The sequence below is a fragment of the Plecotus auritus genome, assembly GCF_963455305.1.
Source record: "Plecotus auritus genome assembly, chromosome: 3".
Classification (NCBI taxonomy): Eukaryota; Metazoa; Chordata; class Mammalia; order Chiroptera; family Vespertilionidae; genus Plecotus; species Plecotus auritus.
This window is the reverse complement of record NC_137772.1, coordinates 137,711,467-137,783,555: the sequence shown is the minus strand read 5'-3', so window position 1 is coordinate 137,783,555 and position 72,089 is coordinate 137,711,467.

The following is a 72,089-nucleotide window of genomic DNA, read 5'->3' as shown; positions in this document are numbered from 1 at the left end:
TAGGGGCAATTTTCAAAACAAACTGTTGAGTTAAAAATATACAATTTGGTATGTTCAGCAACCAACACAAGCAGCCTTGCCGCAAACTGAGGAATGAAGTCCACAGCGCCTCAGTGGACTGAGGTGTGCATATGTTGGCCCACCAGCACAGACTCCAGAGTGGGTTATTATGCATATAAAATAGTTTACTAAAATACAAGCCTAACATTTCAAATTCTCAAATATAAGCGAAAAAAATGCTGCACTGAAAAATAAGAGAATTTTTTTGAAATATGTAAGTTCCTGCTGGGAAGGACTAAAGAGAACAGTCAGCTGCTTCTGTTTAAAATTTCCCTTCTGTGTATGTTTTCCCCTCTAGAGGAAGGGCATAGAGAAATGTTTACCCTTTCCCTCTTCCCCAGTAGTTACACCAGGTTAGGAAATTGACTTCTTTCTTTCCTTCCTTCCTTCCTTCCTTCCTTCCTTCCTTCCTTCCTTCCTTCCTTCCTTCCTTCCTTCCCTCCCTCCCTCCCTCCTTCCCTCCCTCCCTCCCTCCCTCCCTCCCTCCCTCCCTCCCTTCCTTCCTTCCTTCCTTCCTTCCTTCCTTCCTTCTTTTCTTCCTTCCTTTTTCCTTCCTCCACACATTTGAGGCTTATAAATAACTCCATGACTAGAGATATAACATTAAAAAACAATATCTCTCCCTGCACTATTGGTCATAATGGACATAAGTTCTAGGTGACTTATGCACTGATGTCAGTCTGAATCTTGTTAGAAACGAAATTCTCTCCAGATGGTTCAAATTAAGGAAGTTTACAGAAAGGGCTGCTCTTAGAGTTCCAAAAGTAGAATTTCCTGATCATGGTCCCAAGATTGAATTTCTAAAACTGTTTTTGTTGCTATATAATAAGCTGAAATTGTGGCAGGGCACTTGAACCAATCAGATCATCAGTCCAATACTCTCCCAGCATCAAATTCAATATTCTTTCTAGCATGGTCCGCTGATCTTATTTATGCTGCTAGGGATGCTCTGGGTGAATTATGACAAAAGACACTGGAGGTATAAAGGATAGAGTGATATTTAGAATGTCAGAAAACCTAGGCTTGATTCCTCTACCTTCACTAGATACTGGATCTAATAGGATATTATGTAGTTTTAGACATTTTTCTAGGCTCGTAGATGCAGAGCTTAAAAATAAAAAAAAGCTCCTGACTCCCAGGCACTGACAATCAAATTTTTAAGAAATTATGGTGGTAAAATACACATAACATAAAATTTGCCATTTTGACCAATTCAGTGGTATTAAATACATTCCCATTGCTATGTCATCATCACCACCACTCATCACCATAACTTTTCATTGTGTAAAATTGAAACTTCATAACTATTAAACAATAACCCCCCATTCTCCCCTTTCCCAAGCCCCTACTAAATACTGTTATATTTTCTGTCTTTATGATTTTGACTACTTTAAATACTTTATATATGTAGATTCATACAATATCTGTTTTTTTGTGACTGACTTATTCCATTTAGCATGATGTCCTACGGTTTCATCCATGTTTTAGCATATTGCAGAATTTCCTCCCTTTTAAAGTCTAAATGGTATTGCATATAGCCTATTTTAAATTATATTCTGTATACTATATTTTGATTATCAATTCATCTGTTGATGGACACTTAAGTTGCGTCCATGATTTAGCAATATGAATAATGCTGCTATGAACATGGATATACAAACATCTTTTTAAGACCCTATTTGCAATTCTTTTGGGTATATACCAGAAGTGGAATTGCTAGATCATATGGTAATTCTCTTTTTAAAGCTTTGAGTAACACAATAAAGGTTTACATAGGATATAGGCTTATCTGAAAATATGAATAAAATTATGCTAACAAAATTTAACACTTAAGTGAAATAGTCAAAGTTTTTAAAAGACACAAACTATCAAAACTCATAAAAGGAGCCCTGACCAGCTTGGCTCAGTGGATAGAGCATCAGCTTGCCGACTGAAGGGTCCCAGGTTCGATTCTGGCCAAGGGCATGTACCTTGGTTGCGGGCACATCCTCAGTAGGGGAAGTGCAGGAGGCAGCTGATCAATGTTTCTCTCTCATCGATGTTTCTAACTCTCTATCCCCCTCCCTTCCTCTCTGTAAAAAATCAATAAAATATATTTTTTAAAAAAACTCATAAAAGGAAAAAATAGATAACCTGAATATCCCTCCATTTAATAAGGAGATTGAATTTGTAATTAAAATATTCCCAAAGGTTTTATAAGAACACTACAGCTATATCACTCATGAAATGATGTTGAATTTTATGAAATATGCAAATAAATCCCTATATATGTGTACCATAGATTTGTATGAAGGACAGTAAAAGAGTACAACCATATTGTTCACTTGGTTAATATGAGGGAGATTAAGCATGGTGAGAAAATCAAGATTTTAATCTCTGCATTGCTTAAATTTTATAAGTATACATTATTTTTTTTAAATTAAAAGGTACATTAAAAATTCTTAAGGAGCTTCACTTTATTACTTATGGCAGAAAGAACATTTGAAATCAGTACATCTTTTTAATTCCTATTAGGTCCAACTCCCATGTGTGGTGCTGGGAGACAATGATGACCAAATAAGAATGGTATCAGTCTCAATGATTTTTTTTTTCATTAAATGGATTGGGGTGACATTGGTCAACATTATCATATAGGTTTCAGGTGTGGGTTTCTATGTTTCAAGATCTGTATATTGCACCATGTGCCCACCACCCAAAGTCAAATCTTTTCTCATTATCATATATTAGGACCCCCTTCTCTCCCCATCCTCTTCCCTCTGGCAACCACCACACTGATGTTTGTGTTCACCAGTTTCAGTTTTATATCCCACTTATGAGTGAAATCATATGGTTCTTAGCTTTTTCTGTCTAACTTATTTCACTTAGCATAATGTTCTCCAGGTCCATCCATGTTGTTACAAATGGAGCTATTTCATACTTTCTTACAGTTAAGTAGTATTTCATTGTGTATATGTATCACATCTTCTTTATCCAGTCCTCTATTGCAGGACACTTTGGTTGTTTCCATGTCTTGGCCACTGTGAATAATGCTGCAATGAACATAGGGATGCATATATCTCTGAGAATACATGATTTCAAGTTTTTCAGGTATATACCCAAGAGAGGGATTGCTGTCATATGGTAGCTCTATTCTTAATTTTTTGAGGAATCATCAGACAGCTTTCAAACTAAAAGGCTTCACAGAGCAAAAGATACTGACAACAAACAGAGGCATCCAACCAGATGGGATATGATATTTGAAAACAGTAGCTCTGACAAAGATTTGATTTCTAAAATATATATAGAACTCATAAAACTGAACACCAAATAAACAAACAACCCAATCAAAAAGTGGGCAGAGGACTTGAAAATACACCTCTCCCAAGAAGGCATACAAGCAGCCAATAGATATATGAAAAGATGTTCAACCTCACTGGCAATTAGGGAAATGCAAATCAAAATTACAATGAGATACCACCTCATACCTTTTAGAGTGGCCATTATCAACAAGACAAACAATAGCAAGTAGAGAGATTGTGGAAAAAAGGGAACCCTCATTCACTGCTGGTGGGAATGTAGGTACAACCACTATGGAAAGCAGTCTGGTGATTCCTCAGTGATCTACACTAATAAAAGAGAAACTTGCAAATTGACCATCATTCTGCTACACCCACCAGCCAATCAGGAGCAAGAATGCAAATTAACCCAACAAAGATGGCAGCGGCCATGGAGCTGGAGCGAGCAGGAGGCTTGGGTTGCCCCTGGTGATGGAGGAAGCCAAGCTTCCTGCCTGCCCTGGCTGACCCTGGCCTATGCTCAAGGCTACAAAGTTTCAATTATAGAAAGTAAATAAATCCCAGATACCTGCTTCCAGCTGGCCCTGGCCTCCACTCAAGGAGGCACTGAAAAAAAAAAAAAAAAGGAGTGGCTGGGAGCCTGGATCACTGGGGGGCGTGGCCAGCCTGAAAACAGCCCTCAGCCCCTCACCCAGGCTGGCCACACCCCCATGGGGTGAGGGTCCCCACTGGGGACTTGACTAGCCTGCAAACAGCCATCAGCCCCTCACCCAGGCTGGCCAGACACCCCAGTGGGGACCCCCACCTTGAAGGGGGTGTGGCCAGCCTGAAAATGGCCCTCAACTCTTCACCCAGGCTGGCCATGCCCCCATGGAGTAAGAGTCTCTGCTGTGGGGCATGGCCAGCCTGCAAACAGCCATCAGCCCCTCACCCAGGCTAGCCAGGCACCCCAGCAGAGACCGCCACCTTGAAGGGGGTGTGGCCACTTGAAAACAGCCCTCAGCCCCTCACCCAGGCTGGCCACGCACCCTCAGTGGGGACCCTCACCCCATGGGGGCATGGCCGGCCTACAAACCACCATAGGCCCCTCGCCCAGGCCGCCCCACACCCCAAGGGAACCCCCACCCTGATCCGGGACACCCTTTAGGGCAAACCAGCCAGCCCTGACCCGTGCACCAGTCTTCTATCTATACTAATAAAAGAGTAATATGCTAATTAGACTGGGAGACCTTCCGGACGTTCTTCTGGACAAAGCCATGGTGGCAGGGCCGAGGTAGAGGTGGTTAGAGGCCAAGAGGGGAGGGCAGTTGTGGGTGATCAGGCCAGGATGGGACGGCAGTTGTGGGTGATCAGGCTGGTGAGGGACAGGGCTGTTGGGGGTAAGCAGACCAGCAGGGGGGCCAGTTGGAGGCAAACAGGCCATCAGTGGGGTCAGTTGGAGGTGATCAGGACAGCGTGAAGGGGGCAGTTTGGAGTGAGCAGGCCAGCAGGGGGGCAGTTGGGAGCAAGCAGGCCAGTGGGGAGGGAAGGTGGGGGTGAGCAGGTCAGCAGTGGGGGGGGGAGTTGGGGGTGAGCATACCTGCATCGGGGGCAGTTGGAGGTGATCAGGCTGGCGGGGGGGGGGGGGCATTTGGGTGCAAGAAGGCTGGCAGTGGGGGGCAGTTGGTGGTGAGCAGGCTGGCAGGCAGAATGGTTAAGAGCCAGTAGTCCTAGATTGTGAGAGGGATGTCCGACTGCCGGTTTAGGCCTGATCCCTGTAAACTGGCAGTAGGACATCCTTCCAGCGGTCCCAGATTGGAGAGGGTGCAGGCTGGGCTGAGGGACAACCCCCTCCCCCCGAGCCCCATGCACGAATTTTGTGCACTGGGCCTCTAGTTCTTAATATAATAGAGTGAGGAGGGACTGTAAGGAATTAAGTTCATGTCTAAACTACACTTATAATTAATATGCATAAATCTCCTCCCTCAGTATGGCAACACCTAGCACAGTGTCTGGCACACAGTAGATATTATTTATTAAGCATTTTATAAACAAATGAATGAGTGATGTGTTGTACAGTAAGACACACGGAGAAAGTGGACTGTTCTACCTGGGGTGTGGGAGAGGAGAGAGTAAGAGATACATGCAGGAGGTGCTTTTGTTGACCTTTATGAGTTGTAGGTGTTCATCATGACTGCTAAGAAATAGATGTAGGGAACTACAGACAGAACAAAATGCATGCAAAAAGGTGAGAATTACATGGCATGGTTAAAGAACAAGAGTTACTCGACACAATTGATGCACATAGTAAAAAAGATAGTTTTGTCTGAAAATATGTCAGGAAAGGGAATATGTGATAGCCTCATTTGCCATCATAAAGCATTTAGATTGAGGTTAAGGAGATCAGAAAGAGGATAGGGGGAGAATCTTGGAGGCAAAATAATATTTCTTTCTCTGATTGTGTGTGTGTGTGTGTGTATAATGGAGATAGAAGAAGGGTCCTCTATCAATAAATAAATGTGAGGATAGCATGAGCTAAGATGCTTGAAAAGAATGGAGAGAATTTGTTGTTTGCATTCATTGTATGATTCTCTTCTGTCTTCAAGAAGTAAAACCAAAAAAACCAAACCCAAAGGGGGTTGCCTATGTTATTTTCTGTTGTCTAGTCATGAAGAAAGTAACACAACAAATGCCTGACAAAGTATGTCAGCTGTCATGGCTGCTTCTCTGAACTTCAAGCTTTTATGAGAAACGGCCTCAACCCTTTCACTGAACTGGAAACTGCTTTCTACAAAATACTAACTCTCATGAGTAAATAAGAAGGAACAGATAGTAGTATCCAGAATTCATTTTTACTTATAAAATTTCACCTAATTCCAAATGGGGACCTAATTTGAGACTGATAGGCTAAATAAGTAATTTGAGACTAAATTCTATTGCCTTTAGAATTTCAGGTTAAGAAAAGGAGAAATTAATAAATGTTATCGAATTATTTCTCTCTTTTCATTTTATAGCAAACTATTGACTCTACTCCCTCCTCATTCCTTCTATTTGTTTAGAGGTATTAAGAGCCAAGACTGGGAGCTTATTCCTGCCTCCAAATTCTGGAAACAAGTATGAATCTGAGTCCATAACAATGATTGTCTAAGTAACAAAATTTGGCTTACATTCTATAACTCAACTTATTTTCTTATGCAGAACCGCCATCACATCACTGATAGAAACCTTAACCTCCTAAACTTTTAGGGATGTTTCCCTCCTGTGATCATACTATAGCTTTAGTTCCAGGTTATTACACAGGCAAGGTAGTTGGAAGGGTGGAGAATGCAGGTATGGGAAGGGAAAACTATCTACTTTTCAGTTATTGGTCCACAGAGATTTCCACTGGGACACCCATTTTCCCCATCTGTCTGGTTCCCTTCAGATCCAGGGATTCTCTGCTATGCTGAGTCATGATTATGGCATGTTTTTTTTAATGATACTGCATTTGAGGCCGTCTGCTGTATGTGCCCACTACTAGTATTTCTTTCCTGAGTCTGTGGCCTTCCCAGCAGCACTATAGTGTACAGTTTTTCTCTGCTTTGGGAACACATAGACCTCTCTATTTAACTTGTCATTTTCCCCCACCCCAAACCAGAGGTCTCTTTATGAGGATACTAGAGGCCTAGTGCATGAATTTGTGCATGGGTGGGGTCTGGCTGGCCTGACCCCAACCAGTGGATCAGGGCTGGGCCTGTCAGGAGGAGGAGACAGCGTGAGGTTGGCCAACCACCCCGATCGGGGCCCGATCAGGGCCAGGCCAGCTGGGGGAGGGGCCATGGGTGGTTGGCCAATGGGCCCCGCCCCCAATTGGGGTGGGGTGGCTGGTTGGGGGCAGGGCCAGCTGTGGGGAGGGGCCTTTTGAGGTTGGCTGCCTAGCCCCACCCCCGATTTGTGGGGGGGGGGCTATTGGGGGTGGAGCTGGCTGGGGGTGGTGGGGCCTGATTGGGGGTGGGGCCAGTCTTAGGGAGGGGCTATGGGCGGTGGGCCAGCCAGCCTCGCCCCTGAGTGGGGTCGGGGGGCAATCAGGGGCCAGCACCCTGGGGGAGGGGCCATGGGTGGTTGGCCGGCCACCCCTGCCCCTGATCAGAGTGGGGGAGGCTGATTGGGGGTGGAGCTGGCAGGGGAGAGGGGCTGTGGGCCAATTGGGGTGGTGGGGGCCCATCGGGATGGTAGGGGCCCATCAGGAGTAGGGCTGGCTGGGGGGAGGGGCTGCAGGAAGTTGGCTGGCTGGCCCTGTCTCCTATTGGGGTGGGGGTGTGATCAGGGGCGGGCCAGCCAGGGGGAAGGGCTGTGGGGGGGTTGGTCAGCCTCCCTGCCCTTGATCGGGGTGGGAGAGGCCAATCAGGGGCAGGGCTGGCTCGGGGGCCCCACCCCCCATCAGGCTGGTTTGCTGGCCACAGTGGGCATCATAGTAACCAGTCGTTCCAGTCGTTACGGCTTTTTATATATATAGATTTGCTGTAAAATTATTTTGGTATACTAGTTTATTTCAAGATAATCCATCTTTCCCTTTAAAAGACTTGTGGGAGCTATAGAAAGAGAAAAAGGTTATATCTCAAAATGTTTACCCACCATGTTTTGTTAGGGGAGGAAAATAAAATCATATAACACACCTATAGACTCCAACTCAGTTATATTTAACCAATGTTTACTGAACATTTACTATTTGTCAGGCACTTTGCATAACACAAAGTTGAAGAAAAACAAGATTTCTGACCTAGAGGAATTTGCAGTCTAGTGAAGAAGGAAGAGTAGAACATAAATAACAGTAATGCAAAACATAAAATGATTAATCTGCCCACATGAGTCATAAACAGAGAGCTTTGGGAGCACCAAGAAGCCAATTCATTTCAATCAGGGCATTGGAGAAAACTTGAGACCTAGCACTAGGTCATAGCCTACCAGCAGACAGAATGCAAAAAAGTCCCAGGACATCTGGGTGATTTTTGGGTGGGGAGCAGATGGTGGATGATTACTTCCTGCTTTTTCAACCCTTGTACAGGGCATTTGTGTGCTTGGAGGTCCAGAATGAAAAGGCAGCTTTTGCTAAGGGGTTCTTCACACATACCCTGGTAGAGCTTCCCTATGCCATTACCTACACAGGGGTCCTCAAACTTTTTAAACAGGGGGCCAGTTCACTGTCCCTCAGACCATTGGAGGGCCAGACTATAGTTTAAAAAAAAAAACTATGAACAAATTCCTATGCGCACTGCGGGCCCAGGACGAGTCGGCTGCTAAGCAGGACAGACAGCAGCACCCGGCGGGCAGGATAAATGTCCTTGGCGGGCTGCATGTGGCCCGCGGGCCATAGTTTGAGGACGCCTAGAAGCTTCTTCCTTCCAAGAAAAGGCAAAATAACTAAAGAGACAGTAAAAAGATCAGTGTTTGCTTTAGTTGAGGACATAAGGAGGGATGACTCAGCAGAACACAGAGGATTTTTAGGGCAGTGAAAATACTCTGTGTACCATAATGACAGACATAGTTAGACATTTGTTGAAACCCATTCAATGCACAAACCAAGAGTGAACAATAATGTAAACTACAGACTTCAGGCAGTAATGATGTAGATTTATCATTTGTAACAAATGTACCACTCTGGTGAGGGTGCTGATACAGGTGGAGGCTGTGCATTTGTAGGGCCAGGGGGAAAATGGGAACTTTGTACTTTTTGCTCCATTTTGCTGTGAATCTAAAACTGCACTAAAAAAATAAAGTCTACTAAAAATTTTTTTAAAAATTAGTGTGCATTGTTTCCTCTGTCTCATTCCCCCCACCAATCAGGAACTGCTCTTAGATTCATTTAGCTTCAATAGTGTCTTCTGATTACCTGTGCTTGTTAGTCTCTGTTGCTTGACAGCCTTGGTATGTGAAACTGTCTTTCACTTAACAGAACATAAGTGGCAGGTAAATCTTTCACTATCCTGGCCCATATTAAAAAAGAAAAGAAAAGATTAGCTGTATTTTTGCTTCTTGTAATAAGTATTGTGCCTTGATGTATACTTCAAAGAGTTATGATGCAGATAAGAAAGGACAAAAAGAAAGAAAAAGTCAATATGGAAAAATATCCTTTCTGATTGCTGTGGACAATTTCAATGTTCTCTGTTTGTTTTATCCTTCACAAAGAAAACCTCTGATGGCATACAAGGCTTATTTAGCACCATACAAAATGTGTTTACGATGCTTAGAGAAGATAGTCTGTCCTGACCAGTCACCATGGTAACCTCTAAAAGCAAAGATTATGTCTGATTAGGTTGCCCTTCTCAGGAAGAATTGACCGGAAAGAAATCTTTTGAAAAGTTTAAAATGGAGGGTAGGAAGATACTGGCACCAATTTTGTACGGATGCTCTCTTTCCTGACTCTCCTAATAAGAGTGACTCAGACTATTTTCTAGAACTTTTTTCCAGTCCCATAGAGTGCAATGACATCCTCCCCTTGTTGAAAATGTACCTCAGCTCAGTTCTTTGTGGTTATTGTCTCCACAGTCCATAATCTGAATTCCAGATATCTTTGTGATTGCTTGTGAAGACATTAATGAATGTTCTTAAAGAGAAAAAGAATCAATAAAAGAAGTGAAACATAATCGCTCTGAAGAAGTCGTAAAAGGAAGCAAAAACTCAACTTTGTCTGTCCTACAATGATGTGGGAGGCAGGCAGGGCAGCAGAAATGTGGAAACATCGAAGAAGCCAAAGACCACTTTATGTTAGAATTATTTCTGTCAAAACTCTTTGTCTTAAAAAATCCTTTTAAACAATATTTTTATTAAGTTTCTACTGCCAATACTAGTACCTATAAAGCACATTATATATCAATTATTCTGCTCGTCCTATTTTATTTTCTAAATAATGTAATAATCAAGTGAATGTACTGGAGGCTGACTAATGTAAAAAGAAGCATCAAGTGAGTTTTGCTCCTCTTTAACTGAGAGGGTAAAATCCCACTGGGCTGATACCATATTCTGTGGTGGTGAGCTCAGACAGAACTCATATAAAGTCTACAAAATATTTGCAAACCTCTTGGTGCTTCATAAACCTAAAATGTTGTGTGGCAATAAAATGTCATTTGAATAATTAACACTGAAATAGTAAACAATGAAGGAGTTATTTATTCAACGTAACATAGAAAAATCATGATCTTTGCATTTGAGCAAAAGGCAAGAATTAAGAATCATTCTTACCTCTCTCTTTATTGAAAGTAAGAGGCCTCCTTCCCATTATACATCATTATTCTAACAAATCCTGGAGAGAAACATGGTAATATACAAGAACAATTAAAAATGCACAACCTTTTTGCCTACAGACAGATTTCCACATGTGCACATGGAAATGTGGACCACAATTCTTCTTGAAGCAAAATATAGGAAGTTATCTCAATGTATTCTGTGAACAGGAGGTTAAAAATGATGTGTAGCCATACAGCACAATACTATTTTGTTTTTAGAAAGAATGAGGACATTATATGGGCAAATAAAAAATAATAACCAAAATAATACTCTAAAATGATGATATAGCAAATAGACATGTCCTAAGTGCTTTTTGCATATTATTTGATCCTCTCAACACGCCCCCCCCCCATGTTGAACTCTTATAATTCCGTTATTAAGATGAGTTAAGAGAGGCACAGAAAGGTTAGGTAACCTGCTCAGGGTCACACAGCTAGCCAAGGGTTATGTCAGGATTTGACTCTAAACAGCCTAACCATAGGATGAACAATGTTCTGCTAAAATGATCCAATCTTATAAAATGTGGAGACCCAGTGCACTACTGAACACTGAACAATACTGTAACGCAATGATCAGAGTAATTTATATAATATATTGCTAGCGTATGATAAAGGATCAAACACGACAGTGCTCCTCCTTCTTGTTTCTACTTCAACATTATTATCAAGTATCTTTCTTGTGGTCTATTTAGTGCCTGGTTTTTCTTGTTTTTGTGCCTTTTGTTGGTGGTTTTGCTGTTTAAAATGGCTCCAATCATAGTGCTGAGGTGTCATCTAGTGTTCCTCAGCACAAGAAGGCTCTGATGTGCCTTCCAGGGAAAAATGTGTGTTGAATAAGCTTTCTCCAGGCATGAATTACAGAGCTTTGGCTTTGAGTTTAATATTAATGAATCATAAAAAGAGGCCTTTAAACGGAAGCCTACATAAGACAAAGTTATGTATTGATTGGTTGATGACAATGTTGGGACCAGAGGCTCTCAGGAACATAACCCTGTATTTCCCTTAGGAGTAATGATACAATAGTCACTAATTCAGTGTTCATGGAGACTTTATAGACTACAACTATTGAGAATAACAAAAATCAACTATATACACATATATGCATATATATGATTATTTATGTATTGCATAGAAAAAAACTTAAAATATGATAAAATGAACTGTATACAGTTTGGGGAAGGGAAACTAAGATACTGGAGTTCAGGAGTGGGAGAAAGACTTATTTATCTCCTTATACAATTTTACCATTTATGTTATCTATGGAAATATTTTTCCATGTTACCATACAGAGAAGGGAAACATTTCCCAAAGTTCTGCATAATCTCACCTTCCTGTAAATCATTAATATACAATTTTCTAGGCCTTTACAATTCAAATATGATATACATGACCATACTCTATTGTATATTATATGCTGGGCTTCTTTTTAGGTCAGAACTTTTCCTCCCATGTCCCACCACAAACACAGTCCCTCCTGAGACACAGACAGTACATGCCTAGCATTTGTGTAAGAGCACAGCAGCAACGCTGTGGAGACGAAATCATGCCATGACTCTGAATTTAAAGTAAATGCATAAAAGGGGGTATATCCAGAAATGAGGAGAATCTCCAGAAAAGTTTTGCAAACTTTTATTTTTATTTCTCAGCCCCAGCCAGAAGTGTTTTTTTTTTTTTCATTATTACAAAAAATGGAAAAGAAAAAAAATTAACTTTGAATCAATCACATTCTGGACACTAAATATATATTTTTTTATCCTTACACTACTGGAGGTAAATATAAATATTCCCATTTTATAGGTAGAGAAAATAGGCTTCTCTAAATCAAACTATTCATATCCTCAGAAAACAGAGAAAAGGATCCCTTTTCTATATTCATCTTCAGTTGAAAGATGGATACTTATAGATATTCTTGTCCAAATTCTAATATTTTATTGTCTTGTCTGCAGGGTATTGGGCTACTTTTTATTGCTACATTCAATTTACACAACATTAAATGACATCCAGTACTCCCCAAAGACCACATAACAAATGTAACGTTAAAACTGTAACATAATAATCAGACCATCTGAATCACAAAAGCACACCCTCATTGCATCAGACACTGAAATTCTGACACTGAAAATCTTTCCAGGGTTAAGATTTTGGTTTTTATATTAAAAAAAAAAGACTCCTTAAGACACTGATACTACAGCTTAAAGAAAATATGTTGCATGCATAGAGTTACTTAATGTAATGGTTTCTAGGACTGAATTAAGTTGAATATAAACAAAGTCAAGATAATTATTTTCATGACTGCAGTATTTCAATTAGACTATTGATATATTAGATTTTTCAAGTTTGTTGTGGTGACCCCCAACCATAAAATTATTTTCGTTGCTACTTCATAACTGTAATTTTGCTACTGTTAATGAATCGTAATGTAAATATCTGTGTTTTCCGATGGTCTTAGGCGACCCTGCTAGCGGTTCTCAACCTGTGGGTCGCCTAAGACCATCGGAAAACACAGATATTTACATTACGATTCATAACAGTAGCAAAATTACAGTTATGAAGTAGCAATGAAAATAATTTTATGGTTGGGGGTCACCACAACATGAGGAACTGTATTAAAGGGTCACGGCATTAGAAAGGTTGAGAACCACTGCTCTAGAGGGAGAACAATATAAGAATAGGCAAGTAGAATATTAGAAAGTGAATAAAGTAGAAATATTTTAAAGATTGCTCCTTAACCTCTAGTGAGAAAACATTTTGCCAAATTGTCATAAGCAAAATTAGAGTAGTTAGTTTTATATATTTTCTAAGTATAGCTGAATCAACCTCAAAAATAGAAAGGATCAGGTTTTCAGTTTCTTTTTAATTCTGAATTAATAAAAAATACTATATTCACACACTAAATTTCACCCACTTCACTCTTTATAAATTGCAATGATATCTCTATTATAAGAGAGATAGTGATCTGCTTAAAAAGGATTTTTTAAGTTGTGCATTTCATCCATAGTGTTCATGAAATAAATAAGATGCTTATCTATTTAAATACACAAATAAAGCAGTCTAAGAAATGAGGCATTCTGCAAAGCAAATTATGCTATATAAAATAACTGCATAATATTAAAGAGCAAGTTGATTATCCCTTCTGCCCCCACAATATCCTTAGGATGGACCATGTTCTTCTAAAATGATCCAATCTTTTAAAACTGGGAGACCCAGATAAGTACTGAAATAAGTGTTTATGTGCATTTACAAGAACTGAAATCTAGGTACTTTAATGTTTTTACAGAATCTGAAGAAATAAACATTAAAAGAAATGAGATAACTATCTCCTGAAATAAAGGTTTCTGCAAGAGAAACAATAGTGGAAGAAAATTATCCTCTTTCCTAACAATATGGTGAACAGCTTTTCCTGCTTTCTCCTGATGAAGAGGTGATGTAACTGGTCATAAGTGCTGGCCTATTTTCTGTTCTGCCTATGGTGTGTTAGATTGGATGAAAATAAACATCTTACATAACAGGCCGGCTGTGCACTTCATCTTTTTTTTTCCCCCAAGGAGATCTTCCCAGCATGAATTCTGCATGTACAATTAGCATTGGAGAAACTTCAGATAAAATATGTTAGGCTCACAAACAGATCAACAAATACAGTCTATCTATGCTGCCTCCAATACCTCTTATCCATCCTGCCTCTCTCTCTCACACACACACACACACACACCACCACCACCACCACCACCATCACCACCATCACCTCCATCCCTCCTGTAATTAAAAGAGCTTTGCATTGAGAGAGAAGAGAGAACAGGCAAGTTAACACTGAAAATGATCTATATACAGATGATATATTACAGAATTATACTGCTGAAACCTAGATAATTTTATTAACCAATGTCACCCCAAAAATTCAATAATAATTTTTTAAAAATTTGAAATCGGTCTTCAAGCAGTTGTAACCAAATAGAAGATTGAAGATCAGAGACATTGTTCTTATTTCAGTGATGTAAGCCAGAAACCCCTCAGGGCTTTTCAAAATTGAAGATGATGAATCAAAGATTAGGAGCCTAACCAATGGATGTGTCCCTACTTTCATGGCCTTTAGAGTCATAAAAAGAGCAAACCAAGCAAGGGGAATTTTCCATTGTAATTTGTAATAACAAAAATTCTGGAGTTTTCTGTCATAAATCCTGTTTTGTATGAAAGGGTTTATCAATATTTAAGCCTTGGCATTTATTGTGGAGGCCACTTATGGAGTGAATATATTAAACTGAACATTTGTCTTGATTTTCCTAATTCCTGAAGGTACAATAAAATCAGAGATACCAAGAATCCAAAGGAAACATGTACTTGAGCAGTCTGAATAAAAACTCATTTGAAAACAGCAGTTCACAGTGGTTTGGATGGAGCCCTAGTGGTCTTAGTTTCATAGAAATAATCATATAGTCTTTACTCAGTAAAGTAAATATTTGAATATCTATTACATGCCTAACAAACAACAAACATTGAATAACCTAAATAGTATAGTATTGAATTTAGACTACAAGATAATTTTTTTATTGTTGAGCGGTAAATATGTTACTATTCTGTAGTTCAAGAGAGGAAAAACATTAAAAACAAAAAGTGAATGCTAAGGAGTAGATAATGAATTAAAATTATCTGATCCTTCTTGTCATGAAAGTAATCACCATTTTTCTCTCTCAAATAAAAGCCACTTTGGAAAGGGCCAAAACGCAACTCTCTTTTACCAGGTGGGTATATATTATGTAAAGTCAACAAAGCCAGTCCCATACCTATGTGTATACTACCTTATGTTCATTTACAGGTGTTTATGTTTAGAGGCTACTCTAATTTATATAATATGAACTAGCATGTTACCTACATACAATATACACCAGTAATATCTATTGGTTTGAATGAAGAATATGTATGCAATGGGTCAGCTGTGTAACTTTGGAAGGACAATTGGATTTGCATTCTAAAGATTTGTATTTAAATATCAACTTTGGTTTTTACTGCCAGTAAAATCTTAGACAATTAAGTATACTTTTCTAAGTCTCAGCTTTTTCATCTATAATGTGAATACAATGATGCTTTTAAGAGGTATTGTAAGGATTGCAAAAAAAAAAAGAAGACGTTCTAAAGTATCTAACAGTGCACAGCAAATAATTGGGTATACATATGTACATATATGTATATGTATGTATATATATATATATATATATATATAATGGTGAATTATCAATATCATAGATATTCATTTAGTAATGCCACAAAGAAGTAAGAATGAATTATGAATTATTTAATATTTATCAAAAAAGGAAAAACTATTTTTTTAATCCTTAATTATTTATTTACTTGGCTTCAGGAATAATAATGACTCATATTTTATACAAAGATGTATATCTATTTGCATTGAACAGGTAGTATTCCAGTTAATTTCCAATTGTTGAATCAATCAAATATATTGTGATGCCCATTCTATGTTTAATAATAGAAGGAAGTAAGAATAAATTATTTCAGCATTTTATTGTCTTCTGGGGGATTTCAACATTTTTAGGGATGTAATTTTTTTAAAAAAATTACAAGATATTAATTATTATATTATGTAAGATATAAGTGCTCCAGTGGCTAAGTGGGCATTTTAGTAAATTAAAAACAGTTATTGTTGTAGGTAGAAGAGGCTATAAGGGGGATAAATGGTGACAGACAGAGACTTGACTTGGGGTGGGGAATACACAATATAGTGTACAGATGATGTGTTGTGGAGTTGTGCACCTGAAACCTGTATAATTTTGTTAACCATTGTCACCCTGATAAATTCAATAAAAAGGACAAAAATAGTTATTGTGCTCATTTGCATTTCCAAGATGGTGAAATCTATTTATACATGGAAGAAAGTCTTCATAAATGTTTAATATAGAATTATGATTGTTTCAAATAGTTCCATAATTTTTTGGAGAAAAATATTTACTGAAGTAGGGGTGGTTGTTTTTTTTATGTTAAAGAATTCAAACCTTAGAAGGTTTAAAGATGATAATAATTTAAAATAAAAAACAAAAAGATGAACATCTCAGATAAATATACTTGTAACAAATGCATATCTTTAAAAAATACATGTACAAAACAAGAACTTTGAGATCAATTAAAATATTTTCATGTTATAGTTATGGGAGAAAATTAAAAATTATGAAATTGTGGTCTTCCTTTACAAGCTTTAAATCACCAATGTAAAAATTTGTGGTGAAGCCTATTGACTTTGCAATTTGGAGTTTTATTTTACTATTTCTGAAGAAATTCTAACTGAAGGAAATTTAGGTATCATGGGCTCTAGAAAAAAAGGAAGAAAAGCAGCTTTCTCTTTGTATAGAATCTCAAATCCAGATGCTGGCTTCTTTTCTCCATGAAAATTCATAATGTATCTATTATAGCTTCCTAATTAAAGTCACACATGTATGAATAATGTTTTGAAAATCAATCACTACCCACTTTACATATGTTAACATATATTATACTTTAGAGTCATTTTCTGCCAAATAGCTCAATGTGCTACATAACTTACAATAAAGTGGTAGTTCTATTAATTTTGTACTCATTGATTGGGTTCAGGGATTTTATCATATCAAAATGTGAAAAAGATAGATTTACTTATCTTCTAAAATACAGTTAAAATTTGTGACTACAAAAGTATGTTTCTTATGCTTCCAAAGAGCTGTAATTCTAATTCATTCGACAAATTATTAAAGTGCCAGTCACTCTTGAAAGCATCTGGACTATATCTGCGAACAAAGCAGAAAAACAACAACAACAACAACAAAACACAACACTTTATTTTAGCTTCTATTCTGAATCAACAATAGACTGAAAGCACAACAAAGTTAATTCTGTAACATATTAGAAGGCAATAAGTACAATGAGCAGCAAAAGAACTGGGTGAACAGACAGAGAAGGAAGTGTAGTTTTGAGTGGAGTGGGCTGGGTTGGCCTTATTAAGAACTGACATTTAAACAAAGAGGTGGGAGAGGTGGGAGAGGTAAGGTGTGAGTGTTTTATTGTCATCGAACACAGCATATTACCAATTATTAGGAGTCTGGCTTTGCCATTAACTTAACTTGGTGATCCTGGCCAAGTATGTTGCTCCTTTAGCTATAAAATAAGAACAGGTATAATATCTACTCAAGATTGTGATGAGGGAAAATAAAACCATTTATTCCACAGACATATTGTTCAATGCCAACTGGGGGATAGGCAATCAAAATAAACAGCACATGATCTTAAGCCCTTGAGAAACATGCATGCTAATGATTATATTCTAGCAGTAAACAGTGACAGTGTGTTTCAAGGCTTTGTGGAGATTGCCATGTATTTTGTAATTGCATAGATATTGAAAACCAGAATTGCCTTTCTTATTTTTCATCCATTTGGCATTTACATCATCAGACCTGGCTGTCTTGATCTTTCTAACACTTGTGCTGTTTCTAACATTCTACCCTTCTGTAACTTTTCCTATCTCTCAATTACTCATTCTTCATTTAATTCACTGACTTTTTTTTCTTCTTTCAGATCCTTTATAAATAATATGTTTTGAGTTTTTTTTTCAGTCTTTCTTTTATTCTGTTCATTCTTTCCATGGATAACTTGAATATTACTAATTTTAAATATCACCTCTAAAAAAAACATTTGCCCTTCCTACTTATCCAGACTCTGAACTAAGATATAAAAGGCTATGGATGAAGAAAAATGATTTTTTTTATAACTAACACTAAAAAGGAGGATGCAGCTTTACATGGAAACCCAGTGATCTGGCTAATGAAACCTTATAATTCCTTGCCAATTTAGGGAAGCAAAAATTTATCTCTACACTCTTAGGATCTCTGGCTGGGCCTGAGAACCAAATTAACATAAGAAAATTTATTAGGAGAAAAACATACAGATTTTATATGTTCAACATAGGAACCTCAATAGGAAAATGAAGACCCAAAGAAGTGGCAAAACTGTAATGCTTATATACTAAGTTAAACAAAGAGAGGCAATTATCCTATATAATAAAAGCCTAATATGCTAAGTGTCTGACCGTTTGATGCACACTGACCACCAGGGGGCAGACACCCCGACCGGTTGGTTAGCTTGCTGCTGGGGTCCAGCAGATTGCGACTGGGCGAGACAGGCCAGACATGCTCTGGAGCCCTCCCAAGTTCCCTCCTCAGCCCTAATCATGCACTGGTGAAGTCCCTCGCCCTGGCCTGTGGGGATCGGCCGAAACCAGCTCTCCGATATCCCCCAATGGGTCCTGAATTGCGAGAAGGTACAGGCCAGGCAGAGGGGCCCCACTGGTGCACGTACCATATACCAGGCCTCTAGTAGAAAAATAAGTAAAATATATGTATGAGGAGACCAAAGGAAAGTAAGAGTTATTTCAACAAGGTCTGTTTATACAAAATTCTCTTGGGTTTGATGCCTTCTCTGATGGAAGTAATGTTTCTTCCTTCCTGGTACAGGGAGAGCATCTTTCTAAAGTATACAGATTTATCTCCCACTTTCAGAAAGAAAAGGGTAAGACAGAGCATCCTTCTTGTACCTGTTGTTTTTCAAATATTAGTATATTTAGGTCAAAATAATCCTTATGCCACTTACCACAGCTACTGGCCATGGAAAAGCTCTTCATTTTGAATAACCTCCTGGAACTTTTGTAGGCCATATAAAATTTGATTAGAGCCCTAACAAGTTTGGCTCAGTGGATAGAGCATCGGCCTGCAGACCGAAGGGTCCCAGGTTCGATTTCGGTCAAGGGTATGTACCTTGGTTGCAGGCACATACCCAGTAGGGGATGTGCAGGAGGCAGCTGATCAATGTTTCTCTCTCAATGATGTTTCTAACTCTCTATCCCTCTCCCTTCCTCTCTGTAAAAAATCATTAATATATATATATTTATGTATATATTTATGTATATATTTTAAAAATTTGATTAGAAGGCTCTGTACCTAAGGCTGAAATTTTGCTCCTTGTTTTTTTTTTTCTTTCCCATCCCAAATTATGTTCAGCTATATTGTTCAGCATAGCATTTCAGAGGTTCTTCAACAAAAAAATTAAAAGACAACATTAGGATACTCATAATAAAAGACACAGAAATTCTCCAGTAAAAAAAAAAAGAATCATTATAATCTATAGATGTATCAAATATAAATACAAGGTTCCTAATGTTATTAAATTCCCAGACAGACATTAAATATTAAATAAATTTTCAAGTTGAATTCTAACAATTAATGATTTTAAATTCAAAATAAGAATCCACAAGAATTATAAGTTCTCAGAGAGAAGAGTGAAGAATTCACTCTCAGCATTTGCTAAACTTCTCAAACTTGGCTAGAGAAGTTCTCCATGCCTGGGCAGAGTTGAGGCTCCTTGAGCAATTCATGCCTACACTATTGTTTGCTACAGTGGTTATAGGTATTTCAAAATCTAGAATTTTACACCTCATATAATTTAAGTAGAGGTTGTGATTTATTGTTTATGTTTTTATTGAGGCAAAACTTACAAATAGTAAAGTATACAGATCTGAAGTGTGCAGTGTAATTAATTTGGACAAATTTATTCACTGCACCGATATTAAGAAGTAGACTATTTCTTGGCACTCCATGAAGTTACCTTACTTTGTATGACTTCCCAGTGAATCCTTGTCCCTCAAGAAACATTCTATCTGATTTTGCATACATCAGTTTTGCCTGATCTAGAAATGCATGCACTTAGAATCATAAAGTACGTACTCTTTAGTGTCTTGTTTCTTTCTCTCGGAATGTTTTTGACATTCACCCATGTTGTCATGTGAACCATTAGCACATTGCTTTTTATTACTGAGTGGTGTCCTAATGTAGGAACATGCCATAATTTTTTTTAAAAATCCATTCTCCTGTTAATGGATATTTGAGTTACTTCCAGCTTTTTGCATGTCATGAGTACAGTTACTATGGACATTATTGTACAAAGAATTTCTGGGTAGGATTGAAGAATATTTAATTTTATAGTAAACTATCAGTATTTTTTCCAAAGTAGGTATGTAATTTTATACTCCTATGGCAACATTTGAGAGTTCTGGTTGCTCTACATCGCTGCCAACATTTAACAGTCTTTTTTATTTTACCCATTTTTAGATGTATAGAGGTAACTAACTGTGGTTTTAATTTTTTCCCCTCACAGTAATGGAGTCCAGACATCTATGATTGTTATAGCACTGGCCTTACACCAATTAATTTTTTCAGACAATACAGTCCCCAGCTTCTAGAACAGTTTTGCTCCTAGGCATAATTATAAATCTAGTACTCAGCAATATTAAAAACAAAACAAAAATAGAGCAAACCCTTTGGTATTTGAGTGAAGGAAAAAGTAGATGTGAGAAATTCTGCTTGTTTTTAACTTCATCCGAATGCCTGTAAAACTAATGTACCTGTACTCCATAACCTGTAGACATAATCTCAACTGGAAGGAATCTACCAGCAAGAGGTTAAATTATATCCTAAGCATTTACTCTGTCTGGAAAGGCAAGAGCCACATATGTGTTACCTCTTTTTTTTTTTTTAATTTTCCTCTTTAGTTCCATCATCTTTACTAGGTGGTTTGCCAGGTCACCTTGTCTGTCTCACTAAACTAGTGGATGGGAATAAAGCAGAAAGGATGACATGAGGAATATTTACATGAGCCAGGCCTGAAAATAGTACAGCGTTTCCACTTGTATTCTACTGACTAAAACTCAATCACATGGACATAGCTAACTTGCAAGGAAGACTGGAAAATGAGATTTAATTGTACCATGGAAGAGAAAAAATGGGTTGAGGCTAGGTACCATCTCTGCATGCCTCAGTCTAGCTGCAGTTGCAGGTCACACTTGGTCTGTACAGTCAGTGTCTGTGACTGCTGAAACAGCCACAGTATCTGCTTGGCTGTAGTCCTCTGACTTATCAGAGAAGTCCTCAGTCCTTTACTAGGCCTCCTGTACGCATCTGCAACACCTGAGCACTTCTGACTGGGCCCACGTGCCTTTGCCATGGTCCCTGCCTCCATAGGAACATCCCATTTGCTTGTAGACAAAGCCACCACAGTCCGAGGTCACTCACCAGAATCTAAACACTTTAACCCAAAGTTAAGCTTTTGTTCATGCTGTAGTAGTTCAAATCTGGCCCCATATAAGCCTCCAAAAGTTATCAAGGTTAAAATATTTTGCCCATACATAATTACTCCCCACTTATCTTTCAAGTATTAGCTGAAATTTAAATTCCTCAGAAAAGCTTTTTCTGACTCCTTAGATGGTGCCATGTTCCTGTGTTACACACATAAATGTCATTTTTATTCCCTTAAAGGAACTTGCCACAATTAAAACTAATTATTTATATATTTTTTATTTGTTGTCTCTTTCCCATCCTATATAATGAAAGCCTAGTATGCTAAGTGCCCGGTCATCCATTCAACCAATCAAAGCGTAATATGCTAATGATATGCTAAGGCCGCTCAACTGCTCTCTGTGATGTGCACTGACCACCAAGGTGCAGATGCTCAATGCAGGAGCTGGTCCCTGATGGTCAGTGCTCCCCCACAGGGGGAGTGCTGCTCAGCCAGAAGCCAGGCTCCACGGAAGTGCTAAGGATGTCCAAATGACAGCTTAGGCCCGCTCCCCGCCTAAGCCGTCAGTTAGACATCCCCCGAAGGCTCCCAGACTGTGAGCCCTGGGCCTCTAGTTAAAATATAAGCTTTATGATAGTAGAGAACTTCTCTGTCTCATTACTCAAGAGAATAGCCACTATTTAGTAGATAAAGATTCATTAAATATATCTAACCTTCAAGATGCTCCTAAGTATGACCTCCAATATATATCACCAGCTTAGACTTTCAAGAAGTTGAAAGGATTAACCAAAAGGCATCTACAGTAATAAAAGAGAAACATGCAAATTAACCATCACTCTGCCACACCCACAAGCCATGCCCACCAGCCAATCAGGAGTGAGTATGCAAATTAACCCAACCAAGATGGCGGCCGGTCATGGAGCAAGCAGGAGGCCTGGGAGGAAATGGAGGAAGCCAAGCTTTCTGCCCGCTCTGGCTGGCCGTGGGCTCCACTCAAGGCTACAAAGTTTCAATTATAGAAGATAAATAAATCCCAACAAAAATGGCTGCAACAACGGAGTGAGCAGGAGGCTTGGGTTTCCCCAGTGATGGAGGAAGCCAAACTTCCTGGCCTGCCCTGGTCTCCTCTCAAGGCTATAAAGTTTCAGTTATAGAAGATAAATAAATCCCAGATCCCAGGGCCTCTGCTTGGGTCACTGGGGGGCGTGGCCAGCCTGCAAACCACCAAAGGCCCCTTGCCCAGGCCACACCATGCCCCAAGGGAACCCCCACCCTGATCCGGGACACCCTTCAGGGCAAACTATCCAGCCCCCACCTGTGCACGAGGCCTCTATCCTATCTAATAAAAGAGTAATATGCAAATTGACCATCACTTCAACATACAAGATGGCTGCCCCTATGTGGTCAAAGATCCTGCCCTCATGTGGACACAAGATGGCCACCACAAGATGGCCAGCAGGGGAGGGCAGTTGGAAGGGACCAGGCCTGCAAGGGAGGGCAGTTGGGGGTGACCAAGCCTGCAGGGGAGGGCAGATATGGGCAATCAGGCTGGCAGGGGAGCAGTTAGGCATCAATCAGGCTGGCAGGGGAGTGGTTAGGGGGTGATTAGGCTGGCAGGCAAAAGTGATTAAGGGCAATCAGGAAGGCAGGCAGGCAAGCAGTTGGGAGCCAGCAGTCCTGGATTGTGAGAGGGATGTCTGACTGCCCATTTAGGCCCGATCCCACTGGGGTCCCAGATTGGAGAGGGTGCAGGCTGGGCTGAGGGACACCCCCCACCATGCACAAATTTCCTGCACTGGGCCTCTAGTATGTATATATATATATATATATATATATATATATATATATATATATATATAAAACACATGCACACAGACAACAGAGTGGTGATAGTTAGAGGGAAAATGAGTGGGGTGTACAAAAGTGGGGGTGGGGTGGAGGGAATGGGGATGGAAAGAGACTTTGCTTGGGGTGATGAGCACACAATGCAGTGTGCAGATGATGCTTTATTCAGTTGTACACTTGAAACCTGTGTTGTTTTGTGAACCACTGTCACCCCAATAAATTCGATTAAAATAGAAGAACATGTTTCCTCAAAACCCCATCACTGCCCCACCACAATAATGTGGCTCACAAGTAACTTTGTAGTTGGAATCTCCTTGATGACTTTTCTAGGTCTAAAAGTGCCCTATCTATCCTCTTATGCCACCTTTTAAAATAATCATTTTTTCCATAAACCCATTTTTATATCCTTCATGAATTATCATCTCTCTCTTTCTTCTTTAAACACAAACTGAATGCAATTCCTCAACACATTATTATAATACAGTTGTTTGTATTCCTGCCTTGAGTCTCAATAAGACTATAGATTTCTTTAGGACAGAGAATAAATCTCTGTAAGGATACAGTGCCTGGTACAAAGCCATTGTTCAACCAATACTAATGGAATTTAATACCTCAGGAAATAAGCTAAATATCACTCCATCACAAATGTAAAAACTCATTAATAAAGACCATTTTATAAAAGTTATTGCTTCATATTTTATTTCTACAGACCCAATGATTGTGAATGGAGACCCCTTCTCTTGCTCTTTTTTTAAAATATGCTTTCATTGATTTGTTTTTAGAGATGAAGAGAGAGGAAGAGAATAGAAACATCAATGATAGAGAAACATTGGTCTGCTGCTTCCTGAACATCCCCTACTGGGGATCTAGCCCACAACTTGGGCATGTGCCCTGACCAGAAATCAAACCAGTGACCTCTTGGTACATGGGATGATGCTTGATCCAATGAGCCACACCAGCCAGGTGAGTCCCCATTCTCTTCTTCTTTCCTTTTCTTTCTTTTGTTATTTCTTTTTTTCTCATGTTCTTTTAGAGTATAGACAACAATGCTGCCATTATACAAGCACTCTACTTGAAGTGAGGGAAGTCTATATTGGAATGTTAGCTCTGCTCCTTACCAACTTTTACCAAGAATTGTCTCCTGAATAGTGCCAACCAGATATTTTAAATTCAGTATCTCTTGAACTTAGAAAGCACTTTAGATTTTATACACTGTTTTCATTGACATTTAATGAATTATCTCCTACATCCTATGAGGATGCTTTAAAGAGATCAAATTGTCTTCACCTCAAAACCAGTTGCCTGCACTTATTAGCCTATTTTCTTTTTCAATTATTTCATTGTCTCTCAGGCATTAAAGGAAAAACTAATGTCTCATGTCTAATAAATACTCAAGTCCTAGAAATTACTTCTTCATAATTTCTCCTATTTCCACTTTACTGCCATCCTTTTTGTTTCAGGCCTTTGTTCATTAAAATCTGGATTGATATAAATAATCTTAACCAAACTTATCTCCATATCTCCTGGGAGAAAATTCTATCAGTCACTTTAATATCCTAAAATACAATCATCCATTTACCACTCCCACTTGAAAAGTATTGTGACTTCCCTCTCAGATTGATCTACAAGTTGTGCTATTTAATATAGAAGCCATTAGTCACATGAAGTTATTTAAATCAATTAAAATTAAAATTCATTTCTTTAGTAGCACTAGCCACATTTTAAGTACTCAACAGTCACATGTAGTTAGTGGCTACCATATTGTACAATGCAGATAGATACAGAATATTTTCATCATGGTTGAAAATTCTGTTGGACAGAGTTAGATTGATTCCCTTCACTTTTAACTAGTTTGGGACATGCCAGTGTAAATATGTTATTTTGGCATATCGATTGCTTTGATCTAAAATCACTTGAACAACAATAAATGCAAGGAGAGGCTTTCACAGAACTCCCCTCATCTACAGAAAGACAATTCCTGCAAAAGGAACTCAACTGTTATAAATCCCTTCTCCTGGAGATTTTTCAACCAGGGAAGTTTGAATCTTATTAAAGGAGAGGAGACAAGAAGTTGACATTCAGAGAAACATTGTCATAAACTATCATATCTCCTATCCATTCTTCTAGGGATCCACCCATTTTTCCCCCAAATATCTACTAAGGTGGCTGTATCTCCACTTCCCTTCTCCTATTAAGATGATATATACGCTCTTCCTAATTTGGGGGAGGGGTTTTGCTTTTTTATTGTGGCTATATTAAAAATTAATAAATTCATATTTGTTTTCTCTTCTTATACTGACTATTGTCAATTTATTTCATAGGCCCAGCTATTGAATCTAGGAGGATAGAAGAAAATCTTTTATTCGTCTGTTGCCTGTATTCAAAACTTGGTACAATTTTGCCTGAATATATGCTTTCAACCTTATCTTTCATTATTTGAACATCTGTCTTCTCTGTTTGAATTCTCCATTCCATTTAAGCTGGTTTACTTGTTCTTTGTGAATTTCCATGCTGTGTGTATGTTTCCCCCACTGGGATGTTTTTCTCTTCTTATTCTTTCGAAATCTACCTCTCATACTGGCCCAGTGGCACTCACTGTCAGGGTCATGGAAATGCAGGGCCAGCACTTTAGAATGTGGACCCCCTTAAATCTTACATACCTCTTCTACCAATCATCCCACAGGGATTTTTCTCACCCCTAAAGGGCTACACCACCTATCTGTGTACTTTTAAGCACTTAACAACCCGACTTTACATTGTTATTTGACCATTTGTGTGGTCTCATGGGGAAAAAAAAACACAGCAACATAGAATTTTTATTCAAAAATATACCTTTGCATCTTGGCTCCTCCATTTCCTAACCACATGCCCATGGGCAAATCACTCAAGTTTCCACAACTGTAAAATGGAGTTAATAATAGCACCAACCCCTATTTCTTTCACCAAGTTTTTCATAAGCCTAAGTGGATGTGTCTGTGAATATTGTAAAACCCAATACAAATTATGGGTAATAGAAGTCATAAATGTTGCTGTTTTTCCCAATGTGATATAGTTTGCTTCTTATGGTTTTCAAATGATAAAAGCATGTCAGATTGTGCATTCTACCTCTATTAGTGCCAAGAGAAAAGCAAGTTTTTAATATCATTATTATGTGTTAAATTTGAACATTAAAATATTTCTACAGAGAATATGTAAACACATAGATTATGTATAAACATATTAATACATGTCACATATATAGTTACCCTTTTTTTCCTAACCAAATTTAAGAATGCCAATGTAAACTATTGAGAAGCAAATCCTATATTAAAGTAATAGATGTTTAATAAAACACAATTTATTTTGTCTCTGTGATGATAAGAAAATGTAAACGTAATTTATCCAGATAAGTTTATCAATTTTCTCCTACCCTGCTCTTATTCTAAAATTTCTAAACTAATCAGAATTGAGGAAAAACATATAGAAAATGGTTTTAGATGGTGTTAGCCAAATATTCAATTTGAGGTGTCTTTATGTTTATTTAGGCTCCTTTTATTCATTAACCTGAAATGATCATGATTACTGTAGTTTTTCTTTCCTTTTCTAAATTTTGAAAGATTAGACTTTCAAAATTAGAACAGCTTCCTTACCAGCTGTTCTTTATCAATTGCAAGGATTTAGCAAAGCTTGAAAGAAGAAAGTGTTAAAACTGACTCCCCTGGAGTCAGGGCAAAGGGCCCATTGTGTGCATGCAGGTGCTCAAGGAAATGTGTGTCTACTTCATTAGTAGGACTTGGTTGTATGGGACATTCCTGGCTAGCAGGAGAGCCCTCAAATACACAAGAAGCCAGAGTGAAAGCTTGCAATTGAAAATAATATTCAGACTAAGTAAAAATCATCTCCTAGAAAAGGTAAAGATTGAAATCAACTCTGAGAGAGCCCTCATGGGACTCAGCAAAAGTTTGCCTCTTCATTTTTGGCTCTTAGGGCTGAGGAAAGCAAAAAGAGTATGCTATGTTTCTATGTTCCAGTTTGGGAGCAAGAGTAGGGGTGTGGGGAGGTAGGGGGGGGTCTATGCAACAAAGTCCTTTATTTTCAAAGTACTGCACGGGGCTCAGCATTAGGAATTGGGCCACTATTCTATTCTCTAGCAGAAAACAAAATTTTGGAAATGTCAGAGTGAATGAGGATTCAAGAGTAATTTAGTAGCTAAAAAATACCTAAAATAAAATGAAAAAAAACAGACCTTTTTGTCTTTTGACTCAAAGTGGGTTTTTTTTTTTCATGATTATTTACTGAGCCACAATTTCATGATTGAGAAATGAAGAAGGAGAAGCATTAGGCCCTCAAGAAATTCCCAATCTATTGTCTTCCCAGTGGTTAACTGAGCTCATGGAGAGCTATAAAACCTTGCCTCTGTAGAGTGAGTAATGTCTGGGATTACAGAATCTCCTCAAAGAAAGCTTCCTACAAAAATTGAGATTTCGGAATCAGCTTTAAAGGTGAGGGAGTGCAGCTCAATAGCTCTATAGCTTTAAGAGAAGAAAGAAGAGGTAAGTGTAATTGTTCCCAGCACAGGAGGAAAGAAATGAAACCATCTTTCTTTGTCTGTGGTGAAAATGTGCTTTTTAAATTCCTGGGAATAAGTGACACAAATGCTGAACTAAAGTTTGGTTTGTTAGAAGTGGTGATTCCAAAAATATCTCAGGGTTGTTTGACATGTTAGTAAATAAAAAATTGTGGAGCAAATTAACTAGGGCATGTAGATATATATGTCTGGTAGATTCTTAACAATCTGTTTAGCTCCAGGTAAACAAAATGTTCAGCATTGGAGTTGAGAGGATGATTTAACCAAGCAATGGTTTGCAAATGCTTCCCATATGGAAAGGAAACCAAACATTGTCCCCCAGTAAGTGTTCTATAATTTGATTTCTTTGGCTACACACACACAGAGGCATGCATAAATGACATGTATCCACATATGTATATCCATGGATATCTACATAGGCACATATGTACATATAGATGAAGCTGTCAAAAAAAAGGAAAATACTCTGAAAGACTAACAATCTTTCAGTTCTTTCTTTCTGACTTAACTGTAACAGAGCCTGAGGAAGCTGAACCTCCTGTAAGGAGATAGGGAGGGATTATAAAAGACTCTTGCCCTTGGTCATTTATAGTTGTGGGTAATATTAAAGAGGCAGCACCATCAAAGCTGCCAAGTGGGGCCTGGGACTTCTACTTGGGAGGGGAACTTGGTCCTTGAGACTCAATAGGAGGCAGGATAACTATCCTAGAGTTGAAGCTTAAGACTAACTCTAGATTAGAGGCTTGAAGGGAAGAAAGTAAAAAGGAAAAGAGGTTTCCTTTCTGTTGCTTGGCTCCCCTTAGCAGGATAGGGAACTATAACAAAAATTAGTAGATACATTATTTTCAATGTATTTAATTGCAGGGAATTAAAATAGATGATTACTAACTTAGACCACAAAAAATGGCACATTGGAGACAAGCTTGGATAGCTCATGGAATTGAAACAAATACTGAACTAAATCTCTGGAAAAGTATAAATGAATATAGTAAAGGAGACCTCAGCAATGGCAGTTCATAAAACTTTTCTCTAGAGAGGTGGCATTAAGGTGAATTAGTTGTTGCCTTTCTCTTCAAGATAGCAAGTTCTTGGGAGAAAAACCTTGATTAGTTCTTCAGCTATAGAAGGAGATGACAGACACACTGGGCTTATCATTGGATATCAGGGGAGGTCAGATAGGTGAGAAATTGTAAACAGGGCAAAGATGGCTTGGGTTACAAGATAAAGTTTTAATTTTTTGGGGAAAAGTGTATATTTGGCTAAAACAATCATATCTGGGGGACCTGAGTGAGATGGTTGATGGCTGGTTGTGTTGCAAAATCAGTAGACAACCCTCCCATTCCCCACTGAAACTGAAAGTCAAAACACCCATGTGCTGAACTTCATAGACTCAATGAATGGACAGATACTGGGTTGATCACAACTTAACCCGTAGACATTCTTGAGTGGAGAAAGCCTATAAATGATAGAAATGTTTAAAAAGGATAGAAGTGTTTAAAAATGAAAAGAAAACAACCTCAGTTCCTTAGTCTCCAATGTAGCAGAAGTAAGAAAAAAATACATAGGATATGTCAAGGGCTTGTATTAATGTGGAATTTAATAAATTAAAAGTTTCTGATTCAATTATAATTATGTTCATTACAACAGCTCAAGACATAGAAAAAGCCACTGGGATTTTATAGACATTGTGGTAGAATATTCCTCAAGATCATTCCCTCCCTCCTCCCAACCCCTCCTCCACCCCCAGGTCTTTACTACCCTATTTCCCAAGTCCATGGGCTATGCAAAATTTTCTTCCTTTTTACAGCAAAGTAGTATTCCATTGTGTAAATGTACCACAGCTTTTTTTTTATCCACTCATCTATTGATGGACACTTGGACTATTTCCAGATTTTGGCTATTGTAAATAACACTACAGTGAACATAAGGGTGCATATATCCTTTCATATTAGTGTTTCAGATTTTGTTGGATAAATTCCCAGAAGAGAAATCACTGACTCATAAGACAGTTCCATTTTTAGTTTTTTTTTTAAGTAACTCCATACTGCTTTCTATAGTAGCTATACTAATCTGCATTCCCACCAACAGTGCAAAATTGGTTCTATTTCTCTTGAAATAATAGAAGAAAGTCAACATGGGCCTCTTAACACATACTAACTGAATTCTGCACTGTACTAATTGCTTGAGGATTCAATGGGATGACACATGCAGAAGTTCTGGGAACACAGTAGGTCTTCAGCAAGTAAACTTTTCTTTTCCTTGACTTTCCCAATTCTATTGAAGAGAAGCCTATGAGAGCAAATATTAGTATTCTGGTCTCTGAAAAAGTACACTGTCTATCATATACTAGCAAATTTAAGGACAAGTTTATAGAGAAATCCTTCCAGAATTTGCTTACTATGGGTCAGTTGTGAAGAATGAGTATCAGATGAAATAACAGCATTTAGTTTTTGGATGCTATCATCCCTCATCTTTCATGGTGGCAGAAAGGTGTTGCCAATAAAACAAATAGTGAGGCACCATTCTTCTTTACATAACTTATTATGACACTGTCCATTTATTAAGAAGCATGCATAATCCTCCTGGATCATCTATACACATTGCCATCATTGATGAGATTATTTGAAAGCAAAGGAAAGCAGCTCTTTAGTACATGCTCTGATAGTTCTTCTTAGCTTAAGTCAAAAGTGACGTGGCTTCTATCAAAACTTTGGTTATTGGTTAGTTGTGAGCAACAATTGAAGTTTCCTAGGTATACCAGAAGTACCCAAATATGCATATGTGTGTACCACACAGTACTTAGCTGATATGTACTAAAATTTTTGCTAGTCAACTTCTGGGGAAGATAAATCAACTCATTTAAAGTGTACTGGGGAAGTTCATCACTTGAAGCCAACCACAAATAATCCCTTTGTCAAATGATGCTTGTAATATTGATTTTTTTAAATATTGCATTTGCTAAAATAGATAACTCATGCTTTATGTGAATCTACAAATTCTAATGTCAAAGGGAGAGTGGCTCCCTGGTGACCATCAGTACACACACACACACACACACACACACACACACACACACGCATGCACTCATTCACTCGCCCAAAATATCCATACATAATTAACTGATGAATAAATTGAAAGCTCCTGCAGTTGGTGTGGCCACTGGTGAAGAAGCTCTGTTCTGCTATTTCAAATAAATACAACTAAACTGCTGCCAGAGATTGTATAACACAAACAATAGCAACACTGTCTTTTGACTATAGATTCTGCTAGGACTGTGAGTCTTTAGGAGGCAAGCAGAAGGAATTCTTCATCAAGTCATAGATCTTCCCCCCAGAAAGCATCTTTGTTATGACAAATGGCAGCTTGTATTCATCTATCCCCACTACTTGTGGGAAGGAAAACAGTCCCCACCACTGAAAAAAATAAAAACTGGAAAGAATCCTATAGATTATCCTAGCCAGTGTTTTTCAAACATCTGGATTCATGAACTAGTCACATTTGGAAATATAACTAAACTTTTTAGAAAATAGACAACTAGGAAGAGTCAAGATGGCAGCCAACAGGACGGCAGTGAGGAAGAAAGTGTGAGTGAGTGAGGGATCAAAAGGGGAGTGTGTGGACATGTATGTATGTGTGTGTGTGTGTGAGTGAGGAACAGTTAGATGCTGTAGGACTTTTGGGGGCTGGCGGACTGGGCTCTCTTAGACGGGCCCCTGCTACCACTGCAAGCACTCTTGAGCTGGCCCAGAAACCATGCCATCTTGAAAAGGAGAGCTGCTTTGACTAGGAGACCAGCCTCACCACCACGAAGACTGACCTCAGACTCCACCCAGGACCCTATAGCCACTCCGACCAAAGACCTGCTGCAGACCCAAGGACACTGGGACTCCAGCCTCCCCAGCCACAGGCTCCTGTGAGTCCTGGAGTGAGCTCCCTTCCCACCAAGCCCACCGCTTCAGTCATGGGCCCCATGCATCCCAGCACCTGGGTCCTATGGTCACTTGGGGTTTGTGACCCTCCCGCTGACCCACCGCTTAGGCCAGGGGCAGTGTGCATCCTGGTGCCTGGGCCGTTCGGTGAGTCTCAGAGTGTGCGGCCCTCCTTCCAAATCCGCCACTTCAGCCACAGACCTAGAGCAACTCAGCACCTGTATTCTTCCGTGAGAGCAAAAATGGGGGACAAAGAACCCCAAAAGGAAAGGAAAGGAGGAATTGCCAGAAAAGGAACTAAATGAAATAGAAGCATGCAATATGTCAGAACAAGAATTCAGAGTAAGGGTCATTCTATATAATAAAAGCCTAATATGTTAAGTGTCCTAGTTGTCCGGTGACCAGTCGACTGTTCAACCAATCAAAGTATAATATGCTAATAATATGCTAAGGCCACTCAACTGCTCACTATGACATGCACTGACCACCTGGGGGCAGATAGTTCACTGGTCGACCAGTCACTATATGTACACTGACCACCAGGGGGCAGACAGTCGACCAGTTGCTATGATGTGCACTTACCACCAGGGGCAGACACTTTGACAGATAGGTTAGTTTGCTGCTGGGGTCCAGCCAATTGGGTCTGAGCAAGATGGGCCGGACATGACCTGGAGACCTCCCACAGTCCCTCCTGGCTAGCCAACATCCCGTGTCCCCGATCGTGCACTGGTGGGGTCCCTCAGCCTGGCCTGCACCCTCTTGCAATCCAGGACCCTTGGGGGATGTCGAAGAGCCAGTTTCTGTCAATCCTGCTCAAAGCAGGAGCTGCCCCCTGGTGGTCAGTGCACTCCCACAAGGGGAGTGCTGCTCAGCCAGAAGCTGGGCTCATGGCTGGCAAGCACAGTAGCAGTGATGGGAGCCTCTCTCACTTCTGCAGCAGTTGGACATCCCCCAAGGGCTCCCTGGACTAAAGAGGGCACAGTCCATGCTGAGAGATCCCCCAAGTGCACGAATTTTGTGCACTGGGCTACTAGTAAAATTCATAAGACAGATGGAAAGAAAATCAATAACTTATGTGAGAATCAATTGAAAATCAATAATAATAATGTGACAATAAAAAACACAACGAAAGGTTTCAACAGTAGCCTAGAAGAAGTGGAGGACTGAATTAGCAAGTTAGAACACAGGGCAGTAAAACACACACAATCAGAACAGCAATTGGAGAAAATAATTAGAAAGCAGGAAGAGACCCTAATGGAGTTTTGGGACAACTTAAAATGAAGCAATCCTATATTTAAAAAAGCCTAATATGCTAAGTGTCTGGTCAACCAGTTGGCCTTTCAACCAATCAAAGTGTAATTGCTAATGATATGCTAAGGCCATTCAACTGCTCGCTATGACATGCACTGACCACCAGGGGGCAGACAGTCGACTGGTCAACCAGTCGCTATGCCATGCACTGCCAGGCAGACGCTTTGACCAGTAGATTAGCTTGCTGCTGGGGTCCAGATGATTGGGACTAAGTGAGATGGGCCAGACACACCCTGGGGCCCTCCCACAGTCCCTCCCAGGCTGGCCAACCTCCCATGTCTCTCCCCAGCTTTGATCGTGCAACAGTGGGATCCCTTGGCCTGGCCTGCACCCTTTCTCAATCTGGGACCCCTTGGGGATGTTGGAGAGCCGGTTTTGGTCCAATCCTGCAGGCCAGGTCAAGGGACTCCACTGGCGCACAAATTCATGCACTGGGCCTCTAGTATATGTATAAAAGGGTTTCCAAAAGGACAAGAAGTGGAGCAAGGATTACAAAACTTATTTGAAGAAATAATGACAAAAAACTTCCCTGATTTGGAAAAGAAAAAAGTCACACAAGCACATAGAGTCACAAACAAGATGAACTCAAAAAGATCCACACCAAGATACATCGTAATTACAATGACAAATGTTAATGACAATGAGAGAATCTTAAAGGCTGCAAGAGAGAGACAGAAAGTTACCTACAAGGGATCTCCTATCAGATTATCAGATTATTTCTCAACAGAAACACATCAGGCCAGAAGGGAATGGAATGTAGTATACAAAGTAATGCAAAACAAGGGACTGAATCCAAAAATACTCTATCCAGCAAGGCTATCATTCAAAATTGAAGATGAAAACAGGAACTTCACAGACAAAAAAAGCTAAGGGAGTTTATCACTACCAAGCCAGCAATGCAAGAAATCCTAAAGGGACTACTATAAAAATAATTTTTAAAAAAGGGAAGAAGGAACACAGGCATAAAGAATAGAAATGGCTACAAACAAGTACCTGTTCATAATAACCTTAAACGTAAATGGACTAAATGCTCTAATCAAAAGACATAGAATGGCTTAATAGATAAGAAAACATGACCCATATATATGCTGTCTACAAGAGACTCACCTAAGAACAGGGGACTCACACAGACTGAAAATGAAGGATGAAAAAAATATTTTTCAGGCAAATGGAAATGAAAAAAAAAGCTAGGTAGCAATACTTATATCTGATAAAATAGACCTCAAAGTGAAGGCCATAACAAGAGATAAGGAGGACCACTTCATAATACTTAAGGGATCGATACAACAAGAGGATATAAATCTGGTAAACATATATGCACCCAATGCAGGAACACCCAAATACATTAAAAAAATAAAATAAAATAAATAAAAACTTCTGGAAGATATCAAGGGAGAGATCAACAGTCATAAAAGGGGACTTTAATACCCCGTTGACACCACTGGATAAATCCTCTTAAAAAAAAAAATCAGCAAAGAAGCAGCAATCCTAAATGACTCACTAGACAGATGGACGTAATCAACATCTTCAGAACATTTCACCCCAAAACTACAGAGTATACATTTTCCTCAAGTGCACATGGGACATTTTCAAAGATAGACCACATATTGGGACACAGGCAAAGTCTCTTCAAATTCAAGAAAATTGAAATCATATCAAAGATCTCCTCAGATAACAATAGCATAGTATTAGAAATAAACTACAATAAAAACAATCAAAAAAATTCAAAACACTTGGAGGCTAAATAGCATGTTATTAAACTATGACTGGGTTACCAAAGAGATCAAAGAAAAAATAAAAAAAAAAAAACATCCTGAAAAAAATGACAATGAAAACATAATCCAAAATATATGGGACACAATGAAAGCAGTCCTGAGAGGGAAGTTCATAGCATTATAGGCTTACCTCAAAAAAAACAAGAAAAACTGGTAATAAATTATGTAACTCTACAACTTAAGAATTAGAAAGACAGCAATAAGAAAGACACGAGTGAGCCAAAGGAAGAAAATAATAAAGATCAGAGCAGAAATAGATAACATAGAGCCGAAACCAGTTTGGCTCAGTGGATAGAGCGTCGGCCTGCGGACTGAAGGGTCCCGGGTTCGATTCCGGTCAAGGGCACGTACCTTGGTTGCGGGCATATCCCCAGTAGGAGGTGTGCAGGAGGCAGCTGATCGATGTTTCTCTCTCATCGATGTTTCTAGCTCTCTATCCCTCTCCCTTCCTCTCTGTAAAATATCAATAAAAATATATTTTAAAAAAAAAGAAAGAAATAGATAACATAGAGACCAAAAACAAAACAAAAACACAAAAAAAACAACAAAAACAAACAAACAAACAAAAAATGAAAACAAAGATCAATAAAACCAAGAGATGGTTCTTTGAAAGGATGAACATGATTGATGAAACTCTAGCCAGGCTCACCAAGAAGCAAAGAGAGAGGACCCAAATAAACAAAATCAGAAATAGAAGAGGCAAAATAACAACAAACCACACAGAAATACAAAGGATTGTAAAAAATACTATGAACAACTCTTTTCCAACAAACAGGTCAACCTAGAAGAAATGGACATACATATTCCTAAAAAAATATGACCTTCCAAAACTCAATCAGGAAGAATAAAGAAATCTGATTAGGCCGATAACTATGATGGAAATTGAAGCAGAAAAAAACAAACAAACAAACAAAAAAACTTCCACTAAACAAAAGCCCTAGAGCAGATGGTTTCATAGGGGAGTTCTACCAAGCATTCAAAGAAGAACTAAAACCTATCCTCCTCAGACTATTCCAAAAAATTCAAGAGGAAGGGACACTTCCAAGCTCTTTTTATGAAGCCAACATTACCCTAATCCCACACCAGATAAAGACACTACAAAGAAAGAGAGTTACAGGCCAATATTTCTGATGAACATAGATGTTAAAATCCTCAACAAAATCCTAGCAAATCAGATCCAGCATTACATTAGAAAGATCATACAGCATGACCAAGTGGGATTTATTCTGGAAATGCAAGATTGTACAACATCCACAAATCAATAAATGTGATACATCACATAAACAAATTGAGAGATAAAAACCACATAATCATATCAATTGATGCAGAAAAAGCATTTGACAAAATCCAACACACTTTCTTGATAAAAACTCTCAGCAAAGTGAGAACAGAGGGATCATAACTCAACATTGAAAACCCTTATATGACAAACCTATAGCCAATATCATACTCAATGGGCAAAAACTAAAGCCATTTCTCCTAAGAACAGGAACAAGACAGGGATACCCACTCCCACCACTCCTGTTCCACATAATACTGGAAGTGCTAGCCATAGCAATCAGACAAGAATCTATAGCATAAAAGGCCTGTGGTTGTGACCAAACAATGGGTCATCAAGAGGTACACGGAGCACCTCTTGCGGGCTGGGACTCACAGCGTGCATGGAAAGGCGGGGTTCACGTGGGGCTGGCGTGGGTCGCATGGGGCTGGTGGGGCTGGCGCAGGGCTGGCACAGTGAAGGCAGGGCCCACAGCTAACCCAGGGCAGGTCTGGGATCCCGCGGCTCACACAGAGCGGGTCTAGGGTCCTGTCAGTGCGGTGGGTCTGGGTCTCGTGCAATATCGCACACTGGACTTCTAGTAAGAAATAAAAAGTATCCAAATTGGAAAAGAAGTAAAACTGTCCTTATTCACAGATGACATGATGTTGTACATAGAAAACCCTGAAGACCCCATCGAAAAACTACTAGATTTAATAAATGAATTCAGCAATATAGCAGGATACAAAATTAACACCCAGAAATCTATGGCTTTTTTATACACCAATAATGAACTCATAGGAAGAGAAACAACAACAACAACAAAAATCCCATTTCCATTGCACCAAAAAACATTAAGATACTTAAGAATAAACTTAACAAAGGAGGTAAAAGACCTGTACTCAGAAAATGACAGGACTTTGAAAAAAAGAGATAGAGGAAGACATCAAAAAATGGAAGAATATACCATGTTCATGAATTGGAAGAATAGTAAGAGTTCTTACATCATCTTAACATCATTAAAATGTTCATACTACCCAAAGCAATCTATAGATTCAATGCAATCCCCATTTAGATAACAATGGAATATTTCACAGACCTAGAACAAACTCTCCAAAAATTCATATGGAATAAAAAATGGCCCTGAATAGCTGCAGCAATCTTGAGAAAGAAGAACTAAATTAGAGAGATCACAATACTAGATATCAAGCTGTATTACAAAGCCACTGTTCTCAAAACTGCCTGGTACTGGCACAAGAACAGACATATAGACCAATGGAACAGAACAGAGAACCCAGAGATTGACCCAAGCCATTATGCTCAATTAATATTTGACAAAGGAGGCAAGAGCATACAATGAAGTCAAGACAGTCTCTTCAATAAATGGTGTTGGGAAAATTGGACAGATACATGCAAAAAAATGAAACTAGACCACCAACTTATACCATACACAAAAATAAACTCAAAATGGATAAAGGACGTCTACATAAGATGGGAAACCATAAAAATCTTAGAAGAATCCATAGGCAGCAAAATATCAGACATATGTAGTAGCAATAGATTTACTGATACAGCTCCTAAGGCAATGGAAACTAAGGAGAAAATAAACAAATGGGAATACATCAAAATAAAAAGCTTCTGCACAGCAAAAGAAACCATCAACAAAACAACAAGAAAGCCCACTGCGTGGAAGAACATATTTGCCAATGTTATATGAGATAAGGGCCTAATCTCCAAAATTTATAGGGAACTCATACATCTTAACAAAAGGAAGATAAACATTCCAATTAAAAAATGGGCAAAGAACTTAAATAGACACTTTTTGAAAGTGGACATACAGAAGGCCAAGAGACATATGAAAACATGCTCAAAGTCAATAATTAACCGAGAGATGCATATCAAAACAACAATGTGGTACCACCTCATACCTGTCAGAATTGCTATCATTAACAAATCAACAAAGGACAACTCATGGTGAGGATGTGGAGAGAAAGGAACCCTCGTGCATTTCTGGTAGGAATGCAGACTGGTGCAACTATTGTGAAAAACAGTATGGAGTTTCCTCAAAAAATTAAAAATGGAACTCCCATTTGTCCCAGTAATCCCCCTTCTAGGAATATATCCCAAGAAATCAGAAACACCAATCAGGAAGAACATATGCACCACTATGTTCATAGCAGCACAATTTACAATAGCTAAGATTTAGAAAGAGTCTAAATGCCCATCAGCAGATGAGTGGATTAAAAAACAGTGGTACATCTACACAATAGAATATTATACTGCTGTAAAAAAGAAAGAACTCTTACCATTTGCAATAGCATGAATGGACATAGAGAGCATTGTGCTAAGTGAAATAAGCCAGTCAGAGAAAGATAAATATCACATGATCTCACTCATTTGTGGAATAAAATGAACAACATAAACTGATGAACAAAAATAGATTTAGACACATTGAACTGACTGTCAAACCTCAGAGGAAAAGCAGGGGAGGGGTGGGTAAGAGATCAACCAAAGTATTTGTATGCATGCATATAAGCATAACCAATGGACACAGACACTAGGGGGGTGAGGGCATGTGTTGAGGGTGGGGTTGGCTGGGGAGATGTCAATGGGGGTAAAGAGAGACTTATGTAATACTATATGTAATACTTTAAACAATCCTATCTAATAAAAGAGTAATATGCAAATTGACCATCACACCAAGACACATGATGGCCACCCCCATGTGGTCAAAGATGGCTGTCCCCATGAGGACACAAGATGGCCACCACAAGATGGCCGCAACAAGATGGCCTGCAGGGGAGGGCAGTTGTGGGAAGTTAGGGGTGACCAGGCCAGCAGAGGAGGGCAGTTGGGGGTGACCAGGCTGGCAGAGGAGGACAGTTGGGGGGAACCCAGGCCTGCAGGGGAGGGCAGTTGTGAGTGATCAGGCAAGTAGGGAGGGCAGTTGGGGGGAACCAGGACTGCAGGGGAGGGCAGTTGGAAGGGGACCAGGCCTTCAGTGGAGGGCAGTTGGGGGGGACCACCCTGCAGGGTAGGGGACTTGGGGGAACCAGGCCTGCAGGGGAGGGCAGTTGTGGGGGACCAGGTCAGCAGGAGAGGGCAGTGAGGGGTGACTGGGCCTGCAGAGGAGGGCAGTTGGGCGAGACCAGGCCTGCAGGGGAGGGCAGTTGGGGAGACCAAGCCAGCAGGGGAGGGCAGTTGGGGAGACCAGGCCTGCAGGGGAGGGCAGTTGGGGGAGACGAGGCCAGCAGGGCTGGGCAGTTGGGCGGGACAAGGCCTACAGGGGAGGGCAGTTGGGAGCCAGCAGTCCTGGATTGTGAGAGGGATGTCAAACCACCCGTTTAGGCCCAGTGGGATCGGGCCTAAATGGACAGTTGGACATCCCTCAAGGGGTCCCAGATTGGAAGATTGAAGAGGGTGTAGGCTGGGCTGAGGGACACACCTCCGTGCACAAATTTCGTGCACCGGGCCTCTAGTAAAGAATAAAAAAATAGATTACTAGTGTGAACGAGAGCAGATACTGACAGGATTTTTATCTATCTTTAAAGAAATACCACTGCCAGTTTAAAGATGGCAGCTTAGAGTTAGCACCTTGCTTTTATTTCTTAGAAATCATCAAAAGCAGAAAGGTAATTGGGAAACACCAGTACAAATACAGTTTCCCTAAAATTGGAGACGGCTGGAACCCACATTTTGGAGTAGGTGAGAATTTTCCGAGAACCGTGGCAATACAGGAGTATGACAGAGAACATGGAAGAGACAGTGCTCAGAATACCAGAGTACTTTTCTGAAGCCATTTTCTCAAGTAAAAATGGAACCATCTGTTTCCAACATTAGAAGTGAATGGACACAACAACAATACAAACTCCTGTAATTCTTGTTTTGGGTAGTAAAGGGAGACTGAATAATAGACTACAGCAGAAAGAAGTAGTCAGTCTCCCTAGAAGCAAAATATAAATAAACAAATCCTGAGATAAATATATATATATCAGGCAAATTCTGATTTCTCCTCATGAACTCCTATAACAAATAAATGGTACAGAAAATACACCATAACTTCAAAATTAAGTACTCAAAATATAACCCAAAAATTAAAAGAAAGTAATAGAAAAAAAAATAGAGGTCAAACTCTCACCAAAAAATGTTTTCATAGAGTATATTAAAAATGAGACCAGTTATTTTACCAACATTAAAAGAGATACCAAAATATTTCTCCTTATGGAATAATAATACAAATATGAGATATAATAACTTAGGAAGAATATATCCATTAGAAAGGAGGATATAGAATAAGAGTTAGTAGAAGTTCAAAAAGAAATGGAATGAAAAAATAGGAACACCTTGGCCATATTGCTCAGTGGTTGAGCATCGACCCAGGAATCAAGAAGTCACCAGTTTGATTTCTGGTCAGGGCACATGCCCAGGTTACAGGCTAGACCACCAGTAGGGGGTATGCAAGAGGCAGCTAATCAATGATGTTCCTCTCTCATTGATGTTTCTATCTCTCTATCCCTCTCCTTTCATCTCTCTCTAAAAATCAATAAAAACATATTTAAAAAATATAAACAGAAATAAAGATGAGTGTTGACAAATTAATGATTGGAGCACTGAAAAAATATATAGTTACAGAAATAAAGATGAATCTGGACATCTAATGATTGCTACACTGAAGAAAAAATATAGTTGTATACAGAACAAGTATGTAAAAATAATTTTCAATCTGGCACATAAAAAAGTTCTCAGAATTATTCGTTATCAGGAAAAAAGTTAAAATTTCAATCAGATATTACTATGCACACTTTAGGATGGCTAAAATTAAGACTGACAACACCAATTATTGGTAGAATGCGGAGTGTCCTGACTTTTATACAGTGCTAGTGAGAATGTAAATGATCCAACCACTTTGGGAAAAGGTTTGGTTGTTTCTTATAAAGAAAGCTAGAGGCCTGGTGCATGTATTCGTGTACCAGTGGGGTCCCTCAGCCTGGCCTGTGCCCTCTTGCAATCAGGGACACCTTAGGGGATGTCAGAGAGCCTGTTTCTGCCTGATCCCCTCAGGCTAGGCCAAGGGACCCCACCAGGCCTTGAATACGCATATAAGATCTTTGGTTAATCTCTTCCCTTGCCCCCTTTCCTCCGAGATTCATCAGTCTATTCCATGTTTCCATGCCTGTAGTTTCTGCTCCTGCATTGAGCATCTGCCCCCTGGTGATCAGTGAATGTCATAGCTACAGGCAAGGTGGCCGGTCTGCTGGTCACTTAGACTTTTACATATATAGATCATATATGTACCTTACAGATTGAAATTCTACATCTAGATATTTATCCAATATAAATGAAAACAAATGTCTATTAAAAGAACATTTTCATAGAAGAATATTTATACCAACTTTATTCATAACAACCCCAAACTGAGAACAAATCAAATACATATTCACAGAAGAAAGGGTATCATGAATATTTATTCTGTGGAATGATACTAAGCCATCAAAAGGAACCAATTACTAACATGTCAAATATCATAAATAAAATATCACAGACTATATGCTGAGCAAAAAAAAAAAAAAGCTGCATGTAAAATATCATATACCATATGATTTATGTTATATTCTAAAACGGAGAAATATAACTATATTTTACAAATAAAAGCATGGTTGTCTGTGGAAGTTGGAGTGGAAAAACTGATTGAAAAGACATAAAAGAACTTTCTGTAGTGATGGAAATATTTTATATCTTGATGGGATGTGGGTTAAAGAAGTGTATTCATTTGTTAAAATTATACTGTCAAGATTTGTGAATTTAAATGTATGTACATTTAACTAGAAAGAAGACAACTAATAATAATGAATAATCAAGTGGGAGTTGAGGAGTGAGTAGAAGTGCAGATAAAATAAAAATGACAGTATTTTGATCATTATTGAAGCTGAGAAATGGCTGTATGGGGATTCATTTAGTCATTATGCTTTCTTGCATAGATTTGAATTCTGCCCAGATAGTTAAAAATTTTGAAATAAGAGAAGACTTTATGCTTCATATAGAATTGGTATAGTGTTCCCAAGAAAACTGCTTTTTTTGGCCTAAATTCTATTTTATCTGTTATTAACATAATGACTCATTTTTTTCTTTATACTTACATTTGCCTGTTATTACTTTGCCAACTCTTTCATTTTAACATCTAACTTACATTAAGTGTATCTATTTATATATCCCTGAGTTGGGTTCAGCTTTGTTAGTTAAACTTAAAAAAAAATTTAATATGTATAGTAAACTCACATAATCAATATGACTGATAGATTTAGTCTTAATTCTATAATATTGTGTCATGTTCTTTTTTAGTGTTTTCTACTTTGCAGTTTCATTCTTCTATGGTTTTGGTATTTGTTTTTATATTTAGAAGCTATATATTTTTGCTCAAGTGGTTATTTTTACATTTAATAATTTTATATAATACCTGTAGTCACAGAAACTTAGTTTATACTATGAGTAATATTGGAATTAGTCAGTACCTGCTTCTTTCTTCATTTCTCTTTCTTTTTTCCATTCTCATTCTATAATTTTAATCATTGGTATAGTTTTAGTGTTAATGTTTTTATTCCTAAGTATATTTAATTTCTACTTGATTTATAAATTTCAAGTTATACTTGAAATTTAGTTATTTATTAATATATTTAAAATATTAGGGAATAATTCTACTTTCCATTAATTCTCTCCCTTTTCATATTTTTATTAGTTGTGGAATATCTCCTTTCTTAGTGAAAATTACATTTTACATACCATTCTGTCAAGATTTATCTTTATCTTTTTGTCCTGGTTCTTTAGTTAAATATATTAAATTCATACCCCCATGGACGTATGGTAAAGTATCTCTAGTCATTTAATGTTGACAGAAGCTCATTCTCTTGTAGATTCCTGAGGAAGTGCTCATAGGGAATGATATTCCCTGGTGTCTAGCTTATTCATTAGTTTATCTGATTGGTTGTCAATGGCCTTACATTTGAAGGATATAAAAATCTATGTGTCATATTTCCTTCTTTGAGTGCGATAAAATTTTTTATCACTTTTTAACTCAAAAATATATTTTATTGTCTCCCTGTTTTGTTTTTACTGAGGTAAAATTTACATACATTAAAATTCATCAAATTCATCCTTTTTAAAGTGTATGGTTCTGAAGCTTCCACAGGTATTCAGGTTGTCCAAATTTAGCTTCATGTGGTTATAGGACTGAGGTCTGCATTTCCTTTCTGGCTGTGAGCTGGGGGCTGTTCTCAGCTTCTAAAGACTATCCATGTTTCTCAGTTCATGCCCTCTTCCTCCTTCTTCTAAGCCAGCAGTGGTGAATTGAATCCTTCCAATGCTTTCACTCTCCCTTACCTCCCCTTCTGCCTTCATCATTTGCTGAATCTCTTTGATTGCCTCTTTTGCCTTCCTCTTCTTTTTTCAAGGATTTGTATGATAAAATCTTATCCAGATAATCTCTCTTTTTTAAGATCAGCTGGTCAATAACTTTAATATCTACAATGTCCTTTCACAACAGCACCTCTATTCATGTTTGATTAGAGTATCTTTATGATATTTTTAGTGGAATATCTTTAGAATTCTGCCTACCTAATACATACATTTAAAAATATCATTTGATTTCATTCATAAGGGAAATATAAATTAAGCATATACCTATGATGCCAACATTTCTGTTTGGGTCGGAGTTCGTTGTCTCAAAAAATCGATGAATGAGTTCATGGACAAAGATGGTAGGCAGAAGCAAAGTTTATTGAGAGATAGACGGAGTCTCTGCAGCAAGGAGCAGCAGGAAGGAGGCCCAAAGCTGGTTACCAATTAAGCTTTTTTGTCTCAGGTTCCAAAGTCTCAGGCCCTTTAAGCAGTCCTGGAAAAGGTACAGCTGTGGTTCCAAAAGCAGGCCGGTGTCCAGAGCTTCCGTTCCATGTTGCAGACGGGTGTAGTTCATCATCCAAGCTAATTAAAGTCCATTTGTGGAGACCCATATGGCCATAAGCTACATGGGTGCAAGGGAGCATATTCCCTGCCACAGCAGAGCCAGGAACCCAGTGAGCCAGACAAAGAGAGAGAAGGGAGCATGCCTCTTTGTCTAGGTGTAGATATATGCTTTGCTAGTTCCTGATTGGTCGTTTCTGTCTTAGTAACATCCTTGGGATTGGTTAAACACCTCATTGCCTTGTGATTGGTTATCTGCAAGCTGCCTGTCTCAGCAACATCCATTCATTTTAAAGCTCATTTTTCTCACATGCACCCTTCTTTTCCTACCCAGCTGGGTTGCCTTAGCAGCTCCTGCCTAGCTGGGTTCAGTTCTAGGTCCTTTTGTTTGTCTCTGTGGTGCAATCAGCAAGCTACATTCTGTCCACGTTTACAAGATGCTGTTATTCTTGAACTTCCTGGTACTATTTCCCATCCCCACTCCTGTGGTCCCATCCCTGACTGCCTAACCCTCTTCTGTCTCCTCACTTAGATGCCACTTGTCACTACCATATAGGCAAAAGATCAAAGGGTATAATAGCATACTGATGGAATCCAGTCTTTAGCAGGACACTGAAATCCCTTCTATAAGCCCTCCCACAGAGAAACACACTGCTTCTCCTTGAAAAACACTAATGGCAGTGAATGTTTCCATAAAGTGACCTCAGAAAGCAGTCCACCCGTGTACTAAGGCAGTTTCAGAGCTAGAAAGCTTGTGCTATGTTGGTCTGAAATGTGTGCCCCTTGCACCCTCTGTGCCTGTGCTCTCGGATTGTGCTATGGAGCCACCGTGCAAGTTCTAATTGATCCCTACTCCTTATGATACCTCTTTAAATACTCAAAGCATTTCCCTTTCAATGTTAAACCTTCTAAGGTTCTCTGCCTCTCACACAACAAGGACTCAAGTCTCCCATCTGCATAAACAGATCATTCTCCTCTGGGACGTTCCAGCTTGTCAATATTTTTGATAGAACATTTTAAAAGTAAAGATTGACCAGCGAAAAGTAGACAGGAATTACCACCTCCAGTTGCCGAATATTATATGATTCATGTAGACAAATATAGATAATCTCTTTAAGAGGATCAGCCTGGTAACTTGTCTTGAACAGGCAGGTATATACAGCCCTTAATTATTTTTCACATTTGCAACTCATAAGATTCCCACCATTGTGAATGTGTGTGTGTGTGTGGGGGGGGGGGGGGGGGTAGAGGGTGCGGGAGGGGATGGGGAGAAAGAATGCCTTGTCTTAAGAGCAAGACTTAATATTATACCTAACCTATTTATTTTAGAGTCAGTTTGTTGAAAAAGGAAGAGGTCAAATTCAGAGGAATAAAGTTGAGAAAGTGAATAGCAGTTAAAACTAGGGAAAAGAAATGTAAAAAAGCTAAAATATACACCAATATGAAGTAAGGTATTTTTTCTTTAATGGTATATTTATTGAAGCTCCATTATTTTCATATTATTTGAACTATTTTATTAGCATTGAAATTTCTGATCTATGATAATTTTATATCAATAAACTATATAAATAGTTAACATTTATAGAAACACATTGCGTACCAGGAATTATTATAGGGATTTCAATAAAATGCATTCTTTTATTTTACAAACAACCCTATAATATAAATACTACATTATCTCCATTTTTAAAGGTTGGGAAATTGAGGCCTGGAAGGGTTAACTAATTTGCCTAAGGTCATAGAACAAATGGTCAGCCAAGCTGGTATTCAAAACCTAAAAGTTCAGTTTTGAAATAAATGACACACTGATAATTTAATTATTCTGTAAAGGGCAAGCTTGCTTCAGTTTCTTCTCAAAAAAAGGTAAAAATATTAAAATTCATAAATATGCAGAATTATTCAGAGCTAGAGACAAGGAAAAAATATTTCATTAGAAATAGGCAGACACTCAATTACAGAAAGGAAGCAATGGGTGCAGTGATTGGGTGCATACCCTCTCAAAGCACATAGACTATGTTTCCAGTCAACACTGCTACTTGCCAGGGGTGAGGGCATGGGAAAGTGACCTGACCTGAGTGAGCCCTGGTTTCCTCATCTACGACATGAAGGTACTAATACTTCATTAAATGGCTCTTACCAAGAACAAATGTGATAATATATGTAAATTACCTCACTGTGCTGGACACATAGTATCCACTTAATAAATGATGGCTATTATATTATTATTATAGTCAAGGCTGAGTCATGACACTGGAGGGAACTTATGCCTGGTAAATTCAATTTTCTCCCTCAGTGAAGTTGCTCATGTCCCTAACCTCTAGTAGTGTCTAATTCAGGAATGTGGGCTCAATAATTAATCATGGATTATATTTTATTGCATTAGCTAATGTTGCTTTCTACTTTTAGCTGTTTCATAACTTCAAGGGAAATTTGTCATTTTTTTCATTAGCTGAAAGAAAATGTAAAATAAGAAATCTAGAGAATACTTTTTGCTACCATTTCTGAATTAAAGGCTGCTTTTTTTTCCCCATGGTAGAACATTCATCTTTTATTATAGAGTCTATCAAAATGTCTCTAACAATGGCAGTTTCTGTGACCAAATATAGCTTAGAATAAGATGTTCAGCAGATTCTGTATGTTCAACTGTGAGCCCAGGAGAGTCATGGGACCTTTATCAGTGCAAAGTGAAGTATCTTATTATTTACTTAAATTTCAGTACACACTTATTTTTACACCACCTGCAACATTGTTTATTGTTAACATTTTTAGGCACAATTCTCAGGATCTTTTCAGGCAGGTTTCTGAGGACTTGTCTCTCCCAGGAAAAGTCCCTCCAGGCCGGAATGACCAATAACTCTAGAAATAATCACTTCATAGCCAATTTCACTTCTCTTTGAGAAGATAGATAAAACTATATTCATATATTTTTAGTTATAACACAACACAATTTTACCAATGGATACTATATCACTGCTTAGTGAAGTTTAAATTGAAACCAGATCCTGGATTTAAATTGAATTATGTGCCTATCAAATTTAGAATCTGATCCATACTTGTTACCAAAATGTTCAAAACCCTCTGTAGATTTGTCTGTGCCTAGCTCTGTGACCAAGTGTCTCTGCATCCTCTGTTGGTACACACTGATCTGGCCATGCTGGCATATTCTCATGACTCTGAACTTTTCTGCCTTTGCCAGAGCTTCTCCTGCAAGCCCCCATCAGCCCATACCTTCACTGGAATGGTCTTTATTATCATTCAAGTCTCAGCTCAAGACTTCCTCAGAGATCCCTTCCTTGATTATCCAATCCAAACTCAATCCCCCAGTCATACGCTGGAAAGACTCTGCTACATTTCATTTATAAAGCTCACTATCTGAAATGATCTCATATTGTTATTTATGAATTTGTCTGCCTTCCCTACTAGAATGTGTCTCTTTTGATCACTGCTGAATCTTCAGGGTCTAAAGAAGTGTCTGGAACATAACAGATGTTCAAAATATATTTGCACAAATAATAAAGTATGAGAGGTTTAAATTGTGTGTTTTTTATATGTTCAAATTATCATAGTAGCGTGGTGGCTCTACCTGAATTGTAATTAGGCTTTTCTGTTTTCAAACCCCAGCTCTGCCACTTACAGCTCTTATTATGTTCATCAGTCATATATTACCTTTCTCAAAGGGTCATTGAAATGAATGCCTGCAATTATGCATGCAAAGTACTCCATGCAGTAGCTTTCAATAAATATATCTATGATTATGTATTTCTTTTGTATTCAGGAAGCTTTGCTGTTTTAAAAGTCTTATCTAATAAAAATTTAAAGTAGAACAGTTAAAATTCTCCTGGCTAAAGAGCATGCTTCTTCCTATCATGAATTCATATTTGCTTTATTCTAGAGTTAGTATCTTCCTTTCCATTTGCAATTATCTGTTGTAGATGTGCTCATCCACTCTATGGATGTAACTTTTATTTTCTGTGCAAAAATTCTGGTCCATTCATTCAAACACCAAATATGTGGATTTCTCTATAGGATACTTTTGTGTTAGAACTAGAGATATGTGGCCCTGGCCAGGTACACAGCTGGTTAGAGTGTCATTTCAATACTCCAAAGTTTCAGAATCAACCTATGCTCAGGGCACATACAAGAAGCAACCAATGAAAGTATAAATAAGTGGAACAACAAATCTCCCTCTCTCCCTCTCTCTCTCCCTCTCTCTCCCTCTCTGTTTCTAAAATCAATTAAAAAGAAAGAAGAACCAGAGATATAATCCCAAGCTATCTAGAAGGTTAGGTAAATATTAAACATACATTTAAAATTATGTAATTAAAATAGGATAAGTTCTATGAAGGATATATTGAAGTACAATCAAAATGCATCATAACAAGACCCCATTTAGACTTGGAGGTGGGGAATACTAAAGAAAGACATCCTGGAAGAAATAATATTTGAGTTAAAATTAAAGGCTGAGTATAGGTTAACTAGGCAGAAACTGGAAGGAACAGTATTTTACAGAAAAGAAACAAAATTGCAAAGTCCCTAAGAAGTAAAGAGATTGGAAATGTAAGGAAAAAGGAAACAATTTGGTGTAGGGTAATGAGTGAGGAGCAGTGGGTTAGAGATAAGGTTGTGAAGGAAACAGGCCAAATCCTAAATACCTCTTAGTCAGCATTAGAGATTTTGGTTTTTGGCTTTTATGCAATGAACATTCATGAATATTTTATGTAATGAGTATCAGATTAAATATGCTTGTTTAGAAGCTCATTTTGTCTATGTTGTTGAAGACCACCAATAGGAAGGAAGGCAGAGGAAGTTATCTTATTAGTCTATGTCACGAAGAGGGTGGCTTAGAACAGGAAGAGGTAGTATCAGAGAGAAGTGAAAAGATGCTAGAAATATTCAAGACACATTTAGTCATGAAATATCGGAAGTTAGCATGAAGTCTGTTAGGTTAATTAGGTACCTGTGATATTGAAAAATCACCTAGCGAGAATTACTAACAAGTAGTTAGATTTGAACCACACAATGTCAGCTGTCATTAACTCCAGTTAAAACAGGTATGGAAGAGTTACATTAAGTAGCTGACCTTTTTTAAAATATTTTAACTTAAAGCTAAAATATATGTTTTATTGATACTTTTTTCTAGATATAAAATATGGTTCTGAAACCTGTTTTTTCCTATTTATCTATATAGTAGAGGCCTGGAGCATAAAAATTCATGCACTCAGGGGAGTCTCTCAGCCTGGCCTGTGCCCTCTCACAGTCTGGGACCCCCTCATGGGATGTCCACTTGCCAGCTTAGGCCCACTCCCCAGAGGATCGGGCTTAAGCTATCAGTCAGACATCCCTCTAGCAGCCCAAGGAGGCAGAAGAGGTTCCCCCACTGCTTCTGCACTCGCAGCCATCAGCCTGGCTTGTGGTTGAGTGGAGCTCCCCATGTGGGAGCACACTGACCATCAGGGGGCAGCTCCTGGATTAAGCATCTGCCCCTGGTGGTCAGTGTGCATCATAGTGACCAGTCATTCTGCCGTTAGGGTCAATTTGCATATTACTCTTTTATTATATAGGATATAAAAGTCTAAGCGACCGTTACGACCAGATGACAGGCCAGTAGCTATGATGCACACTGACCACCAGGAGGCAGATGCAGGAGCTGCCCCTTGGTGGTCAGTGCACTCCTACAGCCAACCTCCCATGGCCGGCCAACCTCCCATGGTTCCTCCCCCTACGCCGGCCAGCCACCATCCCACCATCGGCCCCGATGGCCCCAATCACCAGTCAGGCTGAGCGACCCCACCCATGCACAAATTGTACACAGGGCCTCCAGTATATAAATAAATTGCCATTGCTGATACATTAATTTAATGTATATTCTCTAAGTATAACAAATAGGATGACAGGTCATTGCAACAAACATATTCAGCTTTGCCTCTATGCCAGCCACAGCAATATGCAGTGGCAATTCGAAGATCAAAAGACATGTACCTTCTAAGGAATGCAGCAAATGTGCCTTCATCCTGATACATGTAATGGTTTATTATCTTAAGCTGATTTTAATGGACAGTTAAAGTTGCTGATAACTATTGTCAGAATGGCAGTTTTATAGCAATTGTACTAAAAATAAAAATCACATTTTTTTGTGTGTTTTCCAACATTTACATGAACAAAATAAAAGCTAAGTAGGTACTTAGATAAAATATCATGGGTTCCATGAGAATAGGTGCTTTGTCCATTCTATTCAATATTGTATTATCAAAATTAACTCATTGTACAGGATATACTGTCTACCTGTTAAATTAATAAATGGCAAAATAAATTAATGGCTAAATTCTGCTATGTGGGACTAGAATGTAAAAACCCCTACTTCTGTAACTGGCCATCAGAATATATCTATATTCAAAATGAGATATTTCAATGATACTAATTAATTGGGAAGAGTTACTCATTATCCTTTGCTACGTAAAATTGTCTTTCCATTGTTTTCAACCCAAAACTCCAGGGTCTTGATTGAGAGTTTACTAAAATGATCAGCAAATCCCCACAAATATATTTTTCAAGTAAAATATCCTGCTCATTGGCTTTGCTAAGATCCACTTCTTTATAGGAATTAACTCACTTGAGAGCTAGGAAGGAATTAAATCAGACCTAAGCTTTCACAAAATTTCTCTTAGGTCAAGTGCTCAATTCAATTGCAAAATTATTTCTTTATAGACTGAGTGGCCAGATTATTATGATCTCTGAATGCATAATAATCTGGCCACTCAGTGTATATCCTATATAATAAAAGGCTATTATGCAAATTGTCCCCTCAACCAGGAGTTTGACCAGCAGGCAGGCTGGCCAACTGCCCATGATCCCTCTCCCTGGCCAGGCTGGCCAGACCCCACCCATGCACGAATTCATGCACCGGACCTCTAACACACACACACACACTGAGTGGCCAGATTATTATGCATTCAGAGATCATAATAATCTGGCCACTCAGTGTATATTCTATGCATTGAGTACTCTGTTTGTTGGGCAACAAAAATAAATAAAATGAGGCCTGCACTCAAATATTTTACAATTTAGTTGGGGAGAAGGAGAAGCAAACAATTATAATGCTGTATGCTAAGTGCTATGACAGAGTAAAACAGGGACCCATCACAACCCTGGAGGGGCATGTATCAGTCAGCCCGAGTTGCCAGGGAAAATACCATGGACCGCATGGATCAAACAACAGAAATTTATACTCTCACAGCTCTGGAGGCTGGAAAGTCCAAGATCAAGGTTCTGGCAGACTTCTGTTTCTGGTGAGGGCTCTCTTTCCAACTTGCAGAGAACTGCCTTCCCACTGTGTCTTCATATGGCCAGGAAAGCAAGCCAGTCCTGGCCCCTATTCCTCTTCTTACAAAGACTCCGGTCCAGTCCTTCCATATTAGGTCCCCACTCTTATGACCTTTCTGGACTTTATTACCTCCTTATCAGCCCTATCTCTAAATATGGTAACATTTGGGGTTAGAGTTTCTACAAATGATTTTTGTGGACACACATTTCAGTCTATAGTAAGGCATCTAAGGCAGAGAGAGGCTGATAGGCATTGTGGGGAAAGAGCAACCTAAGAGCAGTCCTTTACATTAGTCAGGAAAATGTTTAGGACCTTCCAGGTAGAGGGCACATATGGGGCACATCATTCAAGAAATTGAATGATAACTACTGATGGCATGCAAAATGTAAAACAGAGAGTGAGGCCACTTTGGGGCCTGGAGATCTAAATTCAGGAGTCATCAGCATGTGATCACCAAAGTAGTGAGTACAGACAAACACAAGGTCCAGTGATTAAGCCCTGGTTTGCAGAGAGGAGAAGAATGTGGCCAAGGAAATAGGAGTGACCAATGAGGTGGGGGGAGAAAACCCACTAGAGTGTGAGGCCTGTATACCAAGCGAAGCCTGTGTTTCAAGGAGGACAGAGTGATCAAGGGTGTTCAATACTACCTATAGGACTAGGAAGATCATGCTAGTATTGACATTAGATTCACAAAGTAGAGGTTATTAGTAACCTGGACCAGAACAGTTTGCCTGCAGTTGTGAAGTAAAGGCCTTGCTGAAGTGGTTTCAAGAAAGAAAGGGCTAACAATAGGAGGGAGCAGATATAATAAGCCTTCAGGGAATTTTGCTATAAAAGGAAACAGTGGAAGGATATGTGATATGGCAGCAGCTCCAGGTAGAAATAAAACCCCTTCAAGTTCCCCAAAGCATCTACCTGTTCTAGAATACACAGTCTGTTCTGCAAATGTTAAGTTTGTATTTATGTCTAACACCTCCTGGAATGTGTTTGACTATAATAAAAACAAAAAGGTTAACTGAAAACAACTGAACAAGCCTACATTTTTAAATATGAGCTATATATGGTATCATTTACTAAACAGCCTTCTAAAGCTTGATTATATATTTAGGTGATAGAAAATTATACATTTTAGGTTTTGATTTTGGCTTCCAATCCCTTCTCTAGATAAAAATCAGGAAACTGCTTAGCTACTAGTATATTAATTAAGAGAAGTAGCTCTGTCCTGGTTCTATTAAAATCTGCATTTTTATATTTGGAGGCTTCTGTCGAATCTTTATCTGTTTTTCTTATTTAGTCCCCTTACATTATGAGTCAGAATGGTCATTTTAAAAATAACAGTTATCTCATTATTTTTGTTTTTTTTCCCTTTGTTTTGTTTCAACTGACTGTGGATGATTCTTATTACATTGAATATTGTGCAAACGTTTGACTAAATACTATACCTTCAACAAATGTATAGCTAAGATTTTTGTTTTCTATTCATATGCTCTTTGATAAATCATGAGTTTCCCTAGGTATGGTTTCATTTGATCTGCATGCACTTCTTGTGGCTTTATTAATTTTTATTTTATTTCCAAGTGTAGCAGATACATCCCATGATGACTCCCATGATCTGCAATCTTCCCTTGGGTGCAGGTGGAAACTCTGACTTGCTTCTGTCCAGTAGAATATGGCAAAGGTGATGTGATGCCATTCCTGTGATTATATTAGGTTATATAGGACTCAGATTGGAGAGAGATTCTCCTGATAGCCTTAGTAAGCCCTTGGCCAGGTTGTGAACTGCCTGTGGAGAAGTCCACATGAAAAGGAACTATGGTGGTTTCAAAGACCTGAGGGTGGCCTGCAGCCACATACAGGGAGAAGCAGCACCTTTAGCCATACAGCCACAAGGAAATAAATTCTTCTAACAACCTAACTGAACTTGTGAGTGACTTCTTCCCTGGCATAGTTCCAGGCAGGTCTGTGAGACCCTGATCAGTAGACCCAGTTCAACCATGCTCAGACTCTTGACCCCCAGAAACTCTGAGATAATAGATGTGTATTGTTTTAAATCACTAAGTTTAAGGTAATTTGTTATAAACCAAAAGAAATCTAATACACAAAGCTTTATGTGTTTTTCATTAATAGTATATGCCATTATATATACACTAGAGGCCTGGTGCACGAATTCAGGCACAGGTGGGGTCCCTTGGGGTGGCCTGCGGAAATCAGGCCCCAGCTCATGCCCTCAGCCTCGCAGACCCAGATCGTGCCCCCAGCCTCACAGCCCCACAGCCCTGCCTGGCACCCCGTCTTGGTCTAGCACCACCCCTCACCTGCTCCACCATACCCCTTCTGGGCAATCAATCAGGGCTGGGCCTCCCACCCGGCTCCCTCAGCACCTGGGAGCCAGCGGTGGCCCTACCCCCCACCGCCACTACTGGTTGTCATCTGCGGGGTGATCTGTGGGGTGATCAGGCCCCCGCCTGCACCCACCTTGGCCTGGCGCCACATGCTCACCTGCTCCACCATCCTGCCACAGTCCTGCTGTCCTTGGGACCCATTGGGGCCTGCAGCGCCTCCACTGCTGCCTGCTGCCAGTGCTGTGTCACCGACGCCTGCCATGTTCTACACCGCCCCTGGTGGTCAGCGCACATCATAGCAAGCTGTCTAACTCCCGGTCTCCCAGTTGAATGACTGCCCGAGGGGACAATTTGCATATTAGGCTTTTATTATATAGGATTTGTCTGTTGGATTCAGAACTCAAATAAAACCCACACATAATGATTACTTGAATTTTCTCTTCACCTTTTTTACTATACAGATTCCTGGTTTCTTTCTCTCTTTCAACTTGCAATTTATGTGCTGAGGGAACTAAGTTATTTTTCCTGTAGTTTCCTAGAGTCTAGATTTTTGTGATTGCTGTCAATTTTTAAAATAGGTAGTGGAGCATTTTGTAATTTTAAAACAAATATGTAAGAAGGTAACTTCTTAACAATTACTTTGTTAAGCTTAAAAACAATTACTTTGTTTTTGTTGTTGAGCTTCTGAACACTACTGGAAAAAATTACCCATCTGTACAATTTGTAGCGCAGGTATCCAAGCTCAGGCGGACTATCAGTACAGATCAGATCATCACTTTTCTTGCCTCAAATATGTTTTATTTTCCTCTGTTTCAACCTTTACCCTGCTTTTTAAACTCTAAGGTGTATTTCTTCTATCTCTGGTACCATGTTCATTTGCTCCCTTTTTCCTTTTTCCTAGACTGACTTTGTATTCTAATTGCACTATCCTAAAATAATTCTTTGCTTGATTCCTAGCAAGGGCTACCGCATGGTCTTGGGCAGGTTGGCCCTGCACAAAGATACCCAGCTCAGGGGGAGAGGGCGCTTTGCCTGCCAGCCCATAAGCTCGGCTGCAAGATTGCTTCTGCCCTAAGAAGTACCTTTCTCTAACTTGCAAAATAGGCTGTTAGCTTCAATCCTTCGGGATGAGAGCTCTGCAGCCTATTCCTACCTCTTTTGTTAGCAGTTTGCATTCAGTCTTCACCTCCATGTCCCAAGATGTTCTCTAAAGATTCTAATGATTATCTAGCTTCCAAATACAAATGGCCCATCTTCTGTCTCTTATTTCACCGGGGTATAGCTAATAGCACCCCCAGCTGTGCCAGGCTCTGCTGTTCCACTCTCCCATCTGGCATTTCCAAGAACACCTTTTTTCTCCCCCCATTTTCCTCTTACTTTCTCAGAGTTACTTTTTATTTTTTTGCTGATGCGCCTGGCCGGGAGGCCCTCCCTCCACTGCCAGGCACAGAACTCTTGCCTCGTCGCTATGGCGACAAAACAAGCATTCTGCCAGGCCACTCACGCTGTCGCTCTCAGCAGCCGCCCGCCCGGGACTGGGGAATTCCAGCGGGGCTGAGAGGACTGGGCGCTGCCATCTTGTGGCTATGGGTGCGGCCATCTTTGTGACAGAGTGACAGTTAATTTGCATATTACCCTTTTATTAGATAGGATCCTTGATGGTTTTCTAGATCCAACCTGAGCCTCTGTCATTAAGGTACTGTTTTAACCAATTTAAATTTACAGTTATAGCAAATCATTTCTACTATCATATTTTATATTATTCATTTATGGTACTTGTTTTTATTTCTTTTGTTTCCTTATTTCTGATTTTTGACTGGATAGCTTGAGGACCCTCTGCTTGCTTAAAAGTTATGCATACTATTTATTGTTATTTTAGTGGTTGCTCTTAATATCTGTACTATAATTCTTTAACCATATTTTTTCTCAAACCTATTAATATCTATATTTTTCCTAATAACACAAGTATTTTAGCATGCTATCATATCAATTTGTTCCATCCCCCACTATTATATTGATATTAGAGGCCCAGTGCATGAAATTCATGCATGAGGGGAAGTCCCTCAGGCAAGCCTGCACCCTCTCCAATCCAGGACCCCTCGGGGGATGTCCAGCTGCTGGTTTAAGCCCGATCCCAGGGATCAGGCCTAAACCAACAGTCGGACATCCCTCTCACAATCTGCGACCACTGGTTCCTAACTGCTCGCCTGCCTGCCTGCCTGATCATCCCTAACCACCTCTGCCTGCCTGTCTGATCGCCCCTAACCACCTCTGCCTCGGCCTCCGCCACTGTGGCTTTGTCCGGAAGGATGTCTGGAATGATGTCCGGAAGGTCGTTCAGTCTAATTAGCATATTATGCTTTTATTAGTATAGATTATCTAGCATATAATTAGCAATAATTGTACCACCTCAACTTCTCATGATTTTATAGCATCTCCTGGACTGTTTTCTTAAAAAAGAACTTCCCTAAAAAGTATTTTGATTTGTGTCTTTGGAAAAGCCTATGAGGTCTTACGTGACTGAGAATATTTGTATTATGCCTTTGCTTTGAAGTGACAATTTTATTGGTTATAAATTTGGTTCATGGTTTCTTTTTTTTGAAAACTTAAAAATTGTTGTTCCATGACTGTCTAGGTTTTATTGCTTCTATTAAATGTGATCAAATCTAATTCTTATTCTTGCATGGATAATCTGTTTTTTTTCTCCCTGAAAGCTGTTAGGTTGTCTTTTGGACTTTGATGTTCTTAAATGTCACTGTCATGCATATAGATATAAGTTTTGTTCCTTGTCCTTATTGCTTAAGCATTCCAGGCACTCTTTCAATCTAATGTCTTTAATATTACTAATTTTTAATTTATCTTGAGTATTTCTCCAAATATTTCCTTCTCTTCATTTAATTTTTCTCTTTTTAAATTGCTATTATTCTAATGTTGGTACTTCCTGCTCTTATGCTCTATATCTCTTAGTTTTCATTTATCTTTTTCTGTTGCCCTCTGATCTTCCAACTCACCATTTCCTTCTCAAGTTAGGTCCTCCTTCTTTTTAAAATCTCATCTATTGGTTTCTCTATTTCAACTATTATAGTGTTCATTCCTAACATCTGCACATGCTTTTTAAATGATTTTTATTTGATTAATATTGTTAATATCATCCCTTATATTCTTTACTATATTTGTTATGACTATTTTTAATTCCTGGTCCATCTGTTTCAATAACTCTGCTTTAAAAGGTATGCTAATTCTACTTTAAATAGTATAAAATATGTTGTTCAGTCTTTACCTTTATTTTACAGTAATATTATTCCTCTAGAATCAAATTATTTTGTCTCATGACTGACTACACATTTTTCTTTTTTAAAAAAACTTGTGTAGGAAAGGGGTGTAAGGCAGGTTTTCATCTGTGACAACAGTGGTCCATTTAGAGAGATGAGGGAGAATGAAGCCCAATACAGAGAGCTCCTAGCACCACAGGCCCACTCCTCCAGGGAAATTCTCTGGCCCAAACTTAATTTTTATACACTTTAGGAAAAGCAGCATATGGAGATGAAATCACCCTGGTTATATTCCATCAGCCTGGGAGATATGGAAGGGAGGGAGTGGAGGAGGGAATGCTCAGGAATGTCATTTATTCTGCAATTGTTCTTTATCAACTCCTTGTCCTAGAGAGGATTTGCATTACCTGCATGCCACTCCATGGACACCAGAAGAATGGTCCACGGGGGTCTAAAGTTATGGGTAATCAATGGCTGTGCCAGACAGCAAGAAGCAAGAACAGATCCTCCAACTCAAGGTAGGTCTGCAGCCGGCATCAGTCTTCTCTTCCTCCCCTCCCACCACTGCCTCTCCCTCTATACATTCAAAAAGCACCATCTCAAACCACTTCCTGAGCTGGCTTTTAGGGACAGCCAGCAGCTCATGCTAGCTCACCATTTTCATTGCATTCTTTTTCTCTATGCCATCTTAGCACTACCCCTACTTCCTCTGAGCTTCAGCCGAGAGATGACTTTTTTTCTACATGAAATATTCTTCTAGATCCAATTGGAAAAGTACTTCCAATCCCACCAAGCTCATGCCCTCAAATAGTTTGGGTATCAAACATCAAATCCTTTTTGGTAGTTGTAGCTACCTGAGAGGTTATTGTTTAATCCATTAATTTATTTGTGTGATTATTTAACACAATTTAACATTCATATCCACTCCCAATAATCTATCTGAGAACCAGAAAGTTCTAGAAAAGAAGACTCAGTTCATTCATTGTTAGTAAAAAAAAAAAAAAAAAAATTATCAAAGCCAGTCTCTAGGCTATGGAAACAAAAGTGACTGTGATTAAGTACTTGTCTTCAAGGGGATCTTCACTAAAAACAATTATAAGTGGTATAAATAAAGTCTTAAATAGTTACAATTAAATAGATTCATGGAGTTTGTACAAATTTCTAATGGAGCATAGGGAAGGGAACTCCAAACTCACCAGGGAAGGGTACAAAGATTTCCCAGAGAAAAGTCATCTGATGAGGTGGGACACTATCAAGGTCACAGTGTGGTGGAGTCTCAGCAAACTTCCTGTTAACAAGGTCCACCCTCAACTATTCCAAAATCTCCACACAAGGACTCTGCCTGCCATTGCAGAAAAACAAAATCAAAATAATCTGACCTATCACTGCCTGAACCCACAGTTGTTTGCTATATACCACTTCTGGTCTCTCAGGGGTGCGTTTTGGTATGCCAGCACCTACCTGTCCAGGTGTGGGCCAGCATGCACACCAAGGGGGTGTACCTGTGGCTTTTGAAACCCTGTCATTTGGTTATATATACATGTTCCAGATGAAGATGTGAAAACCATAGAATTTTATCGCATGTTTTGTTACTATTTCATGTTTAGTATTTTCTCTACCTAGGACCACAGAATAAATCAGGTCTGTGAGCAGAATTAAAGAGACATTTCTTGAACCTCCACCATGTACCTACACGAGCTCCATAATGATGCAGTAAGCTATACTTCAACTCTCTTATCTCTTACTCTGACTGTATGAAAAGATGCTGCAAATAAAAAGAATCAATTATAATTAACAAAAATGTGTTAGGTGTTACTGTTTTCCAGGTATTGAGCTAGGTGCTAGAAATACAGAAGTAACCAGTACAAAGAATCCCTACTTTATGAAATTTAGAGTCTTCTGAGGCAGACAGACATTGATCAAGTAACTATAAATGCGATGTATGCTTTAAAAGGAAAGTGCAGCATGCTGTGGAAGCATGAAGGGGTGCTTGAAGAAGTGGCTTCCTCTGAAGAACCACTGTGGGAAACTGAGATTTCACATTAACATCCATCGAGTTGGAATTGTAGGCTTCAGTTTTAGAGGTTGTACTGTTAATGGCTGTGCTTCTTACACCAGAACACCCATGGGGAATCTAGAAGCCACAGGATAAACACAATGCATATTTCTGAGGCTTGAGTTTCACTTGAAGATTTGGGAAAACAAACATATTTTATATTAAAACAAATATAGATATATTACAGAGCAGACTGTATGCATGTTAAAGATAAAAGATGGAACTTCAAAGAAATTTCACACTTGCTGTGATTCCCTTTGAACTATACCCCCAGACTCCCTAGGGGTATATATTCATTCTCCTCTGCCTTTCGGGGTACTTTATTATTATTTTTTTAATAATGTTTATCAAGCAGTAGAAAAAGCATGAAGTCAAACATATTTAGATTTGGGGCCTGGCGCCACTAAGAATAGCTGGGTAGCCTTCACCACGCTAGGAAATCTCTGTGACTCAATACCCTTGCATATAATGAGATAATGCCCACAACTCAACATTGTTATACAGATTTACTCAGATAGCAAATGAAGTTTTCAGGGCAGTGTTTGCTACAAAATAGGCACTCAATAAATATTAGTTACCTCTTCCCAATATCTGTGAACCCAATAGCTTTCTAATATTCCTATTTCTTAAATCAGGACCACAGAAGGAGCAACCAAAGAAAGCAGGTTGTAGAAAATCCCGTGTTATGTTCCCATCTGTTTATCCATTAGCATAATAGCTACCATAATAACAGCTAACAAATGTATGTGTGGTGAATCTGAAACGCTTGTAAATGCTTGTAATTTAAAGAAACAAAACAAACAAACCTATTCATTTTCCATATGTTGATATATTTTTACTCAGTGTCACTATTTTTAACCATTTCACAGTGATTATGACAGAGAAAAACCAAAAACAAAAACAGGACAGCAAGACTGCTCTGGTGAATAGAGCATTAGATTAAAGAATATAAGAGCTCTCAGTAAACACTGAATCAGTGTATAATTGTAGAGTGTAATTATGATTATGATTATAAAGGGCTCTGTGATTCACAAGAGTAGGTACTCCCATATCAAGGCAGCTGGCATAAGTACTTTTTCTTAAATTCAGTTTTGACTGAATTTTGCTTTCGCCTTCAGTGTCCTAAGCTCCAGGACATTGGACTGAGGCAAAGCTAATAACTTAAGAAAATTAGCTATGGGTAAGAGACAAAAATATGATTATATCTTGTTATTTTTCAAATGAGAAGATACAAGATTTTTAAAAAATTCTCAAAAGTTTTATATAAAATGGAATAGAATGTCTTTATAGTGCAACAGACTAATTACTTGCTACTTGTTTCACTTAATGTAACCAAGAGAAGAGAAAAAACATCAGGGCTGTGTTTATTCTCAAACCTTTATTTATTAATTAAAGTGCTATGACATGAACTTGAGTTGCTGAATAAAGGACTGCTTATTATGCCCAGCCGGTGTGGCTCAGTGGTTGAGCATCGACCTATGAACCAGGAGGTCAAGGTTCAATTCCCAGTCAGGGCACATGCCTGCGTTGTGGGCATGCAGGAGGCAGCCAATCAATGATTTTCTTTCATCATTGATGTTTCTATCACTCTCTCCCTTTTAATTCCTCTCTATGAAATTAATAAAAATATATATTTTTTAAAAAGGACTGTTGCCCTAGCTGGTTTGGCTCAATGGATAGAGCCTCGGCCTGCGGAAAGGTTCCAGGTTCATTCCGGCCAGGGGCGCATACCTGAGTTGTGGGCACGGTCCCCAGTAGGGGGCGTGCAGGAGGCAGCCAATCAGTGATTCTCTTTCAACTTTGATGTTTCTATCTCTCCTTCTTCCTTCTTCTCTAAAATCAATAAAATATATATTTTTAAAAAGGACTGTTTATTATGATCTATAGTGCAATAAACAGGAGAAGGTTTGTTAGGAACATGGTAGGTCTGAGCCAGGCTGCCAATAGAGAAGTTCGAGTTCAGCTCACGGGTTATTATTCACACAGAGAATATTGCCTGCATCAGGGAAGTGATCCCCAGTGCGGATGAACATGACTGACTGACAGGGCTTAAATGAAACAAAGGGAAGCTTCAGTTACACACAGTCCTCACGATTGGAATCGTAGAATATGGTCTTTCCAGTGTGAAAAGAATTCTAGTTGCCTTAAGGCAAGACAATAAATAACTGTCTTTGAACTATTATAAATGGATGGATGGATGTCTGGTGTTCCCTTAAGGTCTTTGATAGTGGCTACTCCACAATATTGCTTACATGCAGGAGTGAAGTGCTCTAAGGGCGAGGCATGGGGCAGAAATCACTGAGTACTTTCCCTGAGGTCAGTCATAACAAATACATTAACCTCTGACCCTGACTTAGCCAATATAAACAGAGGTAACTTCTAGTATTTCTTTCCCTTATATGGCCAGCCCTCTCTGATGAGGCTTTTCTCTGGCTGGGCCCCATGGAAGGTGGGGTCTCACTGCACGTCCCAGAAACCTTTGTATTTGTAGTGGGTCAAATGCAGCAGAGAGACCTGTCTCCTCCTAAATGGAAAGCTTCCCACTGAGGTCACAGGGCCATAGAGAAAGGCAGAAAGTGTGAAGAAAGAAATGCTATAGCCAAAACTGGTTTGGCTCAGTGGATAGAGCGTCAGCCTGCGGACTGAAGGGTCCCAGGTTCGATTCTGGTCAAGGGCACGTACCTTGGTTGTGGGCACATCCTCAGTGGGAGGTGTGCAGGAGGCAGCTGATCGATGTTTCTCTCTCATCGATGTTTCTAACTCTCTATCCCTCTCCCTTCCTCTCTGTAAAATATCAATAAAATATATTTTAAAAAAAGAAATGCTATATGCCTCAAGCTTCCACAGCTGCTTATCAATTATTTTTATGAATATGTAAATAATCAAATTATTTTACAGGATTTGGGGGGTTTCTAGAAGCTTTTGAATTCATTTGCCAACTTCAAGAATCTAAACTGAAGACTAGAAGTTACATAGTAGGTGCTTAATACATATCTTTAGAAATGGTAACATTCTTGGGTAGTGCACCTTTCTTTTTTGAATAAAATACCTAAGAGAAATTTAGGTATTTTTGAAAGAAAAATTTATCTTCATGGATAAGATAAGCACATTCAAATTCTGAAGCCTAAATACTAAATTGGCACATTTCAGAAAGATCTATAATAATAAAAGTGTAATATGCTAATTAGACCAGACGTCCTGCCTTCCAGACAAAGCCTCAGCAGGAAGGAGCCAAGGCAGAGGTGGCAGAGGTCCCCCCGGCCACCTTGCATGAATTTCGTGCCTCTAGTTTAGTATAAACATCAGTTAGGGTTCTCTGGTTGTAAACAATAGGAACTGGGTCTAGGTACCTTAAGCTAAAAGGAACATCAGAGACCTAACACAATGAAAGATCTAACATAACAAACCCAAGAAATAACAAGAGACAGGCTGCTTGTTGGGAAAGAAGGCTCAGGATATATCATCTCACTAACAGAATTTGCCCAGTGGAAATCAGGGTGTTATTAGGAAGCAAAATGCATATAATAGGTTAGTCATACATATTTTATTGATGGTTAGGGATTACAGTATTCATGACAGATTGTGTTACAGCTTATTTGCACCCACAATGCTAACACAAAAATGGTGCTGAATAAACAGTTATTGATATTAATAGTGATTGATATTTCTTAAGCATTAACCTTTACATGCAGTTTTTCAGCAGCATTGGGAACTTTGTGCCTGTGGTATCCCTTATCACCCTTTCTTTTGTGAAGTCCCTACTTTCTCTACCAGAGTAGTTGCTTTCTTACAACTATAGGGATAGAACAGTTAAAACCCAAGATTTCGAACATAGATATTCATTAGAATATTGAATTAAATGAGTGCCTATCTATGATTTTAACCTGCAAACATGTGTAAATAAAAAAAAAGCTATAGCAGCATCCTTCCTCTACCAAATGCAGCTCTCTGTTCTTACAGAAATTATCCTTTCACGGATGCCCGTGGTCTCCAGGCTCCAAAATTCTCCCAAAGTGATTGGCATGGGTGCCTACATTCTTGATTACAGGTGCTGTGTGACCCAGATGAAGGCTGCTTCTTTTCACTTACATTTTTTCCTCATTTATTTTCTCATTCAGAGAAAGGCTCTGGAGAATGGCACAATTGAGATTATGTCCAGTTAATTTACAGTTCTTGGGTTGTTCTTATTCTACTTTGGCAGTAATAAATCTTCAAGTCTTTGTCCTCATATAGTTTGATCTTTAAGGCATGTGGAAAATTGACTTCTTTTTGAGATGGGTTGGGCTCTATCAAATGATATAGTTTAATTTGAACATCAATCCAATTGTTCACTCACTGTGGAGAAACTTGAGAGGGACCATTATTGATTGCAATGAACCTAGAAATTGTGTCAAGATTCCCGAATTTAATCAGATGTGCTTTTATAAGATAATTTTGCAGCCCTGAAACTTCAGTGATGATGCCACTCATCTTACAAGGTGGTTGTGCAAATTATCTGATATGATCCATTTACTCATCCATTTCTTCATTTAACAAATGTTTGAGTTTCTCCTATGTAGCAATCCCCATATACCAGTAGGCACTGGAAAGCCAGAAATAAATAAAAGAGACAGACGTAGCCTCATGAAGTTTACATTTTATTTGGAAAAGAAAGTTATTAAGCATACAAATGCATAGGTATATAGGGTAACTTAAGGTAATGATAGGTGACTTAAAGAAAATAAAGTAATAGAAAGGAGTGGTGGCTAATTTAGACTGATTAAAGAAGACCTCCCTGAGTAGATTTAAATAGACATGGATGCTGAAAAGAAGCTGACAAGGCCAAAGGCTCTGGGAACACTTTCTGGGCAGAAAGAGCAGCTAGTTAAAGTTTTAGAAGGAAGAGCTTGGTGCGTTGGAAGATTATCTTCCTGGAGAAGGACAATAAACAAAGACCACACATGGGGGGAAAACAAAAAATGTAGATTTTGTTTTCATTGCACTAGAGAGACATTGAAAGCTTTCAATCAAGGAAATAATAATATTTAATATTAAGATATTTTCTGCTGTTTTAGAATTGGTTGTAGAGGGGGAAGAGTAGAAACTGAAACAAATTTGCCAACATATAAAGTGCCCATGATTTGAATAAATGGTCATGAAAATAGTGAGTAGTGAAATGTGGTATATATTTTGGAGATGGAGTGGACAGGATTTTCTGATATACTGAATATTGGGAAATTGTGGTGAAGATAGGAATTCTGAATGAGGTATCAATTTTTGAACTGGGAAATTAATTTGATGAATAATGATGCATCATTATTTAATAAAACTGGGGAAGAAGTGGTTTGGGAAGATGGTGGGAGTGTTGGATAATAGACAAATAAAGTAAAAAATTAAGCTTTGAGGTCATATTGGGAAACTTTTTAACCATCCATATGGAAATACCTATATGAATCTAGAGCTCGGGGTAAGAAATGAGAGCTTGCAGATATAGTAAATAGTCATTCCTCCATATATGAAGCAGGTACAAATCCAGTCAGCCAGCCAACTATCCATCTGTAATATTTCTTACTACCTATCTATATAATTATTTGTTATTACAGATATTTACTAAATGTGAGTGGGATTTGAATCACAAAATTATATGACATACAGATCCTGCTATGTTTTTTACATGCAATCCTCTATTTATGAAATCTGGAGCCAACAATGTAAAATACAATTTTATATTTATTAATATTTAATTTGGTGAAGGACATCATCACCTATTACACAAGCTTTTTCGCCTATTCAAACAACTCTAGCTAATCTTAAATTTTTCTTAGTATTTCCAAAAAATCTAGATATCAAGTGTTGGTGGGTATTATCATTAGCTTGATTTTTTTTTCTGTCAGTCTTCATTAATGTATTTTTAGAATTAACATTAAAAATATAAACTTGAAAACCTGCTTAGGAAAGAGGAGAAAAATAATTTAAAATAGTTGTGGCTTACAAAGGGAAAACACTTTGCAATTTGCTTTGAAACACCTTTTATTTCTGAGACAGAGACTGAGGCTGGGGAGGAACAAGTGTGAAATAGCTGAGAAGTTAAGCAGAAGCCTGTGAAAACAAAAGGAATAACAGGGCTCCATACTGATAAACTGGGAAGATTTTTGTTAAGAAAACATGCAGTATGTGGTGGAATTTTATTCCTCTACAAAATTTCAGGCTTCTTGGATTCAGAGAATATTATAATTGCTAACAATTTGAACCATAAAATAACATTTTAATAAGGATTATATGATTCCACTGGAAGGGAAAATGTTCTAAATCCTTGCACTCGAAATCAATGGCTTGTATTTAAAACTGTCTGACATTCTAAAATCTGAATATAGACACTAGGCAAGGGATGCCCGGTTCTGTTTTGTCAGAAATTTTGTTTTTCAGAATTGTGGTGTTTGATGTTAGAAATCTAGATTTTTGCTATAGTTCCCCTTCTTCAGGCCAGGGCAAGAGAGTCTAAATCATTGGAAGTAATGGAATCAGAAATAATTTTTCACACTTCGTCCAGCCTGAGCCCCACGGGCAAAGGTTGTTGCTGTGCTCCCTGCACAGTGTTCCCAGGCTACCTCTCAGATTGTGAAAAGCTTTCCCAGAAGAAAGACCATGAGTGAAGAGCAATGCGGGATGAGAACGCATAGGACAAGCCACATGAAGGGCAAAAATGTGGACAACGTACAGCTGCAGAAACAAACAGGAAAGCATGGTTGGAAGGAGCCAGAGTCTTAATAAGGCATTGGATATGAAAAACAAGGCGATGCTCCGAGGCAATAAATGGCAAAGATTGAGAGCTCAGGCCCTGGAACCAGAATGCTGCCCCCCACATCCCCACCCTTCGGCTCTGCTTTGAGGTGTGACCTTGGGCAAGTGGCTTCACATTTGTGTCTTGTTTCTCTATCAATATAATGAAGATAATAATAGCACCTCCTACCTCATACACTACTATGAAGCTAGTATGTTTAATAGATTTAGAATAGTACCAGGCAAATAATAAGCCCATACTAAGTATTTAACTTTCATTTTCAAATCTTAGGCAAGCTTAAGAATGAGTTTTAAAAATTTATGAGACAAAGTTTGGAGTAATAATCCCAATTAGTCTGTATCCTTACCCAAGGACACTCTAAATAGAAAAACACAGAGACACACACACAGTCAATCTAATCACAGGGTGGGCTGAGGAGGATGAGGAACACACTTAAGGAGTTGCCAGGTGCGTTTTAACCTAAAAAATAATAACAGGGATTAAAGAACTGTATGAGGGCTCCAGAGAAAAAAGAAAAAGTAGAACATTCCTCAGGGGATGTTATTGATATTTTATGAGCATTTGATAAGGCAGAGCATTAGAGAATGAGTGTCAAATTTGCGCGGCGTAATAAAGGCTTCAGAAGGAAAGAAGAAGCTTGGCTCTGCACACATGAGGTGCTCTCAGTGGTTTAGTAATTACCCACATGAAAGGACATTGCCATTTCCACAATCACAACTCAAATCGAGGGGTCACTCATGGTTGACAATGTTATTGACACCATCCCATCTTCTGTAGCACAGGAAGCTTTTACTATGAAGCAGCTCTCAGCAATCTCCTGTTCATTTTACCAACATTTCAATGGGATCATGTAACCTTGTGTGTAAAGCATTTTAAATACTAGAGCCTATGAAAAGCTTTATGGTCTGAACAACATCAAAATTATGAACACGAGTAACAAAGAAACTGGTGAAAACAAGTCCCAAAGGACTTATGATAGTGATCTTTTTTATTTTCATATTGCTACAGATGTTCACATGTAAAATGATGTCTAATCATACCACCACCTTCTTCTGGCAAATTCAAAACTTATTAATGGGATTCTTTTATACTTGAATTTTCCCTAAATAATTTCCACCCAAATTAAATGATAAGATCATTGCTCTTATAAATTACTATATTGATAGTTTATGCCCTATGCCTCTTTATAGAAATATTTAGGTAATAACAAGGAAATGTTCCCCAATCATTTACTGAACTGGGGTTTCCCAAGTCCACCCAGGGTTTAATGAATCCCTATCAGGATTCATAGGACTCGGTCTATAGTCATACTCATGGATTCATGGCGAAGATTTATTACAGTGAAAGGATACAACGCCAAATTAGCAAAGGGACAAGGCACAGGGGGCAAAGTTCAGAGGAAACCAAACACAAGCTACCAAGAGTTGTCTGCCAGTGAAGCCACACAGTTGTAACAACATGTGTAAAATGTTATCTTGATGAGGAAAATAAGACATTTTTTGGGGGGAGACCAGCAGCCTGACTCTGTACCTAGTTAATTAGTATCCCTAATGCACAGTCCGGTTAGCCTATAGTCTAGTCACTGTCCCTTCCTTAATCATCTGGTCTTGCAAGACCTGTTTACCTAAATACTCACATTTTACAGAGGCCATAAACCATGGACAGTACAAAACCCCCCAAGGGGGTTATCAGTGCTGGCGGCAGGCCAGTCCTTCAGGTGTGGTCTCATGGCCTCCATCCCAACACACAGGGCTTTTTGCAAAGCCCTCAAAAGATCCGGAAGTCTGATCCTTATTTGGGGGACAAAGAAACCAAAGGGTATAAAGAGAAAGCTTCCTTCAGATGGGTTTGCTCAGGATGTGGAAACAGGCTCCCCTGAGTTACGGTACTAGTACATCTAGAAACAAATGGCTTTTCCCTGTATCTCCGAGTACTCCTGTATGTGTATTCTCCGGTTGCCTGGTAAATTCTGTAACAATCTCCCAGGGAATCTTGTTAGACACTAAGTGCCTGGGATTTTATTGAGGGGCTGGTCACATGGGCACCCTCTGTGTAACATGCACAAAAAGCAGGTGTTCAACATAAACCGCATTGTTTACAGGGACAGTTTAGACACAGTGGGCCACTCTTTGCATTTAGGGAATGTTTTATATCAGTGTCAGGAGCTATTTGCCAGTCAAGTAGATAGACACCAGCCACGGGACAGCCTTGTAAGCAAACTTTTCTCAGGATAGCAATCTCAGCATCTTCTGCATATGTATCAAGATTAACTTTCAGACTAGGTTTTAAGACTGAGAAGAAGGGAGCTTAGTTTCCCTGAACTTGACTTACCTAAGGAAACTGTCAGAAAGTGATAGCACCGGTTTCACAAGATAGGTCACTGACAGCTGACAGGTGTATGAGCTCTGCTGACCCATGTTATCGCTGCCACCTAATCATTGCTGTCCCAGTTTTTTTCTCTAAAGAACCATCCTCCTCCTGATCCATTTTAAAGGAAAATACTATCTGATGTAGCAATTAGAAAGATAAGAATCCCATCTACCAAAAGTATGTCTAATTCTACTAAAGGGCATCTTCACAGATAACAATATGATGATGCATATTTCAATGCCATAGATTTAAGAACCTTTGAGAAATCTTTCCATATATTGATAACTAAAAACACCCAAATCATTACCAAAACCTGCTTTTTCTCATCTGCATTCACTTCATTCCTTGATGCCTCTTGCTTTCTGAGATCCAGACTTAGAGGCCTCATACAACCTTAGGGTCTGCCACCAGCTGCTCTTGGTACTGCCTTCCTTCTTTACTTAGTTAATTTCTATTCATGTTTCTGATCTTGAGTTAAAATGTCACCTCCTTGGGGGATCCTTTGGAAGTAATCTCTACACCTTTGGAATTTCCTGAGTAATAGGAGTGTCTTTATTATTCAGGATAGGCCCCTTAGTCCACATCTGATAGTGTATGCTAATGAAGTGACTTAAGATGAGGCCCCCTGGCTGTGTGATATCAGCCTGACCTCTGGGTAAACCGAGGGCTAGAGACTAAGTCTAATTACATGGGCAGTCAATCAATTATGCCTCCTTAATAAAGCTTCGATAAAATCTCTGAACACCAAAGCTTAGATGAGCTTACTGGTTTGGCAATAAATACTTTTTTGCGTACAGTCACATATTAAGGCTAGGAGGAGGGGGTCCTATAAACAGTGGAAGCTTAATGTTTGTAACCCTCCTAGAACTCTGCATTATGCATCTCTTCCTTTGGCTGGTTCTAATTTGTCTCTTTCCTTGCAATAAACTGCAACCAGAAGGACAATAGTTTTCAGCGAGTTTGGTGAGTTCTTCTAAAGAATTATCCAAATCAAGAGTGAATTTTAAGAGTCTTGCCAAACTTGCAGTTGCTGTCAGAAGTGAGGACTATGTTACTGGACCAAAGGGTTCATTTGTCTGAGTGTATAAAAGCCCAAAAAGATAGGAACGGGAGTTTGCAACAAAGAAAGTAAGGGTTTATTTTTGGGAAGTGGCCCACACCCAGAGACAGGTTAGCTAATGCTCAAAGTTCTGCCTCCTGATGGGTCCAGGGGATGGGTTACATAGAGCAAAAATTACTAGTCATGGTGACTAAGGGAGTTAGGGTCATGGTCAGGGTCATGGTCTCTATTGATTGGTGAGCACTGAGGTGGGGGGGTCCTTCATCAGTGCATCTGGTCCTGAGGTCAGCCATGGTGCCACTTGTTTGGTCTCACTACCTTTCTGGGCCTGGAGCTGAAACACAACTGAGGCCTCGATGTTGTCTCTAGTTTGACAGAAACTGTTTCTGGCGTCTGCGGACCCAAGGCTTTGTTCCTAAGATTATTTAATGCTGATGCTCATTGTCCTGAGGGCTTAATGATTAAGGGAGTGGTTCTGCAAGGGCAAAGGAGGCAGGTGAGTCAGAGTGCTAGATGAGGTGAGTTGGAATGAAAAGGGGGGGACGGGGGAAGAAAAAGTCATATTAAATAAATGAAGTTATAACTGTGTGTTCAGACTTTGCAATTTGCCCAGTGCCAGCAATATCTAATAGCAAAACAAAATAGAAAAATACCAACTTACATAGACAGTATAAGTATGAAAAATATGTAGTAGTGTTAGGGTCGCCGAAGGAGGAACACAGGAGGCCAAAAGTGGTAAAGAATTATACATTTATTAGGTCATCTGGATATCGGATGGGCTGAGCCCCAAAATGGCACCAGCACCCAGAGATGGGGAGTCAGAGATTTTAAAGGACTCTAGGAGGGCGTGGAACATTCTCTGGACCAGTCCAGATCCCAGGAAGGTCTGGAGGAGAAGGATAATGGTCTTAGCAAGTGGAATGTGGTTGGACCACTGGTGGTCCCTGAGGTCCGAAAGGTTGGCGACTACTAAGCGAAAGGGAATGTCCGCTGTGAAGTGCTCTAAAGGTCAGTTCCCAGCGGAGGTGATGTTGATTCAATTATTTGATCAGACCTAACGTTAGGAGTCACACAATGAAAAAAAATTCCTTGATAAGGCAAATTAGTAAGTTTAATAGCTACACGATGCCCCACAAAATAATTCATGCCATGCAGCCTTTTCTGATGTATAATTTAAATTGCTGCCTATTAATTTCTCATTTTGTCTCAGCATTTCTTAAAAATAATCCATTAATATAATATTTCTTTAAACATAATCCATTGTTACTGGAGGCTGAGAAGAAAAGATTTCTTTTCTGGCCGAAACCGGTTTGGCTCAGTGGATAGAGCGTCGGCCTGTGGACTGAAGGGTCCCGGGTTCGATTCCGGTCAAGGGCACGTACCTTGGTTGCGGGCACATCCCCAGTAGGAGGTGTGCAGGAGGCAGCTGATCGATGTTTCTCTCTCATCGATGTTTCTAACTCTCTATCCCTCTCCTTTCCTCTCTGTAAAAAATCAATAAAATATATTTAAAAAAAAAAGATTTCTTTTCTGGAAGCTTGAAAAATAAATCCATATCTGTTAACATCTTTACTCCAATATTTTTGTTATATTCATTATTATTGTCTATCTTTTAGTACATATTTCTACCTTGTCTCTATAGTACTTTCTTATTTTAAGGCTTGACACATGTTTTCTTTTTTACTATAATAATTGTATTTTATACTCTTTTACAGGTTAACATCTACTCATCTTTAAGATTTGTTATGCTAAATTTAAATCATTTTATGTTTATTTATTATAATTTATAACTATATTTATATAAATTTATGTGTATATTTACGTGTATATATGTACTATATGTGTATATATACATGTATATGTATATGTATGTATGTATATATGTGTGTTTAATACACTTGACCAATTGACTGCAAACTTTGTTCTCTTTTATTCTCTTTAATATCATAATGTGTCTTATATGATACATGGTTTATGAGAGATACTATTTTATAGAAAAAAGAAAAATATGCCTTTTAACTGTCATCTTTGCAAATTGGCTTTAGGGATCTAAGCTATTTTGCTGACAGGAAATTAGAAATAATGAATTGGGAAACTTAGTAATTTTATTTCCGGAGGAGAAGAGATGGGAGGATCACACAGAGAATGTCTGCAGGAGATTTGGGGCTGTATACTTCCTTTTGGAGTAAGACTAGAAATCAGCAGTAGGATAGATTTGAGACAGAGGGAGCTTATGGGGAATAGATTCATGATAAAACAGCAAAGAATTCAACGTGAGGCAGTTGCTGGTGGAAACAGCCAGTCCATTTGGATCTAGACTGCGGTGAGTAGATTAGACATTGCTCTTTCCCAAGGTCTAGATTGAAGGGAAGAGTCTGTCTTGATCACAAATTCAGCTAAAACTATAACATAAGACTTCTATGTTAAGCCAGAACAAGCTAAGTTCTGTGATGTAATGTGCTCACTTATCCTGTACCACCTGTTTATAATTTGTGCCCCAAGATTAATCATGCAAAGAACAATTTTTAAAACTACTTACTTAGACCATCTTAGTTTCTTAGTGGCACCAAGCCTGT